We start from the raw sequence: 72,089 nt of genomic DNA, 5'->3' as shown, positions 1-72,089 counted from the left end.
ATTAGACTTGCATAAAAATGTAAAATTCTCCATAACGGTTTCATCATTAAATATTATTAGATAAATTTTTAAATTACACTCTTTGATGTGATGTAACATAATGAATTATACTACATTATATATATATATATTTCTTTACTTTTTTTAAAAAAATATTATGAGAATTGATATTTTAATTTTAAAATTAATTGTTTTAATTAATTATTTAATTTTTATTTTTAAAAAATTCTTCAAATTTTTATAAAAGTTTAAGAAGAGGTCTAAGATTCAGATTTTTGAAAACCAAAATTTGATCTTAAACAACAAATAAATCATGTTAGGCTGGTAAATAGTTTTTATTGACATGTCTTCCAACGGTAAAAAAAAAGTATCTAAAATAAATGTTTGAGAAATTATAAATGTTTGCGTCCACCTTTTCATTGCTTATCTAGAAGATTTCATCTTTGTCTGGACCTTTAATCGGTATACTGTACATTTTTAATTTTATTTTAAATCTATACTATTATTTTCTCCATTTTAATGTATATTTCTTTTCATTTTTATCTTTTAAATAATTATTTTTTAAAACTAAAATATATATTTTATTTTTTAAATGACTTTTTAAAATTTATATTTTTTGATTTAGTTTTTTAAATTTAATTATTTTTAAAATTAAAAATAATTATGTATAATAAAATTATAAAAATTATTTAAATTTACTTTTATAATTATAATAATAAATAATTTTATTATTTTTTGTTATCACAACAAAAATTCACTGGTAATATTAAAAGCTTTATTTTGTCCTAATGTGCTGGGAAAATTTATTAGTCTGTGCCTAAGGCATAAATAAGTTTAATAAATGTAAATCAAAATACAGCAAAGATTGGAAAGTGATTATTATAATGTTTGTCTCCTATCTAGATAAGTACAAGTTCTAAGTTCTTGAATGTTTAGTTTCCTTTTGCAATAATCTGACAACTTTCTCATAGCCAAGCTAACCAAGTCATTGATCCAACTTCCTTCCTCTAAGCACCTGCAAGTCTTTCTTTTTCCATGGCTATGCATAAGATCCTGCAAAGGGGTCGTCCATTCTTCAATTCTCCTCTTAAACTTGCCTCTTCACCTTCTTCAGCTTCTCACACATTCCCCTCTTCTTTTGATGAATCTCTTCATGTTCGGTAATTTTCCTGGTAACCCATTTGCTTATATTCTCTATTATGTATGCGGAAATTGTTTCACGAATGATCCTCTCATATTAAGGTTCAAATTTTGGGTCTTGATATAATTGCTCGGATTTCGGGTTTTCTTGAATAGGAGTGAGTTTGCTCTTTCTGGGTTTATTGTGTTAGTGTTGAAAAGGAAACCATTGTTTGATTATTGCTTTCTGTTTAATTGAATTCTTATTGAGTTCGACTTGAATATTGTTTGGATGGTGAATGCAAGCAAGTTCAGAAGCCCCTCAGGAAATTTTAGTCCATCTCAGTCTATAGAAACTCATATGTTGTAATTTGAAGACATTTTGGCTAGAATTAGGATAGGTTGGTTGTTTTGTGCCTTTTCGCTTGGATTGGAGCATTATGAACTTGATAAAAACTGGACCATAAACTCTATATTTCTTTCAATTGAACCAAATGTTCACAATACATTCACTGACACTTCGAGGGTCCAGCAACCTCCCACAACAAAACTATTTCTATCCCCTTTCCCCATTCCGAAAACACCTATTTATACATAGCCTCCCATCAACCCACAACTATAACTACTAAAAGATTTTTACAGCTGTTTTAATTTATACAAACAGCTGTATTTTCCTTTTTTCTTGTTTCTTCTTTAATAGACCTTTGTAATAAGAGGTGATCTCCTAACAGTACCCGGTCCATCAAGATTCACCTTGTCCTCAAGGTGGAATTGGGAAAAGTTCATCAATTACAGAAACTTCATCCATTTCTGTGCTCTTCTTCTTCCTCATGCCCTTCTATTAACATCATGGCGTGGAGTTGTTTGTTCTTGCAAACATGATTCACACTATATTTTTCTTCACAGAGAAAACATTCTCCTTTTCTGATCCTTTCTTGAAGTTGTGATTGTGTCAACCTTTTAAAGGTGTCTCTGCTGTGGCCATTGTTATTAGCCTTTTCCTCGTTACTGTCCTTGCTGGTAACAAATTGAGAAAAAGTATTTGCTTCCACCGATGATCCGGGTAGTGCTGCATCAGCTGCTGCCATTGATCTTGGAGGTGCCGTTGTCAATTCCTTTGTTCCTCTTTGAACAGCGTGAGCTTTTTTCATTATTTCCGAAAGATTTATTGTTTTATACAATTTCAATTGTGCTCTAATCTCCTCCCGCAACCCCTTCTAAAAAATCTTCATCAAATACTGTTCATCCAATCCCTTAATAACTCCAGCAAATCTTTCAAATTGAGTGATGAATTCACTCACTGATTTCTCCTGCTTAAGAGCCAGTAACGACTCAAAAAAGGATCTCCCATCAAGACTCGTTGAAACCTCTGGATAAGTGTGTTCTTGAAACGAACCCAAGACTGGTTTGGGTTGCACGTTTCCCACCACTGAAACTAAGATAGCGCATTACTTTCCTTTGCCACCTTAACAACTTCCATCTTTTCCTATTCTTGTACCCCTCTCGGCCGAAAATAGCGCTAAACTTTTCCTATCCAACCCATAGCATCCTCTCCCTCAAAAAAAGGAATACCCAGCTGCATCCATTTATCAGAATTCTTGTTTCCCAAGAATGCTGTCTCCTCGTAGTCTTCTTGGGTACCTTATCAATTGCTCTCTAATTCCCAGAATTTGCTGCACTTGCATTCTTCCCACCTCCCTCTTGAACAAATCTTTCCACAAGCCTCTCCAACCGAGCTATGCAAGAATCTTGTTGTAAGAATCTGGCTTCTAAATCAGCATACCTTTAGGATAATCTTGCATGCAATCTTTCTTCAAAACCTTCCAATAGCTGAAATGCCGTGACTAAGGTTTTCTCCAAAGCCTCCATTCTTGATTCCATCATTCTTGTAGTCACCATATGTAATAACCCACAGAGCCCGAATCAAGCTCTGATACTAGTTGATAGAAACTGGATCAGAAACTCTTACAAAAGGAATTCTCAAATGGAAAAAAATGAAAGTTCTGTTTATTTCTTTCAATTGCACCAAATGGTCACAGTACATCCACTGGCACTTCAGGGTCCAGCAACCTCCCACAACAAAACTATTTCTATCCCCCTTTTCCCAGACCAAAAACACCTATTTATACATAACCTTCCTTCAACCCACGACTATAACTACTAACAGATTTTACAGCTGTTTTAATTAAAACAAACAGCTGTATTTTCCTTTTTCCTTGTTTCTTATTTAATAGACTTCTGTAATAAGAGATCGTGTCCTAACAGAACTGTATGTGTGAGTTGTGATCATCATGTTCTTCTGCATGTTTGTGGATTGTGAGTATTATGAATATTGATATATGTGTCTTGTTTGGTCACTGGGTAACGGAAATTGATGGTTAGATGATGACAAGTTGTAGCTTTATTCATGAATCATGTTTGGGGATGATAAAGGTCTAATAAAATATATACTGCAGAAGGAAGTGTTAATGTTGATAAATTATTAATGTTCGGGACAAATGTAAAATATGTGTGGACACACTGCAGAAAGTCTATAGTATTATTATGTATTGTTTGGTTTTACTCATTGCTAATTTAATCATGTTAATTTATTAATTTTTTAAGGAAATAATGGTCATTACATTAGACAGTGTTCTTTACTTTCCCAATTTTGAATGCACTAGGGAAATCACAAACACAAGAGAAGTTAGGAATGAATTTGGCAAATACCATATAAAAGATTCATCTCAATGCCTCAACTGGACTTCAAGGCCATATTACTGTAGTCATGGCTATGTGGTAAATCGTCATTTTGCATCTGATCACAATGATACAAAGGGGTTCTCAAGTAAGGTGCAGTTGATCTTGTATACTATTTTTCCTGTTTGTTATGTATTTTAACTTAAATATGTTGTTAAACAAGGAAGATAGCACATACTTACCTTAATGCATAATTATAGCTGTCATGTTGAACCTATATTTTCTTTTTCATGAAAAGTGCAAGTCCGTTATTTGAAATTTTGATTTCATACATTCAACTTTGAGTAACATGATGTTTTGGTAGTTATATCTAACTAAGCATTTGCTTTGTTCTTAAACGTTTTTTTTTGTTATGATTGTCTTGTTGTTGGAGAGTATATGACTGACACTACAATGCTTCAGCTTCTTAAAACTATTCCATACCATGTAAAGATAGTGGAGGTTGGTGCAAGGGATGGATTGCAAAACGAGAAGGCTATTATTCCTACTAATATAAAAGTTGAGTTAATACAACTACTGGTTTCTTCTGGGTTGTCTGTTGTTGAAGCAACAAGTTTTGTCTCACCAAAATGGGTACCCCAGGTGAGAGAATCTATTATAGAAACAATCATTTGTAACCCCTTAATATTGTCATAATCTTTAATATTACTCATCTTTACTTTTTTTTTGTTTTGGGGACTTTTTTTAACCATATTTACATTATATTTATTACATCGATCTGTTATTTGTCAATTTAATATATCCAGAGGTCTCTGATTAATCTTTCTGCATTTCTCTGATAATTTTTGTTTCTGGGGTATAATGAATAATGGTTCAGCCTTTTCTTTGCTTGATATATGACCTGGTGTTATTATTCTTTGTATAGATGTACCTCATCTTTAAAATTGTTCTGAAACCATACAACCATTTGTTTGAAATGGGTGATCACGATGGTCCTGAGTTTGTAGCTTATATCAAATTAGGGAGGGCAGTTTTATGTTTTTTAATATATGAATATAAAGTAGGGGAAAATGTGTCTCTCCTTTGTCAATCAGTGATGTCCATCTACTGGATATTTGTTAATGAATGATATTGCAATTAAAATGTGTTTTTTTTTTTAGTTTCTGTCAGCTAAAAGTTCATTTTTGAGCACTATTTTTTCAACGTCTCTAAGCATGTGAGTAATAATGACCTTTTAGATACAATAAGCTATTGATTTGCTGGTTCATTAATAAGGAAAATTGACACTTGTAGATAGTGAGACATGATTTGGACAATATGGCTTGCTTGCCTTATTTTTAAAAAAAAAAAAAACCATAATTGGTGCTTGATGTTGGCATGAACTCTCTCTCTCTCTCTCTCTCTCTCTCTCTCTCTCTCTCTCTCTCCATGTGTTTATCTGGAAGAGTAGACCATCTAGCTGGGTAGATGGTTTGGTGGCAAATAATAATCTATTATTGTTGTTTTTTAGTTAGGTTTTTATTTTCAGTTCTAACTAACTATATACCCTTAAGCCTTACTTGTATAAGGGTGACCTGTATACAGTAGAGGGTGATGGTGACATAATGATCATATTGATTGTATCACTAGAATGTGTGTCTGTTTTTTTGTTTTTCTTTCTTTCTCTTTGCTTCATTGTTGGTTTCAATCAATTGCATAACAATTGGGTATCGGTGTCAATTTTATAAATATATGCATCTGTAGGACATGTGTGTGTAACATGTATGTTCATGTTTGAACTGCTAGCAAATATTATTGTTTGTTGAAAGCTCGGAGAAATCATCATTTTTTCTTCAAAAAATATTTACTAACTGCATATTCATTCAAATAATGATTAACTTGACTAAGTTTATGACAAGGAAAAACGTTTTGTCTTCAAGCCTTTTTTTCATTCATATAGCTGACCATTCAATTTGCACAAAAATTGACAAGCTAGCATTTCTTATCAGTATCATGTTTGATTTAGGGGGTACATGCATGAATTGGTACAATTTAATATCACCATTATGAATTGCATGATTTAGTAATCTGTCTTTTTCTTTCTTGCTTTTCTTTCACCAGTTCTCATAAGAAATGGACACCTTTAGATAAGTTTACATGGTTAAAATGGAAAGGAACTAAAGGAGCACTAAACCACACTATTTATTCATTACATAGCTCTGTTTTTTCATTCTTCTGAAATAGGGATTCACTTAGTCACTCTCATGACTCTGCAACCTTTTTGGTTGTTCCATTGCTTTATTTTCATTCTTTTTGAAAAAGAGGCTTCTCATGATCACACACTTACTCTATCTGCACCTCACTTGGAAGACACATTGCTTTGTGACTAATGATTTCATTTGGCTATGTGATATGGTATTTTTATCTCTTAGCTTCCGGACAAATTGTGACTTAGTTGTGAATTATTATTTGTTTTGAGATGTATTGTTCTATTGAGATTTTCCAGACAAATTGTGTATTGGCTCATTGTGTTTTTTAGTGTCTTGGTCCTAATATCTGTGGTTCACAATTCATTGTGTTTATGCAATTTTTCATTGTGTTTTTTATTGCCTTGGTTCTATAAAATTTATGATTTTCAATTAAAAAATTAGTGTGGCAAATGATGATTTGAATTGCATTTTGATAACTTATTCCTCATTTCAATTCTTCACATGGTCTGTGGCTGAAGGTTGGAGTGTAAGTTATGATATTTGTCGTGCTTTCAATTTTTTTTTATTAATAAACATCTTTTTTTTTAAATATTTAATGAATAATGGGATCTCCTGAACAACTAATTTCTCAAATTTTTAATTGAATTCAGTTGGCAGATGCAAAGGATGTGTTGGCAGCAATTCAAAATGTTGAAGGTGCCAGGTTTCCTGTCTTGACTCCAAACATTAAAGTAAGAGTTATATTGAATGGTAAAATATAAAACTTAAAGAAGTCGTGGATGGACATGGTTATCTGAACCCCTCTCATCCAGGGTTTTGAGGCAGCTGTTGCTGCTGGAGCTAAAGAAGTGGCTGTTTTTCCTGCAGCTTCTGAGTCATTCTCAAAAGCAAATCTAAATTGTGGCATTGAAGATAATCTTGCCCGTTGCCGTGATATTGCTTCAGCTGCTGGAAGTCTCTCGATCCCAGTCCGCGGGTATACTTTTCAATTGATACTTGTCAATCTCTACGGTAAACAATGGACAAGTTTTTGCATTTTCTGAAACTTCACGTGTATACATTTTCTTATAGTTTAAGCAGAAAGGATCTTTTGAAATATACGGTCAATTTCTTTTATTTCAAATGTTTCCACTTTGACCTGGATTGATATGGCTCCCTAATGGTTTGGTAATTTACATCTGTTAGTGGGAAAAATAATTCTTGGGCTGAAAAACTACTGCCATGTTGACAGATTCATTTAGCTGTAGGATTTAATTGATTTAGTGGCATCAGATAAAATAATAGGTTTTGATTTCTATTATATTTGAAATTGAAATACATGCTGATTTGTTTTGTTGATGACACTATTTGGTGGTATTCTCTATCAGATTGTTGTCCCATAATATCTCCATATTGAACTTGACATAGGATTTAGATTATACAGAAATGGTTTTTGCTGTTAGTAGAATGTGTCCTGGACTCCTACTTGGCCTTATAATCTACTATTTTTTCCTTTATATGATTTGAATAATCTTGAAGCAGTCTAATCTTAATCTTCAAGTTAAAATTAACATTCGTCATATTAAATTTTATCACCAGTCATGCGACCCAATGTGTATTTCAGATATATATCATGTGTTGTGGGATGTCCCCTGGAAGGAAGTATTGCTCCAGAGAAAGTAGCATATGTGGCAAAATCACTGTATGAGATGGGCTGCGCAGAGATTTCACTGGGTGATACAATTGGTGTTGGCACACCTGGTAATGTCTCTTTCATTGCTGTCTCTTATGTTGTGTAGCAAGTTTAGCTTCGGTTTCAGTGCTGGCTGGTGTATGTATCTGACTTGTTAAAAAACCATGGATCTTTTTTATCTGACTTGACTCTTATATTGTTATGTTGTCTCAACTGTTTAGATGATGGATTGCACATAGATGATCCTCATAATTAAAATTTTTTATAGTTCCATGAAGTCGCTGTAGATATTTTCTGGAAATAGTTTCCTTTTTTCTTATTAGTCTCGAGGAGGAATTTATTGAAATGTGGTATTTTTGAATTGATATAATTAGATATCTAGGGAGATTGAGATCTTTGATGTGAGAAAAAGGACATCTCTCTCTTCAAAGGCCAATTATCCTAGTTAAATCTCTAGAAAAGCCATTATCTCTAGAAGTTAATGGTACAGGGAAGTTTCCTATTTGCTATAGTTATAAATAAACAACACATCAAGAAGATTAACTGATTGTCTTTTGTCAAAACATTGTTGGGAATCCAAGTGCATCCAAGTCCCACATTGGATAGAAATGAGAAAGTAAAACAGTATATAAAGGTGAAAGATCCATTAACCCATTACCTTAAGGTTTTGGGTAAAGAGTGGTGTCGATCCCTTATATAGTTGGCTCAGATGTTATTGGTGTTTGTATAACCCACAGGGAACCTCCTCCTCGATAGACCCAACAACCATAGATGTTTTAGTTATAGAAATATGGAGTTGATCCTGTATAACCAGAAATATCTAGATTATATGTGATTATTAGGAACATTTTTATTTATTGCCGTATCATTTTTGTTATTATAGGATATTAAATCTCTTATATCTATTCTATTGATTCCTTTCTCTCAATATACATAAAGCACCTATGTTGTCTAGAAAACACACGGTTTTAGCTTAATGTTTTTCTCTTTCTAGAGTTTAACAACACACACCAAAGCAGTCTTGAATTAGTTCTTGCGTATTATAATATTTTTTTAATTTGACTTAGTTTTACTCTTCCTTACAGGTACTGTAATTCCGATGCTTGAAGCTGTACTTGACGTTGTTCCAACTGACATGCTTGCTGTCCATTTTCACGATACTTACGGTCAGGCACTTTCAAATATTTTAATTTCACTTCAGGTAAGCTACATGTTGGGATGCTGGCATGTTAGTGGAACAGTCTGTAGGATTTTGTATGTCTTTACATTTGACCCTCCCACAATCACCACAGCAAAATCAACAACTTGGACAATTTTGGTTTAGCTCCTCTAAAAAGATGGTTAACCTGAACTGCACGCATGTCCCTTGTTATAAAAATTTGTCAAGTTCACTCAGTTTAATAAATTGGATTAACAACCATGATTAAACCCTGGTCCTTTCTTCAGCCAAGCAAGATACTATTTGTTTCTGCAGCCTAAGAAATAACTGTTCATGCTTAAACATGGAGATGCATGCACGTACAAGTATCTTATTACAGCCTGGCAGAAAGAAGCATAACGTTAGATTCACAACTTCTCTTTATCTTCCAAACCAACACCTAATTGGTTAAATCTGGTCTGGTCATTTATTTTACAGATGGGTATCAGCACAGTGGATTCATCTGTTGCTGGTCTTGGAGGTTGTCCATATGCCAAGGGTGCAACTGGGAATGTAGCCACTGAGGATGTCGTTTACATGCTGAATGGACTTGGAGTGAAAACAAATGTGGACCTTGGAAGGCTTATGCTAGCTGGGGATTTCATTTGCAAGCATTTAGGACGTGCATCTGGTTCCAAAGCAGCTACTGCTTTGAGTAAAGTTACTAGTCATGCCTCCAAACTATGAGTAACTAAAGCTAGTCATGCACCTGCATGATAGGTACATTGTTTGCCCACTGTTGCGTATGCATTATGTTGGAGTTTCCTGTCCAGTGGGCCCTGCCATTAGAAAGAGAGAGCCAGCAAAACACAAATGTAAATGAAATGCTGTTCACTTCTGCTTGTGTTCTGAGCCCGTTGAGTCGCTTTGATTGTTGAGAGAGACATCACATGTTGAGCATAGCAAATAATAAAAAGCACAGAATATCCAAGTTCAGCTATTGTCATCTTTCACACATTTTTCCCAATAAAGTAGTTGAAATCAGTATTTCTTCTTCTGGTTGGACATTTTTTTTCTTGCAATTCTTTTTGGAATTCATTCCAAGGTCTGTCATCCTAATTTTGTTTTCATGCATCCTTGATTTGGAAGCTTCTAATGAAGCTTAGGTGGCACTTATCACTGTCTGTGATGCCCAGATACAATGCACAGTGATAAGATTGTGATCAAAATATATTGAACATGATACATGCAGATACATGTTTGTATTAAAAATACAATGCATAGTGACAAGGTTGTGATCAAAATATATTGAACATGATACATGCAGATACATGTCTGTATAAAGTGTAATTTTGTAAATCCAAATTAAGAAAGAACGTTCTTTTTGGACATTACTAAAACAAAAATCATAAAATGATGTAATAAAAAATTACTTTTTTATCACTTATAAATAGGGATTATACTGTCTATCTCATGTCTCTTTTGAAATTATCTTTAGTTCATGCATGAATAGACAGTGCTTCCATGCTTCTGCACTATACACGTTGATGTGTTTCGCTACATTGATTTTTCACGATCTTTTTCATAAGTTTTGGATATTAATCTTATACTTATCCAAAAATATTGGTATGGATTTCATATTTGGTGCAGATATGCAAAGCATATTGAAATGTTTGATATGTTATAATGAGTTTGAAGTGAACTTCATACTATCACCACATGAGATCACATCAAGTGCATGTTCCAAATTTTGGCAGTTGGTGATGGCATGTGGAAGCAAAGAATTATCAGTATCCTGTGTTATTGTGAGACTAAGTAAAATTTTTCTTCTTTTCTGTGCATCTGCTTTTACTATTGTGTATATTGTGTTTTTGCAAAAGATATATTGATGTCATCTGTACAGCTTACTTCTGGTGCACATAAAGAATCTCATTAACAGGAGTAGCTACTCTCACAAGTAAAGTACTAAATTAGTAAGTAACAAACTAGAAAGCTGAATATCCCATATCCCATGTCTGTCCCAAAAAATCTTAGCCCTCACCCTGCTTTTAAGCAATCCTTTTACAACTGACACAGTAATATCCATTTAAGAGAGATGTTCTGTGTTGTCTGCTTCCTCCCTTGATTTTCTCCCAAACAAAGGATCTCTGTACTGTGACAGCTGAAAAATTATTAGTAGTTGAGAGTTGTTGATGACATAAGTCAGGCACTTATTATTGCACTTTTTCATTAACTTCAATTCAATCTATGCTCTTTCATTAAAACCACCTTTAATGCACTGAGGACTTTGTCTCCTTAGTATGTTTGACTAGCTTACACCTCACCCTCACTAACACAGATATAGTACATGGTGAAAATTTATCTGCTGAACCAAATACCCAATCCAACTACAAAAAGAGAATTGCTATGGTACTACATCTTTTTTTGGTACAATAGTTCAATGACTTTGAACAAGGAAAGAAAGAGAGAATGAAGGAAACAAATTTCTCAACAACTGTACCAAATTTCTTTAATTTTTTTAGGGTTTCATAGAATTAAAACAAAAAGCTCACAGGAAAAGTAAAAGAACTTTGCCTAAAATACATATTTCTTCCCTTTTCAATTTCTGATATTTGATTTCATTCCCCTATTCTTTTATGATTTTACTTGTTACCTGTTAAAAAAATTGTAATTCTAGAAAAAAATTCAATTTTACATATATCTATATTTTGTTTTAATTAATGGAATATTTTTTACGGTACCTTAAATAAATATATTAAATATAGGTTTAACTGAACCAAATATATATATATATATATATATATATATATATATATATATATATATATATATATAAAATATTGATGCTCAGATTAAAATTATGTTTTTTTTAAGTATGAAAACTAAAACATGAAGTAAAAAAAAATCATCAAAATAATAAAAAAAATTAAGAAAAACCAAAAGTACAATTAATCAACATCATTAATGTTACTTTTTCTGTTATGCCTTAGTATTTGGTTTATATTACATGTCAAAAGCTGTTCTAAGAGAATGGAAGGATTGAATTCCAGATAATTTGATAGAGTGAACTCTAATAGCATTTCATGAATCAATAATCTGAAATATATATATATATATATATATATATATATATATATATATATATATATATATATATATATATATATTTATACATGTGTGTGCATTGATAGACAGATATGTTATATCATTCAATACACATTTAAAAATCAAACTAAATCGGATAAAATTGTTTTATTTAAAATTAATTAATAGCTAACAAATGTACATAACTACATTTTTTCATGTTATTTTATGGTTTATTGCATTTTATTATTATATATTTATATTTATTAGAATAAGATAACCATTTATATGGTAATTTTTTACTATAAAATCATACAGTTTGTTTATTAATGAAAAAAAAACAGGTTGAATTTATGTCGTAATAATCTTGCAAAAATACTTTACACCATGTCTTCAAAATTTTATATTGAATTTAAATTGAATTAAACGAAACCATGTTTAACTTTAATCACAGAATGAGAAAACTAGAAAAAAGTTTTAAAAGGTTGAACGCAGTGTATAAACACTGTTAATATTTTTACCAAAACACAAGAGGCTAACTCTTATATTGCAATTCCAATTCACAAGTAGGCAATCCTTTCGCTTGAAAAATCTATCCGAAACTCACATAGACAGCACTCACATGATTAAAATTATTCTCTGTTTTGGACAAAATACCATTATTCTAATGTAATAGCGAATGAACAGCATGTCAGCATCAAACTGTTTGTACTATTTCTTTTTAAATGGTCAGAACTGAGGGATCCAATCTTAGGAAAAATAGACCCTTATCTGAATGAAATTCTTTTTTTGTTAACTTTAATTTCACCAACAGGTGAATACCATTCAATTCATTAAACCATGATATCAGAAATTAAGTAGCTGCAGATTTTGTTGAATGCAGCTTGTAAGGAATAAATTTCTTCTGCATAATGTGCATCAAAGTACTTTCCTGTCCCCAGTTACAAATCCATCATGCAAATGCTATAAGGAGAAATTTAAGATCTCATTACCATTTTTGTGATATAGAGCTGGACCCTTCTCTCTTTTCCTCTGGGGCACTGCATTGGGTAAAAGGGTAGTCCAATTTCCCCATCCAAGTTCCACTGCTACAACCATTGCAAAAATCTTTGTTCTTGTATGTCCTACTTGTCCTAAAACATGAGCTACTTTACCCAACTAGCCCTTGAAAATGAGAGTGAAATTCAACTCTAGATTCAAATGAAATGGAAAATCTCTTTTCTGCTTCATTTCATTAAAGATACTCAAATGAGTTCCTCTTAACGTGAAACCTTACTTTAAATGCCAGCCTTGTCGTGTGCATTTATGCTTACTGTGACATTCTGTTGCCCGGAAAATGACTTGACATGCTCGTGAGCTGCTCTTATGATATTGCTTTCCTCACATTTCTTTTTCTTTTCTCTTTCTTTTTCAACCACACCACTCATTAGCAACGGTTAACCAAATTCTTATCTTTTCTCAACATTTCAAATCTTTCTCTTGTCCCATGCATCTTCATATGCAGGTCCTATGTAACTTTTATATATATATATAATTCTAGATTTTTAGTCTAAGTTTAAATGTCACAATTGTTCATTGATGTATCAGTTTTAACCAGAGATATTATCATCTAAAATACGTTTAAAATTTTGAAAAAATGTTCACTGTTTTTTTAGAAAGAATGATTAGGAAAGGAACAGTAAATGAGGGGGTGATGGAGTAGATTAAAATAATTACTGTCTCAACAGCTGGTGCTAGAAATTGACCATGATTTCATTAAATGTCGAATTTGGCTGTTTGTGGATTCTCCATAATTCTGATGCAATTGCAGCCAAACAGAAATTGTTCACACTGCACAAAACCAGTTTGAATGATGAAGGACAAAATATCTGCTCTCAAAATAATTGCATGCTCTGTACCCAATAAAATTATTGTATCTTCTGCAATATGGCTGGAAGGGTGTCCTTAAAATGTAAACCTATCACTATTACACTATATTTCCTTCCAATTCCAAAGGGTATAAACTGCAATTAATTCTTGCCCCTCCTTTGACTACTGGTTTATGTTAGATTCTAAAAATGTTTTAAACATTACTGAAATTTGTTAGATTAGTGATGAAATTTGGTTCAACTGAAGATCATATGAACATGTAACCAACTAAAAATTAAGGACTGGCAGAGCAGTAAACATTGACATAGCTGAGTTCTTTATTTATGTTTTTTTCTTTCTTTCAGTAAGTGGATATAAGGCTGGCATAGGCAGAATAAAAAAACGAAACTAAGGTGGGACCTGAATCATAATCACCAAAGAGAAATTAAGATGACTGGACGGCTATGGACATTTGATTCTTGCTCAGCTTCATGATTAAAAGTGTTATTGTAGGTTGAAAAATTTTATGCAGATCCATGGCTCAAAATTCATCTCATCACACGGTCGATCTCACAAGAATCACTGTTACAGACACACCTTTAATTTTTTAACTTTATCGATGAAATTATATGTTGACTAATTTTTGGGCCCCAATAATACATATCTACATTGCAATAAACCTGAGAGCATTTGTGAAATTAAGGTTTAATTTCTATCTGCAGATGAACTTTATGGTGGTGTGCTACGTACCAAACCAGCTCTAGAACTATACACATTCTGGTAATGCAGAATTAAGAGAAATGCCCTTTAAATTAATTTTAAGGAAATGGGCATTTTAGCAAAGAGGGTCAAGTTTAAAATAGTTGAACACATGAACAATGGTTAAAAGAAGGTTGCATTTTTCACATAAGATGAACATATAAACTGATGAATGGTTGTAAAACAGAAATGTTTTTTAGCAAAAAACAAAAAAGGGGTTTCATTACAATGTAAAAAATGTACGTACATAAAGCTATATCACAATATTCATTACTGAATAATGTATTATAGTGGTGATTTTACATGCGGGCTAGCCATACATACTTTCTTCTGTGAGCCAGCAAGAACTTAGCTAAATAGAGAAAACCTGATGATGTCTGTGAGAATCCTGGAAGCATGCAAACAAACACATCCATCATCATGGCATTACCTTACCTTACCTAACCAATATTCGCTCCATCGCACCAACAAGCACAACAAAAATAATAATAATAGTTTTCATATATCTGAAAACATTCATCATCATCACCATCAACATCATCACCATCATCTTCATCATCATATATACCATTTCTCTTCAAAAATAGTTTTAACTATATGTTCTCTTATCATGAACAATATAATCTCAAACCTAAGAATTTTCATATACATCTGTGAACTTACCGAGGGGAAAAGGAAAACACTTATAAAGCACAAAAAATGCTTTGAAAATGTAGTAATAATATTAAGAAAGAAAAAAGGAGGAAGACAAAATTAAGAAATAGGATTTGACGACTCGAAACATTGAGGATGTCTCTTCAGGTAACTTATCTGTTGTGTAGAGGATTAGGACCTGTGTACACTTTCCTTTTGTCTGCACCAAAAACTTGGTCTCCCTCTTTGTGTGCACCGTTTCCTTGAAGGTCTGCTGCACCACGGAAGTTAAAGGGTTTGAACTCAGAAGCAGAAGAAGCAGCTTTGAATCTCTCAAATCTGGCTTTCCCTGCTGCTGCGTGACATGGGGTGGTGCTGAAGAGTAAGAGCAGAAGAAGAAGAAGCAGAAAGAGGATAACAAAGCTCATCTTTTGGTTCTTGCTCTTGACACAAATCATTGCATAGGGAAATATGGCACTACCCTGGTTGTTTTTGGTCTCCTATTTTATGTGGGTGTGTGGTTGAGAGATGAAAAACCCTTTTGGTTTTGGTTATGTTATCAAGAAAAGAAGGCTTTTGGTGGGGATTTATCTTTTGTATAGGAGCCTAGAAGTTTGAAGAGTAGGAAAGTCAATGCAAGGAGAGAGCCAACATGCATAGAACTTGCTGCCAAGTCTCTTAGTATATAGAAAATGTCTGGTACAAATTTCAGAGCCAAGTTTTTTCTGTTTTTGTTTTTGTTTTTGCTGAGAAAGAAAGAAACACTAAACTCTACTCTCTAGGCAAAGACAAACACCACACAGCTCAGTGAGAGAAATTGCTTCAAAAGCAAAGAGAGAAAGAGAGAGAAATTGAGTTGGTGTTTGAGTGGGAGAAAGTGGGAATGAATAAGCAACAGAACAAGGACGGAGAGAGAGAGATGAGGTTTTCAGTTTCTTAAACTCAATCTCATGTGAGATGAATCATTTTCTTAATATACTTTTTCAACAAAATTAAACATCTTTTTAACATATTCTTTCATGCACATTTTCTACTGTTATTATCAAACTATGCCGCTCATTTTGTTTTTATAATTAACACTCAATATAATTTTCATTAGTCTGATTAGAACTCTCTTGCATTAATTATTATTTTTTACAAAAATATCTTTAATCCTGTCTTTTTTTAAATGTAACCAATAATAAGTAAAATACATTAACATCTTAGACTTTTTTTGGAATCTAATTTTAATTTTATATGGAGAATATTTTGAAATATCACTCTAGATATTCACATGTATAGCCAATATAATTAAAATGATAAACTTGTAATTTTTTTTAATGAATTTTAATCAACAGGTTGAAAAAGAGGGTGTTATAGAGTAGAGTGTAATCCTAACATTTTCCCTACTTACACTCCTGAAAGAAGATATTCCCAGAAAGGAAAAAGATAAGAGGTCTTCATTCTGTAGCATGCGAAATCCTGATTCAAAATTGAAGTGTGTCATTTTCTCTTTTTGTTTTTTCAGAAGATAATAATAAGCCCTTACTTTACTTAATTGAAGTGTTTAATTAATCATGTTATGTCTTTAATAATATTTTTTCTAAAAACTTTAAATTAATATTCAAACATTTTATACCAAATGAATCATTAACTAATCTAGCTGTCACTGATGATGAAAAGCTTTCAGATTCAATGATTTAATTCGTTTAACCAAATGCAGCTATATGATAATACAAACATGCTTATATATAGCCACCATATTTAACTAATTTTTCAACACCACTTTCCTCTACTTTTTTTTCTTAATTATATATAAAGCATGATGCTAAACTTAGAAATCTTATGTTTATATACAATATTCTTTGCGGCATTAATTGTAGGTATTTGACTATTTTTCAGTCAATATTTCCTGCTTTTGACATAGATATCATGAAGGATTATTAATTATGCGCAAATCTGTATAACTAAGTTAACGTACGACACTGTTTGACTAGAATTCTTTGAGGTTAGTCAACAGAATACTAAGAAACAATTCAACATATTAAATTATAATGTATATAAATTAACTTACTAAATTTTTCTACTCTTTTGTTATAGCGAAACGAGTTTTATTTCTAAAGAAAATATTTGTTATAAGATCAAGTTCTAGATAGAGGCTAGCTATTATATATATTTATATATAATCTATAATCACGGAGTAACTTATGAATTAAATCTGGTACTTGTGTATTAGTAAATCGTAACCTTTTTGTAAGAATAACTTGTGCAGAAAAACTTTCAATTTGGTTTCTTAGAACATGATTTAGGGGTCATACTAATCCCAAAAGCTAGCTTATATCATGAGAAACCCCCATTAATATACATAATTATTGAAGCATTATTTTTAATTAGCGTGATTCTCTGTTTTTTATACTTATTGAATGCATAATATATAGTAAATGACATAATAAAACTTTAGGTTAAACTTAAATACTATGTGGCTTATAAGGTGGTATTCATCTCCGAAAGCTTACTCATAACTAAAGGAAGGTTTCCTTCATTAATTATATACTTTTTCTGTTTCCACTTTATTTATTGATAATTGGGATTAAGTCAAAATTACATTTTTCTCTCAGTTAACCAAAATTCTTTCATTTATTACTCTAATATGTTCCCGGGTGGTTCTTTCTCGATAGGAAGAAGTAATAATAAATGTGAAACTAAAATTTTGAATGGTGATATAAATAAAAGCAAAAGGTTTCCGAAGACAAAAAAGAAAAAGAAACAAAGAGTAAGTGTTTGCAATGATAGAAAAGTAACTTTTGTGATGAATGTTATTTATGAGTCACATTAAAGAATGACACGTAAATCTTACGATGGCATGATTTAAGCCCCTTAATTCCAATCTTAGGAAAGATTTTAATTTCACTTTGTTCTGGGGTTCCAATTTGGGGGCGTTGTTTTGTTGCTGACAGAAAAGGCATTGATATATATATATATATATATATATATATATATATATATATATATATATATATATATATATATATATATATATATATATAAACATAAACAGATAAAAAGGATGTTGGAAACATAGAATTAGAGTTTCGTATGTTTGATTATGTAGGGGAGAAAAGCTGTGATGTTGTATTCAATCTAATCCTGGAAGAAAATTGAGCAGACAAAGGTGTGTCAGCAATGGTGGAAAAGATAATTTGTTTGACTTCTTTGACACTTGATTCACCTTGCATCATTATACATTTAGTGACTGAGTTATATGCCTCTCTATGTTCATGAAAGAAACTTGTATATCTTTTTCTACATTGGTTAAAAAAGTTTTTTATATTGGTTATTAAATCTTATATAAAAAGTATTCAATTGATTATGAAATCGATATAAATTTGTTAGGAAAATAACTTTTAATATATGATCCAGATTTTTTATATTGGTTGAAGCATTAATCGAAATTTCACTTTTTATATTAGTTAAAACATTATTTAGTATAAAAATATTTACTTTTTATTTTGATTGGAGCACTAATAGGTATAAAAAAGTCGCTTTCTATACTAATTCAAATTTTAACCATATAAAAAATTTTATTTTTTTTCAATGACATATTTATATGTGCTACCTATCACATACAAACTTACATAAAATACCGTCTAAAACAATGCAGTATACATATAATAATCTAATGCAATACTTATCATGTTCAAATAATGACTAAGCATCTATAATTTACACAAAAAGTTATAAAATATTTAACATCATCTTCTATACAAACTTAAAAGGAATAAGGCCTACTACACATGAACTTTCTTTAGGATTTCTTACTCCATTGGAGATGCATCACCAAAAATGTACACAATGAAGAGTTTGAGCCAACTTATAGAAATAAATACTTAAAATTGTTAGTTATAAAGTGTTAACAAATATGATTTTCTACATGTGTCTCGTAGCATAATATCTGCACATTTTCTACATGTGTCTCGTAACATAATATCTGCACTTAAAGCTCTTTGGTTGAATCGAGTATTAAAAGTTAAATTCATAAAATATCATAAACTTTATAATTGTATTTCAATAGTCTAAAAGATTAACTACTTATAGTTGATGCAATGAACTGCAAGTTCTTTCTAGAGGTGATAAGTGTTCCTTCAACCTTGAATAAGCCTCAACCACTTTGTAAATATTAAATGTACATTGAAATTTGTGCCTAGTATGAAACTTAATAAAATTAAATTATTTGTACACAACAAATAAATTATTAAAAAACTTATGTTTTTGGTGTACTTTTAATTGGCAAAGTGTTAGGTTTCTTGTATAAGGTACATAAGAGAATCACAAGAGACTTTGATGAAGAACTAGTAGCAACTCCCTGACCCCTACAAATTCTAACAATATTAGTGTCAAATAAGTTTTACATAAATATAATATAATTTATAAAAAACATACTATTGTAAATAAGGTGTTAAGTAGACTTATTTTTTTATAATTTTATCATCGTGTCACTTTCTATACCAGTTTAAGCTAGAATCAGTAAAAGAAGTCTTACAATATTTATAATTATGCCATCGTATCATTTGTTATACTGAATGAATTATAACTCGTATAAAAAGTCGCTATAAAAAGTGTTTTTTTATAGTAATGATACATCTCTAATTTATTTATAAGTTTGAACGAAGAAAATATATATAGATAAATTATACTAGTAGAAGTTATAACAAATGTTAAATCATCTAATATCTTTTAAATAATTTTCACAAAAACTATTTAGGTCGAGAGTTCAAATTACATTGATTATATATTTAAAATTATAAAATAAAAATCAAAGTAAGGTTTACTTTTTAAAATCGACTAGAACATGAACTATTTATAATATTATTATGGTTTAATTTTAGTAAAATTTGACACAAATAATTATGAGGATATAAAATTAGAATTTAATAATTGTATTGAAAAAGATACCTTTTTGTACATCATTATTAACAATGTGATTTTTACTAAATATTATATTCATCTTACATGTACCATATATACAAAAAAGTATGTTAATTCAAACATATTTAATATTTCATTTTATAAATAAAATATGCCTAAATAAAAAATAAATTAACTATTATTGTTATTAAATTTTAATAAAATTTAGCACACATAATCACAATTTATAATTTAACGATTGGACAACAAAATTTATCTTTATATAAAATTATTAATAATATGGTACTTAGTAAAAATTATACCAATGTAATTTTATCATCCATGAAAATAGAATCTATTTATAGCATGTCAAGCAAAATCAATGGTTGATTTTATAGTTTTACTCTTTTAATTATAAGGACAATTTTTTTTTTCATTCATTGGGTTTTATATACAAAACTTCATACGACTTATAATTTTGTTTTAAATTTTGTATATTGATTAATTCGAATGAATATATAATATTTAAAAAGGAAAACATTAAATTATTGGATGATATTCTATCAAAATAATGTGTAGAATTCCATATACATAATCATTATATAATAAATTTCAACGATTAACATTTAATTTATATATATATATATAATTTACAAGCTTAAAAGATTAGTCGAATACATAAAAGAAGGAGATAAGGCACCTGATGTATATATCCTTGAGTTATCACTTTTTCTAAAGTTTCTGAATAGTAATATTTTAGCATGCTAATTTTCTGAAAGAGCTCAATTATTATTCCTAATAGTTGTAATCATCACATTTAGCTTTTGGATGATATTCCAACATATTTTTATAAATTTTAATCTATTAAACTAAATTAAAAAATTAGTATTTAGAATAAACACGCCCTTTTAAAATGTACCATGCAGTAACTAAACATAGAATTTTATTTTACATGTGGTTTCAGTTGAGTCTTATTAATTTTAGAATTTAATAGCAATATATTATTAATATAAAAAATTATAACGACTCAATTAGAAATCATATTATATAAATTTTAAAATATTTTTATAAAATGAATATACGATTAAATAGTATGAAAAATTGTTTTATATTTTATATATAATATTTTGTCTTAATTTTATTAAGTTCTTGTTCTTGAAAATGAATGTTTTTGGAGGAAAAGGTTGTGAATGGGTCCACAATAGCCTCGGGGAGAGAGAAAGTAGAAAGATGGCATATTTAAACTTTAACTTCGTGCTCTGAATAAATCAACGAATTACTGCAACAATCAAACGAAGTCAAAGACTTGATTAAAGTTTAAACATTGATTATTGTGTATACTTCATTATCAGAATGTGTACTTATGTAACTCAAACAATTGAGTAAGTGGAATATGGGGAATGCTATTTTCCTTTATTTAAGCAAGAAGAAAATACAAAATTAAAATAAATAAACAAAGAAAATCATGGAAAACATATATGATTTAGTCAAAAAGGATGAATACAAACTTTTGTATAATGTATAGATTAGTCAATAACATAATAAGTACTCTTAAGATTAATTAATTGCTGTCTATTACTTAAGTGCAGACGTGGTATAAAGACATAATCCAGTTTGTTAAAGTAATTATTGTATATATTAATTTTTTTCTATGATATTTAATAGTTTTAGTTTTAGGTATAATGTGAAAGACATACATATTTTGTGAAATAAAAAGATGAAAAAAGTGAAATTGAATATAAGAAGAAGAAAAAGAGGAGGAGGTTGGAGTGTGGGGGCAGGAAATAAAGAGGTGTGGGGTGAATTTCAGAATAGATGTAATGGTTACTTTCTTTGTGAACATGATTATGTTTTTGGATGAAAGATCAGAACATGAAAGTCATGCAACACTTTCTTCCTCCTCAACCAAAATATAACACACAACACTCACCAATTCAAACTCCACCAAATTACACATATCCACCTATATAAAACAAAATATAAACACTCAACTCTCTCCTTGACCACTTTTCAACAATTATTCCTCGTTACATTTTTATTTAATACTTATTTTACGAAATATTTACACAATTCCTTCAGAGATATACCATCATTCTTTTATAAATAACCATATGAAACTTCAATTTTTTTATATTTTAATTAAATTTCAACTTTACCATTTTATAATTAGTAGTTTTTTAAAGACAATTTGTTTATGATTAAAAGTTTATCAAAAAATAAACCACGGATAACATTAATTAAATAATAAGGAAGGCTTGCAAGAATTGTATCTTTCAAAAATATTTAATTACTAGTAAAGAATGTGTTTAAAAACGTGGTACAGAACATGTTATAATTGAGTTTCTCCTGTAATAATAACTTGTTTTTTAACTATTATATATTTTTAATTAAAAATTAGTTAAATATAGCTTTTAAAATAACAACGGTAAAAACTAATGATATTATTATATGAAGTATTTTATGATTTGGCGATAATGTGAAAAACATTTAAGATATTTTAATTCTAAATTCATACAAAATAAACCTAAAAGATGAAGAAATTCGAAAGAACTTTTCCCTTTCGTTTGATTTATGCCTTTTACTCTTATACAGACTTGACAGTTGAAATACCTCAATTTTAAACAAACTAATAAATAATTAATATTAAAACTAAATAAACAGTTGAAATACCTCAATTTTAAAAAAGGAGTCATACGAAAAGTCATCATTAAATATAAAACTAGCTAAGATGAAATTAAAATTTAAATATGTCATGATTTCGCAAATATAGATATTATAATTACAAATGAAACGTTTTTTCTTGACAAACTTATTTTGAAGATTTTTTAAAAAAAAAATATTAAAAAGATGGAATTAATTCCATTTGAAAATTACAAAAAAGTGAAATTATGTTAAAGATTTTTTATAATTAATTTATACGTAAAGTATTTTTAACTTATAAAAAGTAAAATTATTTTTTTATATTTATTTTATTAAAACACTTTATGGAAAAAATTCATCGTGTGTTTATCGTCCCAAATTACAGGAAATCTTAGCAGCTATAGAGATTTATTTATCCTAACATGATAGTTATACAATTTTTACAAGGGATTATTTCTTTTGGGTTAAACGTGTTCGTAATATGATAAAATTAATTTATGATTTTTCTTTTGAAGTGTGTTTAAGCCTATTCAAAAGAATTGGAAAAATGTATGATTTCTTTAAATATGTAAAGTTAAAATATTTATTACATTGCTTTCGTACTTAATATAATTAATTATTTTTATTTAAATATATAAATATTAATTATGAAATGAGACATTTCATACTGTCTTTAATAATAAATCATCATAAATTTATAAATTTGTTGATGGTAACAATACAGTTTTTATAAGTATATAAAGAAAGTCTTTCCATTTATATATCAAATCATTCTATTAAGACAAAAAATGAAGATTTTTATTTAGGATAGTCACCCATTAACAATTTGTTTCTCAAACCAATGAATTTTAAGACTCATACAAAATATCTCTTTAATATTCATGTTTATATTGTATTGGTTCTTTTGTTTTTTTTTTCAACATGTGTTACTCTCTCTCAACTCTTGCATTCTTCTCTATATAAAAGGTAAAACCACAAAAACACAAAATAATGATAAACTAGAGTTATTAAAAATTTACTAACAGTTCTATATTATGTTCACAATAAAAGATTTTACATATATTTTTATAAATTTACATTAATGATTCTACGTTATAGTCATAATGAAAGAATTATGCATAAATGTCTTCATACTTTATTTCATAAAAACAAGTAACATTACAAATAATGTCTCACATGACACTTTAAGAGTCTTTAATAGTCATCACACATTAACACAACCTCCAAAGCATCGATGTATTAACTAAGATATAAGATCATATACATGTTATACTCACTCTTATCTTTCTAGGGTTTTCGTCTCACCATCCCATGACCATATCCTATACCAATCTATGTAGATTTAACCATAAAGGTCAAATATACATATGAGGACCTCTTTCAACTCTCCCTTTAAGTATCTTCTTTGTGTGAGTCCAATACTTAGTCGAGTCAGGATAGTCTTACTTCAAACTCTTGCATCAATAGACTTCACACATTATTGAAGTATTAACATCTCCACCATTGAAAATCATTAACTCTTAATCAACCAACCAAAAGAGAGATTTCACCACATAGTTATTTCATCATGCATAATATTCATACCTTTTTATTTTTCATCTATGATTTGGTTATTATTAAGATACAATTAATATTAAAGCAATAAAACTAAAGTATACAAGCAAAACATGGTAGCGCCCAACAGTAGCTTTGCAACACTAGTAGATCTTGGAGCCATTAGTTTTATAATCATAAGCAACGCTTGATGATGACCTAAGCACTCATTGATGTTCTTTGTCAAAATGGCACCCAATGCCAAAGACAACTGAAGCTCATTGTCTAGAAAGCGTCTAACGAAATTAGGGTGGCTCCCGGTGCTACCCCCACTATAGCTCGTTGACTCAAGTTTTAAATCCAACACCGAGCAGTACTGGTATGATGCCTGTTGCTGCATCAACAAATTCACAAACCTTGATTTTTCTATACTAAGCTACCCAAATTGAATTGTCTAAAGGATCTCCACTCTTTTTATAATAGTTTCCTAGGTTATAATAATTTCTTAGTATAAAGAAATCAAAGTACACAAAAGTTCATCCAAGCAATTCAATAATTTCATCTTCAACATTCATTCACAATTAATCTCATTCAATGCTAACATATATCAATCAACCTCAGTTAATCAAATTATAAGACCAATAATGTAAAAAATTCAACTATATAGAGCAATTACTTCAATTCACACTAAAAGGGCTATTTTACTAAAATGCTAGCTTCCTTTACGTTGTTTTGGACTCTTGAAGCTCTTAAAGTTTTCCTTTTGTAGCATACTCGTATAGGTAACTCTATCTACACAAAAGAGTATCAAATCAATGATCTGAACATACCATTAAGATCACAGACACATAGAGAACCAATTTGAGTAAAATTTAACCGTATGCAATTCATCATCATGCAAGAGATAAAAACAATTTTGACTCTAGAAAAAGGTAGAAGAAGAACTTATTATTTGTAATTCTGATAAGATAGATTTATAGGGTTTTATGTATATAGAGATGTTCTTTGATCGAAGAACAACTAAAGAACAAGTTAGATTTCTTATAGAAAAGGAAAAGAAAGATTTTGAGAAAAGGGTTTTTAGAGAGATAGTAAGGTTTTATAAGTGAACTCAACAATTGAAAAAATCTATTTACAACTTTTATTAATAAGATATTTAAATATCATTTTATTAAAACCTTCTACCTCTTAGTTGCACATTTCCTAGATCTTCACATCTTCCCAACAAAAAAAAAATTGTCCCTAAAATTTTACTCACCAAGAAATAGGTAAGGATAAGATCCTCTCATATCCTCTTTTATCTCCCATGTAGAATCACCTGATATCCTCTTCTACCTCCCATGTAGAATCACCTAATCCAACATCTCATAAAAGTGGACACTAATTGTCAAACGGTCCACTATTACTTAGATGACATCATGTCCCCTCACTATTCATGGCAAATGAGTAGTAAAGTCCATTGTTATGTTATCCCACTTCCACTCAGGTATCTCCAGCTATTGCAACATGCCCACTAATCTTTGGTGCTTTACTTTATCCTTTTGACAAGTTAAACTACATGCTACATATATATTGGGCCATCTCCCTTTGTATACCCGACCACCATAATGATTCCTTCAAATCTTTATACATCTTAGACATGTCATGGTGTATGCTAAGATGACTTTAATGGTCTTCATCCAAGATCATCTTCTTTATCCCTTGATAATTTGGCACACCAACCTTCCCTTTGAATATTAAATTTCCATTACACCCTACCACAAACTCCTAGCCTGATCTGTCCCAATAAACTCTGTTGTGCTTTTTAAACTAGGATTAGTTAATTATTGCTCCTTGATCATCCCAAGAAAATCATTGGTAATAGTTAGTTGACTATAACTAATACTATTGGAATTCACCATAACACACAAAAATCATGTATCTAAACTCTCTACTTACTCTAATTCTTTTATAATCACAATTCACATGTGGATAGTTTTTCTACTTAGTGCATCTACCACTACATTGCCTTTCCTTGGGTGATATTGCAATTGGAAGTCATAATCTTTTAAAAACGAATCCATCTCCTTTTCCTCATATTCAAATCCTTTTGATAAAAAAAATGCATCATACTTTTATCATACTTTTATGATCACTAAACACCCAAAATTGCACACCATACAAGTAATGCCTCCACATCTTCAAAACAAATACCATCGTTGCCAACTCAAGACCATGAGGAGGACAACTTTTCTAATGAACCTTTAATTGTCGTGAAACATATGTTATCACTCTCTTATCCTTCATCAACACTCCACCTAGGCATGATAATAAACCTCAAAAGGTTTACTTTGTGTAAAAAATCACTAACACTTGAGTACTGTCAATCTCTTATTGAGCTCTAAAAAATCTATTCATAGTTATCTGTTCAAACAAAAGATTGGTCTTTACAAGTCAAAAAATTCAAAAGAGATACTATCTTTGAAAACCCATTTATGAACCTCCTATAGTAACCTTTGTATTTCTTTAACCGTTGTAGAGTGTTCCCATTTAAGCATTGTAACCTCCATCGTCTTTTTTTTACTAGAGTTGAAATTTTTTAATGAAAATTAATAATGATTTTTTATCATCGATAATTATTAATAATTTTTTTTATATCCGTAATTATAAAAAAATTATTTATCAGTAATAAACATTTTATTGATGGATTTTCTGTTGTTGAAATCAATAAGTTTTTGTGATGACTAAAATTTTTTGTTAATTAATAAATTTATTTTTTCTAGTAGTGTTTATATATAAATATAAAGGAAGAAGACTTGATTTAATAAGAATATAATTGTTAAATTTAGAAAATTTTGTATATATTGAAATATCTCTAATACCTATTTATATATATATATATATATATATATATATATATATATATATATATATATATATATATATAATTTGTTGTTAATAAATAAATAAAAAAGAAAATAATATTATATCATATTAATCATTTTTACATTAGTTGGCATGTAGAAATTTTAGGGTTTGGAATTTTACCACACTTTTTACATCAATCATATTTACATTATTTATATAATATAAAATATCATTTATCTAATAGTAACAACGCTTTCAAATTTTTCTTTCAAGCTCGAGAATAAAAGAAATCATTGATTTAATTTTTCATTGAAAAATTAACCTATATATCTTTCATGTTATTAGCTTTTCGGTGGGTGAGTTAAGAAACACTAAGTAACAACGTCAACGTTTAATGTATCGAGTTAACCTTCTACTTGTTTTTCATCACGTGTAACAATAGAAGCATAGATAAACTTGATTAAGAATTTTCTTAATTTTTAAATATATTTTAATTTCACACAATGACTTTCTATTATTCTTCCTTTTATTCTTTATTACTCATTTTTTATTTATTTTTATTTTCTTTTCCCTTGATTTTTCATCTTCTTTTTCTACTACATTCTTCGTCTTCCTCCTCATTTAGCTCCTTCATCTTCATTTTTCTTTCTATTTTATAGTTAAACATTAAAAGGTCTTCTTGTTCTTTATCTTTTTGAAGAGATATTAAATCGCCTATACTTTTAACTCATGAGAATAAATGTTTAGCAAATTTTAGTTTTACTTCTAATAATGTGTTTCACGAAGATATTAATTAGGAAGATAAAAAAATATGGAAAGTTGGATGTGACACATAAGAATTCTCTTTTGTGACAAAAAATAGTAATTTTGTTCTTCATACATTTCTTTCCTTGTATTTGTAAAAAACAAACCTGACTCGTCTTATTTTGACTGTGGCTTTCCATGTAACCAAAAAAAGAACTAATGTCAGAGATGAATAAATGCAAACTTGCCTTTTAAATTTAATAATTATAATTGCATAAAATATCGAAAACCAGCTCACATGTAAAAGTTATACAATATAAAAGTATACAAATCTAGAACCAACTAAAAATGTTTCTACTATTTTACTTTTCAAAACATAATCACTTAAACAACATTTTCTAAATATTATTTTCAGAAACTATACTTTTCCCTAAAAAGTAACCAATACATAATTTTTGTGGTGGAAAAGTTACACCGTTCACCCGTGCACAAGGTGTTTAATTCTTGCGCAGAGGTCCATCATACATGCTGGAAAAACTGTGAGGAATTATATGAAAGATAATGTAAAATAATGGAAAAGAATGAATGATAAACTTCTGAGAAAATTAACACATAAAGATCCACACTTTAGTTCAAAAACCTTCAATTTCCTATGCTGCGAGGCCTGGTTTTTTATTTAAGAATTTGTAACATAAGCCAATTGAATTTCAACATAATTTAAAAAAAAAATACTTTGATAAACTTTTAGTTTTTTTACAAAATCAGTGGCATTTAAACATCCTTAAAAATTAGGAGATTTTTTCCTTAATACATAAAATACTGCATATTTCTTTCTTCCCTTTCATGATCACCTTATACAAGCTTCCATTAGAAGCTGATATGAGGTCCATGATGTTAATTATGTGTGTGCGTGTACGTGGAAGATATCAGATAAAGAGAGACAGAAAAATATATGAGTGATTTGGTGTGTAGGAAGTGGAGAAAAGGTATATATAGAATGAGGTTTTGCAACTTCGTGTGTGAAAATGAAAGGTAAAATGTGATGATATGCTCCCTACATTGTGTGGAAGAGTGGAATCATAATGCATGGATTAAAGAAAGAAAAAAAAGCGAAGTTTTTGCATGCTGGTAGTTGTTATTTTTTCAAGGGCTAGTTAATTATGTTCCTGACTTGAGTTTTCATGCTCTCTGAAATATTGAAAACACGCATTGAGTTTTTGGGTTTGTTTTTATTAGGGTTATAGCTAAGAGGGAGGGATTGATGAGCTAAAAAGATGGGGATTGAGAAATGTTATTGAGTGGGATCTGCTTTGGGTTGAAAGAAGCAAAGATGAAATGCAAAGATGGGGAATGTCGTTATGAGTACAAACGATATGATTATAGAAAAGAATTCTTTGCTCCGCAAGCAACTAGAATTTCCTACTTTTTGGTCTTACATTTTACTTTTTAGCTCTGTTGCACCTTGCTCTTCAGTCAAACCCTTGGCCCTTTGCCTCTCATACCATCATTGGCACATAACTGCTACATCAAAACCCTTCTTTCTTCATTAATTATTAATCAAGATTGTATTTTATGATAAGAAAAATTTTACAAGATTGTGGTTTACTACTGTTTAGTGTTCTTGCATAACGCAGCAAGCACTAAGATATGGAACAACATGATTGAGGGCAAGATAGTATGATCGATGAGAATCGTCATAAAACTTATATTAATGAAAACCAGTTAGGTTTAAGGTGGTCAAATCAAATATCATTATGGCCAACCTGTCTTTCATTTATTCCACTTCTACTTTTCTCCGGGTTTCTTTTTCGTCCTTTCGTTTCTCTTTCTGAATCATTATTCACATTTTTAAACACGGTTTCCTCTCATCAATTATGTTCAACCTATATATATATATATATATATATATATATATATATATATATATATATATATATATATATATATATATATATATATATATATATATATAGCAGACAATTTTATTCACAGAAAATGAAATTGGTTCATATATATATATACAGGAAAATCTAGCTTTGGAAACCTCATGTTCCTTCATTAGTTTTTTTTGTTTGTTTGGAGTATATTTGGAGATTTTTTTTCATAAATACTTTTAATGAAAATCATATAACTTCTTTTATAAATTAAAATGCGTTCATGCATAGGTTGTTAAAAAAAATAAAAGTACACACACACATATATAATTATGAAAAATTCTGTAAATTAAATTTCATTTATGATAAAACTTATTTTATTTTTTTCTTCTCAAAGAAAACTAAGTTAAATACATTTTTGTGTCAAAGTGTAGAAAATTTAGTAACTTCATTTTTATAAGAAAAAAAAAAGCAATAAGAAAGGTAACTTTTCGAAGAAGTTGGATATATAGTTTGTTTTTTTGAAAGGTATTTTTTCTTTTTTTTTTCTTTCCCCTCTCCATTTGTCTTGCTTCCTTAGAGTTGGATGTATAGATTGGAGTTTGCTGAGGCTATTGATTCAGGAATTCCAACATTTTTCAACATTCAGAGATAAAGGTATAATAAATATTGTGTCAATATTTTAGACATGTATATATTTCATTTTTCAACATTATTATTTTCTTTTAGTAATAATGTTTTTTTTTTCTGGTTAGAAAATGGTAAACAGACATTGACTTCTCAATGGTGATGTTATCATATTCAAGGGAGAGGAGCCCAAAAGAAGAATGGGTTGGTTTAGAATGTTAGACTGAGCCTGCTATTCTCACCTCCTTTTTCATTTGTGTAGGAGGACTAACGACAAGAAAATAATTGATGTGGTGTTGTTAATGAAAAATAAGAATATCAAATCTTCCTCTGTTCTCCTATCATCATATCAATATACTAGTCCTAAAGTAGCATGTTATAATGCACTTGGGTTATACAATTTTATCTATTTATCAAAATTTCACATCGAATAACGTGAAAAACTATAGCAACAAAAATTGTTATAAATAGAAGAGTTATTTTTAGATCCTTCAACAACTCATTAAGTTTCGTAATGTAATATGTTGCTCGAATAGTTGTGTAGTTAGAAAGGAGATAAAAGTTTCAATTTCGTTTAAAACAATTATACAAGAGTTTACAATTTTGTTAAAAAAAAATTTATGAAAAGATTTTTCAATTTTATCCACAAATTTATAAAAAAAATTGTTTACAATTTTAATTAGAAAAATTATACGGGTTTATAATTTTATCCATAAATTTTAAAAGAAGATTTGTAATTTTTTTTCCAAAAATGATTATTAGTATAAGTATATATTTTTGTAAGATATACTTTGGCTTGAGTTAACTAAAATATATATATATATATATATATATATATATATATATATATATATATATATATATATATATATATATATATGGGTTTGCTAATGCGCGTACGCCTGTTTTTCAGTTGGTACATTTTAGTAATGTGTACCGCGTTTTAGTAGATAAAAATATCCTTATATATCATGGATTCTAATATTTCATCTTTCTCTTTCATCTTTCTCTTTCATCTTTATCAATAGGGGGTTTCTTTTTTTTTTAAGTTTTGAGAATGAAAATTATTAAAATACCCTTAACCTTAAAACTTAGAATCCATATATATAAGGGTATTTTTGTCTACTAAAATCCGATACACATTGCTAAAATGTACCAACTGAAAAAACAGGCATACGCGTGTTAACAAACCCCACACACACATATATATATATATATATATATATATATATATATATATATATATATATATATATATATATATATATATATATATATATATAGTCAAAATTGTTTAAATAGAATTGATATATTGTTTTTAATTGAGTAATCAAGATAATTACATATAATCATTATTAAAATGTATTTAAATTTAAATTGAATTTTTAAAGTAATCATAACTGATAAAAGATAAATGATATGACTTTTATTTACTATTTACCGTAATACTTAAAAATTAAGTTGTTCACATTTAAGTATGATATTTTACCCATTAAAAAATTTTGTTAGTTGTCATGTTTTTTTCCCTTTTTATTTGTAATGTGTAAGTTTTATATTGATAGATTTTTTAGTTCAATTTGAAAAAAAAAACAAATAACTGAAAATTTTCCTTGTTTTCCAAACGTTTCAAAATGCTTCGTTTATTTAAATCCACTTCTTTTGTTTTTCTTTACATAGCTTCAAATCTTAAACCCTCTCAATAATTAAACATGTTATCCATTGTTCCTTTCTTTCATTGAAAGGGTTTTCATCTCTATAACTGGGATAGAACCTCTCCTTAAATATGCATCTCTATAATATGCTGAAATGTGTCAGATAATATTAGGTTTAAATGCTTACTTCGTTCCCATGTTAAGGGGTGAATTTCTGTTTAGTATCCGGTTTTAAAAATGCTTATATTTTATCTCAAAGTAGTATAAATTGTATCAATTAGATCCCTCCCGTTAAATTCACATAAACGGAGTTAACTTCAGCTGACGAATCTGCACTTTTTCTTCTCTCTCCTCTGCATTTCCTACAATGTTCCAGCTTTTTCTGTTCTTCTTCCTCACTTTTTATTCTCTCTCCTCTGCATTTCCTACACTAATATATTGGATTGTAGTATCAGACTTATTTTTCCATGGATGCGGCGGGTAAAACTCATTTAACACAGATAATGCAAACCAAATTTTAAAAACCCGCATTCATTTTTTAGCTTAAAAACTTGCATGCTTGCTCTATTTCAGGCCTCTAAGAAAATTATAATGAATATGTTATGTATGAACCATATGTTGAGAATATTCTTGCCATCTCATTCCATAATTTTTTCTTGCCACTTGTGGAAATTAAAAGCCACACGACACATTGTTCTATTCTCACAATTTCTTTTGGTTCCAAGAAGGCAATGACTAGTAAATTAATTTAAATTTTATCATTGCTCCCAGGTGGTTGTCCAATAATTAAAGGAAATAAATGGTCTTCGACAAAGTGGATGCATCTCCATGAGTACAAGGTTTAAGCCATCGTCTTTGCAGGTACTTCTAGACACCAATTATGAACGTATTCTTCTCTTGTAAATAGTCACATATGATCTAAGATAACTTTCAGATGAAAATTCGCCTCCCCGTTTTTCTAGACCGGACTTCCCAATTATATATAAATAATATATTTGCTATGTTCCAAAAAAAATATAGTCCAGGGAAGGTCAGCCATTGTTTCTCCAAAAACAATTTTTTGCCTTGGTTTGCAAGCATATCTCATCGTATATATGAATGTTCACATACTAAACACTGTAGCACCTACCTTACTGTGGTTGTTGGATCATTGAACCTCCTCAGTTGACACATTTGCTGAGCACCTGATGGTTTTGTATTTGCAGGATTAATGTGGTATATTGAGTATTTCATCGCTTTTTTGGACTGGAGAAACACAGGGTCAATGCATTCATATTAACCTCTTATACCTGGTGGCGTTTTCCTTTGCTCAGGTGCACCAGTTTTCTTCACATGTATAACACAATCATTTGTTTTTTCTTTCCCCATGGGTAGATAATTTGGTGCTGCCGAGGGAAAAAAAGTGCTTATGGTTAATGATTCGAGTTACAATTTTTATAGTTTTGATAGAGTTTTCTCAGAGGCCTGAAATAGAGCAAGCATGCAGGTTTTTAAGCTAAAAAATGAATGCCGGTTTTTAAAATTTGGTTTGCATTATCTGTGTTAAATGAGTTTTACCCGCCACATCCATGGAAAAAAGAAGTCTGATACTACAATCCAATATATTAGTGCAGGAAATGCAGAGGAGAGAGAAGAAAAAGTGAGGAAGAAGAACATAAAAAGCTGGAACATTGCAAGAAATGCAAAGGAGAGAGAAGAAAAAGTGTAGATTCGTCAGCTGGAGTTAACTCCGTTTATGTGAATTTAACGGAAGGGATCTAATTGATACAATTTATACTTCTTTGGGATAAAATAGAAGCATTTTTAAAATCGGGTACTAAACAGAAATTCACCCCTTAACATGAGGACGAAGTAAGCATTTAAGCCATAATATTATAATCACCTAAGTCAATAACAATGTGATACTGTCACCTTGAACCTCTTTTTATTTGTATGAGTTTGTTTTTGTTTTGGTTTGTTAAGTATCGTACCTTTTTTCCTATTTGGTACACGTGAACCAGATTTCGCTTGAATTGTTATTTTGATGAACTTTTGTGGAAACTACGTGAGTCCTTAGATTGAAACTAAGTATGGTTTGAATTACCTGCAAAACAATATTTTTATTTTAGAAGAAAAGTTTGTAGTTCACTTTGTTGAATAATAAAATGTCTTTATAGGTTTTTAATGCAATAATTTGGTTTATGCTTTGGTACATTTTTGTTTTCATTTATAGGAATTTGTTGTGAGAAGTGATATATGATGCTTAATTAGATGTAGACTTTAGTGATAAAATAGGATATTACAAATGTAATGATAACTATGAGTGATTACTGTTAATGACATTTTTTGTCTCATGAAAATACTCTAGTCATAAAATAGGATGTTACAACGTAATGGTAATGTTCCATGATATTTTATCGTATTCATACCTCTATTTGTTCTTTTATTAATGATTCTTTTCTTCCTCTCAAATATTTCACTACTGAAGACTGCGATAATGAAGTTATCAACCCAGAGTTTCTGAATTACTACCAACAAGATCAATTGATCGTTGCGTGGTTACTTGCTTCAATGACTACACCCATACTAACAAAGATGGTAGGGTTGTCTTCTTCCTCTCAAATCTGGTAGAAATTATCAATGTATTCCGCTTCTCATAGTAGGACCAAGATAAAGAAATTGAAGGTTCACCTTCACAAACCCAAGAAAGACAGGAATATCACGACATAATTCATGGAAATTAAAAAGACCATGGATTCTCTTGTTGTTGATGGTTGGCCAATCTCCATTGATGACCATATAGAAGCGATTCTTGATGGTATATCTAAAGACTACGATGAATTTGTTACCTCAGTTACATCAAGACCGCACCCTTACACTGTTAAGATTGAGGAACTTATTCTTGCATAAGAAGAACGACTGAAGCAAAATCGCAATCTTAAATTTATTATGCCCCAAACGAATTTCACTACTACTTCTTGGAACTGATCTCAAGGTCGAACTTATGGTCAACGTGGAGGTCGTTCTTTGTTTTTGTGGTGCTTCAAACAATTTCTTCACCCTCTTCAAATAATACATCTTGGCAGTCCAACAGAAATCAATTTGAAATTTGTTTGAAGTTTGGTCATGCTGCTACAGATTGTTGGCATTATTATGATTCCTCTTCTACATCTATCTGTACACATTCCGTCAATACACCTTCCACCTTTTTTGAAAGTGGAGAACCTTCCATTCCAAGGCTTCGTTGACTCTTAAACGATCCTTTCTAGTACCCAGATAGTGGCACATCTCATCACGTTACCAATGATTCAACTTCTTTCACAAACAAACAACCATATCAAGGCAATGAAATTGTTCAATCATTAATGACACAAGTTTGAAAATCCACCATATTGGTAATGCTACTTTCACTCTTCCACACCCTCACACCACTCTTTCTATAAATCAGTTATTGCATGCAGACAAAAATGTTAAAACCAAAAGGGAGTTACCCTAAGGTGAGACATGGATAAGAAAAAACCTTCAGAATCACGCACAAAGAAAACCTCTATAACATTGTGAGAGAGAAAACCCACTGGGAGAGAAAATCCAGTGGGCACCACCGGGGGAGAATATGTCCAACACTATCGATGAAGACCTCGAAATCGATTGTAGAAAAGATGTAAACAGTAACCACCGGGAGAGAAGACGAAAACAAGCACCAACGTCACTAAACATCGAAAACAATCAAGGAACCACTAGTAGAGAATGTGCACAGGAACTTTACCTAGACCCTCTACATTAGTGGGACATAACATCCATTATCAAATTTCATCTGAAACCAAATGTAGCTTTCCAATTCTACCCTAAGCTCTGACCTACCATTTTTTTTCAAATGATGACGTGGCACCGTGTCAAATGAATGTCATTGACATGTTTGCGTGTCAACCTACCGACACTCCAAAAAAAATTATGTTGCACATATTACAACTAATGTGAAAAGACTTTGCATGAGATGTACAATGATTCCCACACTTAACTTCTTCTCCCAACAAACACATTCATTCCTTTACCATGTTTTAAACAATAAAAAACAACTGTGCACCACAAAAACATGAGATGTAAAGACCCAACAAAATGTGTAGCAACCAAATGAACACTAACGTGAAACATGCAACAACCACACCAGCTCTTGCATTAAAACTCCAAAGTAGCTACCTCCTCACGTTCAGAACTAGTCCAACAAACAAAACACTCAGTTGTTTGCTCCATATACTACCTAAAGGTCACGTTCGAGCCTCCAAAACATCAAGAAATGAAAATACTGCAACACTTAAATGTTGGACAACACCTAGTCTAAATTGAGTTTCTCCTATAGACATTTATGCTATCTAACTTAAGGTCTAGTTCAAGAAACTTAAACTTCATCATGCTTTAACTTTTCTAAAGAACTAAAGTGCTTAACATCTAGTTTTAGGCCTTAAGGGAAATTTTGGACAAGAAGTACCTCACCAACTCTACAAGAGTTTAGTAGATAAATTAGTTTTTCTTAAAGAATAGAGAGAGTTGTTTAAGGCTATCTAAAAATTTCCCGCAGTTGCTCTGAACTCTAAAATGTAACCATAGAAGCTGTAGTGGCTCCTATTTGGTCCAGCTTAAGTGAGAAAAATGTTCAATAACAGCAGCTCACAGTTCTTCCAGCAGCAAACGAAAAACCTAATTAGATTACTAATTTAGGGTAATTTACATAATAAAGGTTATCAAAACACTTTAATACTTAACTTAATTTCATAGTAAAATAACATAACGATGCAGAAAAAAAATGTTAAAACTAAAATGGGGTTACGCTAAGGTGAGACATGAATAAGTGAAAACAATCAATACTACGCACAAAGAAAACCTCCACAACACTGAGAAAGAAAACCCACCGAGAACCACAGGGAGAGAAAACTTAGCGAGCACCATTAGGGAAGAACATGTCCACAAGCACCGACGAAAACCTCGAAAATGATTATGGAGAAGATATAAGCGGGAGAGAGGACGAAAACAAGCATTGATCATGGACTTCTAAAACGATTAGAGAACCACCGATAGAGAACGTGCACAACAACTTTACCTAGACCCTCCAAATTAGCGGGAGACAAAATATCCCAAATCAAATTTCATTTGAAACCAAATGCAGCTTTCCAATTTTAACCTAAGCTATAACCTACCACTTTTTAGAAAGGTGATGTGGCACTATGTCAAATGAATGACATGTGTCAACCAACCGGGACTTCAAAAAAAAATTATGTTGCACCCATTACAAATAATGTTAAATGAGTTTGCATGAGATGTACAATGATTCCCATACTCAACTTCTTCTCCTAACAAACACATCATTTCCTTTACATGTTTTAAACAATCAAAAACAGCTGCTACACCACAAACATCAGAGATGTAAAGACCAAACAAAATTTGCAGCAACCAAATCAACACCAACATGAAACATGCAACAACCACACCAACTCTTGCGTTAAAACTCCAAAGTAGCTACCTCTTCACGTTCAGAACTGGTCCAACAAAAAAACACTTAGTTGTTTGCTCCAAAGACTACCTAAAGGTCACGTTGCAGCCTCCAAAACATCAAGAAACGAAAATACGACAACACTTAAATGTTAGACCACACCTAGTGTAAATTGAGTTTCTCCTAGAGACATTTATGCTCTCTAACTCATGATCTAGTTCAAGAAACTTGAACTTTATCATGTTTTAACTCTTCTAAAGAACTAGAGTGCTTAACATCTAGTTTTAAGCCTTAAGGAAAATTATGGGCAGAAAGTACCTCACCAACTCTACAAGAGCTTAGTAGTTAGAGATAATTGTTTTGTGCTATCTAAAAATTTCCAATAGTTGTTTTGAACTCTGAAATGTAACCTTAGCAACTTTAGTGGCTCTTATTTAGTCTAGCTTAAGTGAGAAAAATATTCAACAACAACAACTCATAGTTCTTTCAGCAGCAAACAAAAAATGTAATTAGATTCCTAATTTTGGTTAACATACATAATAATGGTTATCAAAACATTTTAATACTTCACTTAATTTCATACTAAAGTAAAATAAAGATGAAGACAAAAATGAGAATATGTCCATAATTATGCTAAGATGAGACATGAATAAGTGAAAACTTTCAAAACCATGCACATAGAAAACTTGCACAACACCGAGAGAGAAAACCCACCAAGAACCACCAAGAGAGAAAAACTTGTTGGCACCACCGGGGGAGAACATGTCCACAACCATCGATGAAGACCTCGAAAACGATTATCGGGAGTGCTCATTTCTTGGCAGTGAATCTGAAGATGTCTATGGTGAAGCTTGCTCAGTTGTATATCAGAGAGATAGTGAGGCTGCATGGGGTACCGTTGAGCATAGTGTCAGACAGGGATTCGCGATTTACATCGAAGTTTTGACAGTCTCTACAAAGTGAACTGAGTAGCAAGTTACATATGAACTCTGTGTATCAGACAAATGGTTGGTCAGAGAAAACGATCCAATCGTTAGAAGATTTGTTGAGGACATGTGTATTAGATCACTTGGGAGTTTGGAATGTCACACATGTCATTATACAAAACAAAAAATTTATAGTCCATGAAAACCAATGCATCGAGTAAGTGATTTAAAAGAAAAAGTAAATTATCTTAATATTTAATTTAAAATTTTAACATACATCAAAAATATATTTAGCAAGATTTACAAATTAATTCGAACTATTTTATCAAATTTTTACCATAAAATATAATATATTCTTTTTTTTATATATTTTTTATTTTCTTATAATTTGATTATATTAATTTGTCCATTTTTTATGTAACACTGCTATTATTAATGGATATTACGGAAATTTACTAGTTAGTACAACTATTTTGATATATTTTATTTTACATTTGTATTTATTTTGAATATTATAAATCAAATGCAAAAAGATATTTTTAGTATATAAATTATGGTGTTATATTGATTTAATAATATTATTTACTAAAACCTGTTTCGTCGAAGATAAATTATTTAACTATAATTTTAACCGGTTTAATAACTAATCCAATTTCAAAAATCTCGAAAAAATTGTTCTTTTTGGTTTGTGTATCAGAGAACTATCAACTTTCTGATTTTCCGTTTATTTTGAGAATTCATTCAGCACAATATGAACTTTAGTGAAAAAAATATAAATTTAAGAGAAGATTCTAGAACCCCTTGTATTAAAAAAATAATGTAAAATGAAAATTTAAAAAGGAATTTAAACCCTTTGTAAAACCCTAACAAGTGACCTCAAATTTTTCCTCAAGGTACTCTCCGTGTTCCGTTCTTTCACTTCTCTTTGGTATTGTGTGGTGTATTCCAAATGGCAAAGCGTTTGATTCCACTGTTCAATCGTGTTTTGGTGGAGAAAATCGTGCCTCCATCAAAGACCAATGCTGGCATTTTGTTACCAGAGAAATCCTCCAAGGTTAGCTTTGCCAATCTACTTCATTCATACCCTTTTCCATTTCTCTTTTTGGGTCTTCGCTTTTCATGTCAAAATTTCATCTTGCCTCGATTTTTCCCTATTTTACTTATTCAATTTTAACTCTTTTATTTTTTATACTTTAGAGGTATCGAAGTTGTCAGAGTTTTCTGTATTTGCTACTGTGATATGATATCGTAACCTGATGGGTACTAATTAAGCTGATGCATGCTGTACATTTTTTTTTCGGGATTAGTCCTTGGGTTATTTGCATGTTTGTTTGTTTTGTAGATAATGCCTTAGTGTATTCCCAATAACCAATTAAAATTTGAAGATTTGGGGTTTTTTAAAATTGAAAGTCTTTTTCAAGTGAGTGTTTCAACTTATCTAGAGTGATATAAGTGACGATTTATCTCTGAAAATCACTCTTTTTCTGTTATATTCTTGATTTTGCTAAGTTGATGTATTTCTACATGTTTGCTTTAGCTGAATTCCGGGAAAGTTATTGCTGTTGGCCCTGGCATTCATAGTAAGGATGGGAAGCTAATTCCAGTGGCTGTAAATGAAGGTGACACTGTTCTTTTGCCTGAGTATGGGGGAACTGAGGTGAAGCTTGACAACAAAGAGTATGTATATTTTTCTTATGACCTGTTTTATTAGATTATTTTCTAGGCTCACGGCTCATACAATTCTTCCACTTGATCCTATAGTTTAATATGGTAGATACAAATGTTTGGACTAGGATTATTCTTGAGATCCTTTTATTTTTGTAAAGAAACTGATTATTTTGATGGTTACACATGAACTTTGGTAGTTTTGTGTACTAATACCTCAAAGACTTATTTTCTCATTACAAAGATACGATACCTCCAGTTCTAAATACTATCGGGGACTGCCTGCGATGGTATAAATAACTTTGAACTCCGTGTGTTATTGAAAATGTATGATTTGAACCAGGCAGATGTTGAAAATAGAAATTTTACTCGAAGTTATGAGAGTGGTAAAATGATCTACAAATGATATTGCCATGGTTTATAACAAAGTATCTGTTACCCTCCTCCCCTAAATTGAAAAAGAAAAAATAAAAGCAGGAAGGTTATATTAGTTGGGAGTTAGTGATTTTCTATTTGTCATCTTATTATTTACTTAACTGTAAGTGAAGATGATATGTGTCTTAATTTTTTTAATAACTTGTCATTCTCATACTTAATAAAACTGTGGGATTTGAGTGTGACTAGTTAACAAACAAAACATCAAGTTTTGGGGAATTTGCTAGTTCTTGGAATATTTCTCATTGCCACCAATTAATTCCTCCTTTCTTGTCCTAACTCTTATTTTGACAGAGTATAATATATGCTATACACACGAAGAACTATATTGGCTGGCTATGTGAATGAATTATTTGGGATGGATTAAGAATATTTTTGTTTATCCAAGTTCCAACTATTTCTCAAGTCTTAGCTAATTAGATGCTTTTTGTGTAGGTATCATCTTTATAGAGACGACGATATTCTCGGGACACTGCACGATTGATGTTAAACTCATTAGCAGACTGATGTTAAACTTGTTGGCTGATGTTGCTGTAGTAAAATTTATATACCTGGTGTTTTATTACGTTTGGATTAAACAATTTCTTTCTGTCTAAGTTTTATTAGAAATTGTGGAGCCAAGCACATTTAATTTTCTTGGCCGACATCGAATCAATAGCGTTATTTTCTGCTATAACAGGAAAACTACTTTGTTGCTCATAAAATGTATTGTCTTACATTTTTCAGCGTTCTGTTTTGTGGCTTGGTTAAAAGAATTTATTGTTGTCACGTTTTCTGCTGCATACTCGTGGATAAACGGGTAACATGTATTTTGTGAAAGTAACAATTTTTTTTAAAATTCCTTTCACATTTGTTTCTGGGAACGTATCATGTAAGTTTAGCACAAATCGAGAAGAAAGTAGCTACTATATTTTTTGACAAGGTTGAGAATTTAATAAACATTCATATGCACGGTAAATTGAAAGTTATTTCTGTGCTGGATGGCGTCGAGAAATGACAATAGAATCCATTTACTCGTTGAATGAAAATAAAACATAGAAGAAACTGAGATAGCAATGAAAAAGTGATCCAACAAAAGTAGGAAGTTTTCGTGAGGATTTTATTATTGTGGTAAAAAGAATTAGAAAAACCTTTGTAATTAAATCTGTTCATAGTTTATTCAACAGCAGGAAGTGGCTTTCCTTCAAGAAATGCTTTAAGTAGCCGCAGTGATCTTTTTGGTTGAGAAAAGGGAGCTTCATGAGATGCTCCTCTTATGGTGGCATAAGATAAGATGTCTCCGTACACTTGTGTCCATCCTCCTACCTGAAATTTACAAACCAAATCAAAGTTGAGTAAAATGTATTGCTTTCGAATCATCAGTATTCAACTTTATGATAAAATAACACCTTTAATTTTTTTTTACCATTCATTAAATCATCTATATATCAAAATTTAAATATTATACTATAATGTAAGGAAATCTCAACTCAAATTATAGAAATTTTTGATTAGTTTTCAACAGTTGAGATAAAATGTTATGTATTATATATAGAATGGTATGTACTAACCTGTCTTCCTTCAAACCAGGCTCTGTACGCTACTGTTGTATTGAGTCCAAGTTCCTTGGCCAATCCATTCACCAAAGATCGAGATCCAATTAATGGAATAACTGAGTCTTGATCTCCACTGCACAGAGATTAATGATTTTGGTTGTTTAAAAAATGAGGGTGGGTAGGTGGGTAATGTATGGTGTTAGGTGAGTAAATGCAGACGATCCAATAAATTGGCTTACCTATATACCAGAACTCTGATTTTGGAATTAACTAATGATCCTAAAATAGAAATTGTTGGTATCTCTAGATTTGTACGGTCATAGTGGAGAACCCTGTAACAAAAGGTAGATGGTTAGTTAATAGCAGGGATAGGTCTAAAAGTCTCAAAGTCAAACTATGAAGACATATCTACAAGTTTAACATGTCTGCATCTTTAAGTCTAAATGCACTCATAAATGTCTCATCTTTGGAGCAATAAGTAAACCTTACTTGCTGCAAGTTGACCATTTGGATACTCCAACAAGCTTAGCATGGAGAGCCTCCTGCACATCTTTCCTGTTTAAGTAGTTGACTGCTTTATCATCCACACAAACATCTATCTTCTGTATCTTTTGCTACATTACCAAGCCATGGAAATCAAATTAATAGAACCACAAAGACAGTTATGATGGTTCTTCATGTAACAAATGAAGCTTACCATTTGATTCAGCACATAGGCCTGTTCATTTACTGATGACAAACACACATCAAGAGTGACATCATATTGATCTATGTAGTTGCTAATCTCAGTAAACACCAATGTATTTATGTTTTCACAAATGTCACTAAGATTCCTACTTATCATTTGTCTCCTAATGGTTGAGTAGTTGCAGACTCTGGTGAAGAGATCATAAGTTGGATCTGAAATCAATCCGTGGGACCAAAGGAATTCAGCTTTGGAGTTCAAATCAGTGTCAAATTCCATCAGAGGATTCCCAATCTGCAGATATTAACATATATATTTTGATCTCATTATATTATACTTACTAAATATACCATATTACTCATTATGTTATAATTATCCAAAATTTCCCTTTTGCACTCACTGCTATTCCCTTGAGATTGATGTTGCTCTTGGTTTGAACAATAAGTTGGGCAAGTTGTGGAGCATAGTGACCTGCAAAACAAGCTCGTATTACCATATTGCAGTTTCAAAAGTGATACATTGTAAATTCATTTTAATTATTTCTTTATACCAGCATAGCTCTCCCCTGTAATGAAAAAGTTGTTGTTTGAGTACTCAGGGAATTCAATGAACCAGCGTTGTAGGAAAACAAGATTATCCCTAGCTGTAATTTCATCTGTCACCAAGGTATAGAAAGATTTATTGCTAGAGTAGGAAAATCCAACACCAGCCGGTGATTCCAAGTATAGCACATTTGCCACTGAAAACAACAAAAAATCAATCAGCAGTTTTGATTTTGAATAAAAAACATATTTGATATCATGACCCCTTTAAAACAAAGCATAGAATTTACAAAGTTGTTGGTTCACCTTTGTTCCAACTATAATGATTCTTTTCAAGAACATTATTGTCTCTCGGTTTGAAAGGGCCATGCTCAATTAGAGCTCCAACTCCAACAGATGAACAACCAGGACCTTCATACATCAAAAGCAAACACCTTAGTTGATTTCATTAGTTTAAGTAAATAAACAAACGAAATCATATATGTGGCACAAAAAATGTATATACATATACACCTCCATTCAACCAGAGAACTAATGGTTTGGAAGTAGGATCGTTTTGAGCTTCAACAAAGTAATAAAACAAAGCTCTCTGATGTTGGTCATCCACTGTAATGTAACCAGAATATTGCTGAAACTTAACATGTGGCTGTCCTGGCAAACTGCTAATTTTATCAGATGCAGGAAGTGAAGTCACCCCCACAAGTGTTTGTGCAAGAACAATGATTATTGTTGCAATCATAGTAAATGAATGAGATAACATGGTCACATTGATGTGTTGAATTGGAGGATGAAGATGAAATGCTAAGGATTATGAGAAACAAGGAACAAGGTAGTGTCCTATTAATATAACGTTTGTGTTTGTAGTCCACGACTGAAACAAATGGTGTTGGTTACACCAATGTACGATTAGTTGTTAACCTGCCTGCCTTCAGGATTTGGGTTATATGTATGCTTTGCTTCCCTTTTGTTGTTTTTTCATGTGTGGATGCACTCTATGTTTGACTTTAAAAATTAATAAATATGGGTTAGGCAAATCAGTGCAATTTAAATTACAAAAAAACAATAATTTAAGTACACCAACCAAAGGAGTAATATAAGTGCCAGCCAATAATAGTATATATGAATACATAATTAACTTTTGTAGTAATTATTTTAAAAATATTTAGTGTTTTTTTATCAAATTGGCTGTCAAATTGTTTATTTTAGGATAAAATGTCATTTGGGAAATCATAAAACATTGCCAAATTTCTGAAATTAAAAAAACAGAAATAAAATTCCAAGAAGCTTTTAAGTCTCATTTATTTTCTTCTTGAGTTAAAAAGTATTGAAAAAATTTTTAGGGCTAAGGGGAGAGAACCTTGTGCCATGACCCAAAACATAAACCCGTCACTAATGCAGATAATGAGCTAACTAATTTTCTTTTAGCCCAACAAACCTAACTAACACAAACATATTTTGTAAAGTCATTTTCAAAACATATTATTAAATTTATAAATATTTGATAGGTTCTCATATGTGATTCAACGTTTCCAAAATAACAAACAGCGGCTAGCTATGAAACTTTGATAGGGGGACCCTTTTAGTAAGACACCAAAGAGACAGTTATATGGTATTTTGTATTTTTTTAATTTAAGACAATATACATTTTGAATTCGTCAACAAAAGTTTATAGAATATCTAATGTAACAAAAATAGTGACTAATAATTGATAGTTACGATAATCACTTATGGAGGTGCAGAAAGGAGATATGGAGGTGATAAAAGAAATAACCCTCCACTTATTGTGTAAAAAAGAAGGCCCGGTATTGATTAAATATGTTAATATTTTATCTAAAAATAAGGAATGCCTATTTTTTTTTGGTTATATTATTATAAATGTCACATACTCAAGAATAACACTGAATGTCATAGGAATTCATAAAGCAAATCATAATTTTATTTTGATAAAAAATAATTCATGGTAAAAATACATTAGTAGCATTTATTGTTACTTTATGTTTTATACATTAATAAATCAGGATATTCTATATAATTTTATTTCGATTCCAAATCCGTTAGAATAAATTACTGCATATATCTAAGATGGTATTAGATTTGAAGCATGAAATTTGTCATAATTTTGTTTTTTAAAAATATAGAAAAAAATATTTAAATTATATTAAATCTCGATCTTAAAGGATATTAGACTATTGCATATAGTAAAAACAAATTTAATTAAAATTTTTCATAATAATGTCATAATATTTATTAATATTTTTATTTATTTATTTTAATGGAGTGTTACACCTTCGGCAAGCTTGTAACTCGTGAAATCATCCTCCAAAGTCTGCAAAGTAAGCAAACTCAACTTAGTAAGCTAACATCAACCGTCACGAGTTCTTACATTTATAACTAATTTTATTTCTAATAAATTTTAGTCTTCAACACATCCTCTTACTTTAAAAGTAATGGATGACATAAATTTGATATGATCTTAATGACTCTATATCATATTAATATAATAAAATTCATATCTAATTCAACCTCACTAAATTAATTCAGCAAAATTATATTTATCTTTACTTATTATATTAAATTATTTAAAAGTAATTGTCTAGGTCATGTTTACTTAATCCATAATTGCGTATTAAGTAAGAGTATTATATCACCATTTAGCAATCATTAAACCTTAAAAGAGTATAAAATTTCAAATATGTTTTTTAAAATTATATATTTACTTAACTATGGTATTTTATTATTATCATTAAATTGGGTATATTAAATTGTAAAACACCGTTGAATATAGATTTTGTATGTTCTATAAATCTAACCCAAATACCCAATTAGTTAAAACAACTCATTCTAGTACTATTTCACCACTTCTATACCTTCTTTTAACACTAAAAACATAATTATAAAAGAAACGATCCTACAATTATGCAACCAATAATTGTTGTTTGAATTTTATTTAATAATCGACACCAAGTTTTTACCGAACAATGCAATAGCAATAATGAGATCCTGATTGGATAATGGGACTTTCAAGTGAGAACGAAAGAGAAACACACAAATAAGATATGAGCAATTATAAAGGGATTGACATGAACTTAAACTTAAAATGATAAGATAATAAACTTACGTGTTATCTTTTGTTACTCAACTTTTTTATGTTTACCGTAGAACATTTCGCAATAATAGAAGGTAGTGTTAATTAAAGTTGTTCATATTTCATTTAACACTAGGCAGTTGCTTTCCTTCTAGAAATGTTTTAAGTAGCAGTAGTGATCTTTGAGGTTGAGTAAAGGGAGCTTCATGAGATGCTCCTCTTATGGTGGCATATGATAAGATGTTCCCATATGTTTGTGTCCATCCTGCTACCTGAAATATGTGTTCCAAATCAAGGTTAAGTGAATGCCAAATCCATACAGGAATTCAATTTTGTAAATATTGCCTTCCAAGTATTTGTTTTTTTTAACCTGTTCTTCCTCAAACCAGGCTCTATAGGCCACTGTGGTCTCAAGTCCAATTTCCTTGGCTAATCCATTCACTAGATATCTCGAACTTGTTAATGGAATCACTGAGTCTTGATCACCACTGCGGACAGAAATGACTTTGATTGCTTCATAAATGCTATGTGGAGTTAGCTAAATGTCAGGGATTAAACAAATTCAATTACCTGTATACCAGAACCCTGATGCCAGACTTAACAAGTGACCCTAGGATAGGAATTGTTGGTATTTCTAGATTCCTGTAGTCATAATGCAGAACTCTGTGACACAAGGAAGATATTGTTAGCAGAGAGAAAAAAGGGTGACTAATTGTGCTTGAGAATGAAGAACAAGGAAATTCGATAAGAATTGGTGGCCAAAGGACCCTACTAAAATCAGATGGAAATTTTTTGTGGTCTATCACTTTTCCATTTTTTCTGATCATAAATATTTGCATCTCTAAAGCACTAATGGGATCTGTCATCTTTGAATCAACAGAACTTACGAACTGCAAGTTGACCATTTGGTGACTCCTACAAGTTTAGCATGTAGAGCTTCTTGGACTTCTTTCCTGTTCAAGTACGTGGTCGTTTTATCACCGACACAAACATCTATCTTTTGTGTCTCTTGCTGAACCAAAAACGAAAGTAATTGAATTAAGCAAACAAATCAGGAGAATAACAACTCTGGGGGGAAAAAATCAAAAGGATTAATAAGATGTGGGTATGCAGAAAGTAGAAGAAGCTCACCAGTTGATTCAGCACATAAGCCTGTTGATTTACTGATGACAAACAAACATCAAGAGTGACATCATACTCATCTACATAGTCGCTAACCTCATCATACAATTGCTTGCTTGCTTTTGCACAAACCTCTTCAAGATTCCCATTTTGACTCTGTCTCCTAATTGAGGAATAGTTGCAGACTTTGGTTAGGATTTCCAATGTTGAATCTGATATCAGCCCGTGAGACCAAAAATACTCAGATCTGGCGTTGAAATCAGTATTGAACTCCAGAAGAGGATTCCCTATCTGCAAATATCAACATATATATGAACTACATGTATCTTTCAAATAAACCAAATGATTTTTTATTATAAAATTATTCAAATGTTCCCTTCTGTACTCACTGCTATCCCCTTGAGATTGAAGTTGGTCTTGGTTTGAACAATAAGCTGTGCAAGTTGTGGAACATAGTGACCTGAAAACAAGTGTGAACTGTGAAGGGTGCATGATTTCAGTACAGTTTTCAAAGTGGATGTGTTATTCATTTATATCTGTTTCTAACCTCCATAGCTCTCCCCAGTAATGAAGAAGTCGTTATTTGAGTACTCAGGAAATTTAGTGAACCAACGCTGTAGGAACACAAGATTATCCCTAGCTGCACAACAACAAGACTAATACTGTCACACCTTCCTGAGAAATATCATGAAGGTAAGAAGTGAAAAAGACTAGAAGCCTTAATCAAACTATTGTTCTTATTGTGCACGAAATGAAGTGAAAAAAAACCTGTAATTTCATCTGTCACTAAAACATAGAACGATTTATTGCTACAGTAAGAGAATCCAACACCAGCTGGCGACTCCAAGTATAGCACATTTGCCACTGTGATAAGGATGAAATGAGTAATCAATTTTGGTTTCTTCATTAAGAGCGTATTGATATTTGGTTCAACGATGTTGGGTTGAAGGTTCACCTTTGTTCCAACTATAATAATTTTTCTCAAGAACATTGTTTTCACTCGGTCTGAAAGGGCCATGCTCAGCAAAAGCTCCAACTCCAATCGATGAACAACCAGGCCCTTCAAGAATAAAAACCAAGAAAACATCTTAATTACATTGATCAGTTGATCAGTTTCAAAGGCTTAAGCCAGATTCTGAACAAATAAAATAAACAAAATCATGATTGTTAGGCATAACAATGTGTACCTCCATTCAACCACAGGACTAATGGCTTGGAAGCAGGGTCTTCTTCTGCTTCAACAAAGTAGTAAAACAAAGCTCTCTGGTGCTGATCATCCACAGTAATGTGGCCAGAAAATTGCTGAAAATTGGCCTGAGGTTGCCCCGGCAAATTGCTTATTTTATCAGATTCAGGAAATGAAGTCACACCCACAAATGTTTGTATTAGAACAAAAACTATAGTTGCAATCATAGTAAATGACTGAGGTAGCATGGTCACATGTGGGAAAAGTCTGGTTTAGTTTGAATGTTGAATCCTTTGCACTGGTGTTTGTGCGACAAGGATTATGATATAAGCATAATTCACTAGTGCGTGTAGCATAGTGGATCTTATCTCACTGTCACCTCAGCTTTTACATTTAAACAACTTCCACAAAATCTAATATTTTCATTCAGTTCCTTCTTTTGTCTCCTTTTCTAATCCCTTTTACCAGTTACTTTAACACTCGTAAATTTCATCTTGCAAATGCTTCTTTCATCTTTTTACTTTTCTCAATGACTTTTATAGTTTGCTACAAGATTATGACATTTATAGCACTAAACAATCCAAGGAAAGCTAAAAACAATCACAATAAAAAATTTCCACTTCCCCACTGGAAAATCTTGTTATTTTCTTACATTAGTATTATAGTTAATTAACAAAAAAGTAATAAAGTTCTTGATTAAGTAAAACAATGACGTTATTATGTGTGAATGTGATAATAATACAATAGCAATCCCAGTTATGATGTTATATTTACACTTCATTCAATTGCTACTTTGTTTTAAAAAGACTCATTAATAATTGATTTTTTTTTTTATATTTATGGTAGCATATAATGCACGAGTTTAATCATTATTTGTATAATTATAATGTGTGTATGTGAAAGTGGAAATTTGGTGTTGATGTGTGTGGAAACTAATGTAGCTTTTCACACCTCTTTTTGAATTTTGAGGATTTCTGTTTTCAAATCGTGCTGGATTTTGGTGTTTTCTTTGTTCTTAATCGTTTTAAATTGAGGTGGTCCTTCAATATGTCTTACTATGATACATTTAGTCATCAAACTTTTAGTTGATAAATTCAATGAACATAAAAAAAATATTAAAATAAATTCTGCAGAATAATAGTGATCTTAGACCCCATTTCACGGTGTTGAATTGGAATGTTTAAATAAAAGCAGGAGACAAAATCAACCTTAGAATATTCATTTCATCTAGAGAGAGAATCATACAGAAATAATTATCTCAAATCAAATCAGTGTATTAAAAATACTTATTAACAACATTGACTTCTTATATAAATCTGGTAACTAAAAAATTTGTCCATTCTCGAAAGAATATTGCATCTTTTTTAGTTAATTTAGTTTATTAAATAATAAAACTCGGATTTAATTCATAAATGGATAAAGGAAGATGCCTTGGTATTAAGTTTCATAAAATTATTTTATTATTAAATTAGTATTTGAAAACTAATCTAACACTGAATTATATTTTTCGAGAAAAAATTTCAAATTAAAATGCAAAATTTAGGAATTAACCTGTCATCAAATTACACAAGAAAAATGTAATTATAGCAAATGTTTTATATTTTGAAAGATAAAATTGAAATTCATCCATTTACAGTTAAGAACTAAAATGAGACTTAAGAAAATGCGACGTTGGTTGACTGAATATTCGGTTGTGATAAGGTTCCGATCCGATTTTTGTTTTGAAGTGAATAGTGTTTGTGTCAGCTTGTGGGAATGGATGATCACGATGTGATTCGAAGTTGAAAATGATGTAAAAAAATTCCACAAAAAGGAAACCACAAATTCAAAATAGAGTTGTCTGACTTGACTTCAGAATAACGTCATCGAGACGTTGCATCCAAAATTAATGATTAATTAAGTCGTTTAATATTAGACATTGGGTTAATATAATTATTTTCTTAACTAATTAAATTATGTATACTAGGTCCAATAATTTTAAATATTTAAGTGATGAAGTTAATAAGAATTTAAATAGACTTTTTTTTTCATTGATTCTTTAAGAAAATTATGCTGGAGTTTCGAATTTTAATAAAACCTTAATAATATTATTAGAAGAATTTAAATGTGATTTATTATAAGAATTTACAAAGAAGAGTTTTGCTGGTAGATTTGTAAATGCGTAGAAGAAACATATTAATAAAATATAGTTTTATATTTTTTAATTGAATAATTAAGATATAATTCTATAATTTGTAAAAAGTATAGTTTTAACTAAATAGATAAAGTATTTATCAACATATTATTAGTCTAAATGAAGCTGAATTTATTTTTTTAATGTTATTAAGTTGAAAAATATAATTAATTAAAGTTAATCAATTTCTTAAAATGAATTATTAATAAAATAAATAAATAAATAAATAACATTCAAAATCAATCTAAAACTATTAAAAACGAAAATTTCAAATATAGGGATTGCTTAAAATTAGGTTTTGAATGAGCCATGAATGGCGTGTAACATGATAAAGATGGCCCAATCAAACCAAATTAATTATGAAGTGGTCTATTTCAAAGCCGGCATGTGGAGAACCACTAATTATGATTATCCAACTAAAATAATGGAGACAAAGGCTAGTTATCACTTTGATAAGTGCATTAAATCAGTACAAAAACTTAATACTCATTCTACTCACCAAGTGATTTTGCTGTTGTAGTCCACCTGTCTGTTTAATATATCACCAGTTTTCTTTACAATATTCTACATTTATAGATTACCAAGTTTAATTTACATGTACTATTAATGAAGATATTTAACAGAAAATGCTGAACAAAAACAAATGGAAAATTGTTTTATCATCTCATCATATCAATAAATATAAAGTGACAAAATGGTCACATATTATTAAATACCTCTAAATATTTGATAATATATAAATTAATATTAGTAAAAATGAATATATAGAATTCTAATTTCATCTTCAAGTTTCAACATTTCCTTTCACTAGTCATGCAATTGACCTAATTAATGTCTCAGTTAAGTAAAATGGAACATAGTTTTCCTATGGCTTTCGAACGTTAATTTATTTCTAAAAAATGGCCAAACTTTTAAGACATTAATTCATACATGAGACAGTCAACTAGAATGATATAATCTAATTCAGTGATACAGAAAAGTGCCCCGATGTAAAAAAGAAAAAGAAAAAAGGAGCTGACTTACCACGTTATGCTTGTTTTTTTTGTGAATCGTTCAAGGTTGCTCCAGAAAATGGAATGTCAAGTGCATGAATGGTGGTCACTCTTTTAGCCAAGTGAAAATTTAATCTCAAAGATAAACCTTCAAATGACGTTCTATTTGCAACGCATCACCCTTGTACTAAAACAATGACACTACCCCAATTCGATGAACAAGAAATTCAAGGAACGGATGAGGAACACACAAAAATGGATGGATCAAAGAACTTAAGCACACATATAACAAAAATATCCATTTATTTATGGAAAAGAAGAAGGAGCCTCGGGAAGTGATGATGATAACGAGGGCTTCTCTTTTCTTAGTTCCTTGACAACAGCAGCAAGTGCTTCAGGATTGACTCCAAGATCACAAAGTGCAATTAGAACCGAAAGTGTGTGTCGGTCTAGACCTGTGTCAAGTATATTGGACATATGGAACGCCAGGTCTAGAGATTCTCGTGCAGCTCGAGCAGCCTCCGGATCCATACTTTTAAGCTGAGAAATGGGCAGAGGATGTCCAATTCATTAGTATCACAAAAATTAAATCACCTGAACTTAGGTCGCAGATCTAGATATAACAAAAGTCAATAGATTGTTAGGATCAAGCATTTGAAAAAGTTGTGATTAGAAAAAACAAGGTTCTTCATTTTACAAATTTCTAGTATGAGAATAAGGAGAGAAATTAGAGCTCAACTGATTTGAACTTCAACAATGCAAATACGTGTGCACGCGAACACACATACTTACTAAAATCCTATGAAATGCACGGAGAAGTATTAGTAGAAGCCAATCATGAAATAATATTAATAATGATCTTCGAGATAGACATAATGTTAAATAGATTTTATGAGATTTTATTGGATAATAGATTTCAATCACGCACTTAGATATATTTTAATGAATTTTATGCCATTAAATAAAATCATTAAGATAATAAAAGTTTTAGTAATATTTTATTCTTGATTTATTTTTTAAAGGATTGATTGTACAAAAAAAAAAGGATATGAATTACAACTTTCTCAAAATATTGCATTATAAAAAGACTGTAAATGCATAATAAAATAACTATCCCTTAAATGTTAGTCCATTTTGGGACTGGTTTATTTTCTCCATCTGATTTATGACTTTGGACTTGTAGATTTTGGTTTATGAATACATGCCAAATGGAATACTAAAAGGATCATCTTTCTGATAAATCTTGTACCTTTATATCTAATCTGTTGCATTGTCTAATATGCCACCGAGACGTCAAGGTTTTGAACCATCCCTAGTGATTTTCATTATCATTGATTTATCACCAATCTGCTAATATCTAGATTTAGTCACGTACATTATAGTAGTTCATAATATGCTCTATACTTGATCCTCTCAGCAATACTGTTCTCTAAAATGAGTTTGTTAGATAACACAGAAAATTACCATTCCATAGAATGTTACTCTAGTTTTCATATTTTTTCTTAACTGTGTAATGTATATTTGTTTCTAATTGAGAAGATGGAAAACAGATTTTACCTGTTTGATTTTTGCAGGCCACTATCGTCAACTTGTGATAGGTCTTTAAGGAGAGGACCCCATGAGAACTGCAATTGCAATATTGAATTCAAAACTTTGAAAATCAACAAAAACTGGTGGACATGTAAATTCTATTCATTCTGATTACCACAAAATCTTCAAGGAGAAATCCAACTGTCTCCTAATGCCATGCCCAAACAAAAGGAAAATAGTTACTCTAAATCATGAATTTCTTGTACTTCTTCTGTTCTAAAATTATTTATAAACGATTCATCATTTGATTCATTTCCTAACAAACAAAAGAGAAATTCACTCTTAATCCAAGTAACAAGTAAAAACTGTTTTCAATCATCACAAATTGAAGACAGAGCCACCAACATAATGAGCTGTGAAGTTTGTATTTGCTCAAATCATGGGTTATTCATGTTTTTGCTCATGTCACACAACCCAATTCAGTAACACCTATAGGTCCTCCTTGCAACCAGAGAACAATTAGTCATGGCTTAGAGGGATCTTCCACTTATAAGGACTTCTGTAAAGCCACGCTTCTCTGATGACAATAACAACACAAGGCAAAACAATTTGCAACTATTAATTCAATATCACTCTAAACTCCTTTTCCACACACTCTAAATAACAACAGCAACAACCCAAAAGTAGGTCCACTACATGTTACGTATATGTACTCCTTTTACTCATCAAAGAAAGTCCTCAATTTTCCTTCCTTCCGTTCAACCTCTATCAGAAAACTAGAGGGTTAAAACTATGTACTTCACAGCAGCAAAATCCTCAAGATGTTCTTTCCAAAGCTAAACCTAGACTACAATGCAGTTCATTAAAATAGGCAAAAGGAGAACAGCTTTAATTTGAAGAAGTCACGGGCAATAATAGAATCTACAAAAATAAATGAACACTTAAAGCCCAAAGTCCAGTTCAGTAGCCGCATTAGTTGACTGTGCAAACAGGAGTATAATGGTAATGCCTCATAATACAGTATAATACCTTATGTTGGAAGTGCTCCACACATGTTCATACTTCTCATTCCCTCTTCTAATCAACACAAAAACACCACCCTTTTAATCATAAAAGCCACCAATTAAAGAAGGTAATAATAATCAACATTTTACACCAAGTTATCCTCCACAAAATCACATTTGTTTGTACATAGAAAGGAAAAACAGCATATCCACATCAAAACTAAGACAGATACTGATCAATTTCTGAAGCAAGAGTGGAATCTTCTATGCTGAATCAATATATGCTTTGCATGGTCCTACAAAACTACACATTTTCTTTCTTTTGTTATATAAGAAAAAGTAAGTATCTAATGTCAATTCATGGGATGAAGGGAAAAATGAAAACTAAGAGGTGAATTGAATAATACAAACATTAGATTTAAAATCAGTGAAATTCCACATCATTATTGACAGCCTGGCCAGCTATACTCCTTCCCCAACCCTTATAAGAGCATCCAAAAGAAACCATTCTCCAAAACACACACTCTCTCTCTCTCAAACATCCTTTGTTCCTTCTTCTCCTCTGAGGCTTGGAATTTAACTTTCATTAGTGTCTCTCTCTAAACCATCAAACACTCATCAATGCTCATGTCTCATTTCTTTCTTCCTCTAATGTCCTCCCACAGTGATTTGCAAACACACCACTCTCACGCTCATTTTTATTTTTTTTTGGAAATACGGCCATGGCCTTGTCCTTTCTGACAATCATTTCTTTCTCCTCATAATTTCTCTCAACTAGAGCTTTTCACAGTGTCACTATTTCAAGCAGACAACAAAGCGCAAGTAATTGATACCCAACAAAATACCCTTCTTTCTCTTCCACTCTACTTGACGTTTCCGTTCAATCGACGAACGGAGGAAATGGAAGAGAAGCAGCTCACCTTTTACAGAGAAACCATGAGGGAGCAGAAACAAAGCAATTGTTTCAGAGAAGACAAAACTGAAGCTGAGAAACTCAACTCTCGCACGGCCAGGAAGGTGGAGAATTGGATGGAAAAGAGAACCTACCTTCCAAATTTTGTGGACACCGCAACCGGAAGGATAACAAAACACCCAAAAACGCTACAAACTTCACCACACGAAACACATTCGCAGCAAAAATACCAAAATCCAACCTATTTAACACAATTTTCACCAAAAACCATACCCCAAAAACAGAAATTTCAACGCACCAAACACATTCAAAGCAAAAATACCCAAATTCAACTAAATTAACATTAATATAAACACACAAAACCAACCTACACAATACACTTACGACAACGGAGGGAAAATCATACATGAAGAGATTACCAATGAAGATGCTAGCCAACCGGAAGAAATGAAATCCTAATCCAAATCTTCAATAGCCACTAAATAAAACGCAGTCAGCACACAATGACCACAGTATCAAGATGGGAGCACGAGCGCCAGCGCCAGAGCCGTCCAGAGCGCGATAGTCCCGAAAAAGAAACTCAAAGCTATCAACGGATGAACTTTCTACAAATAAATCCTAAATTTCAAAACGCTACCAATTTTACAAATTTACCCTCACTTCTCCATCAGCCATGACCCACCACTGATTAAAAGTTTTAAAAAATTTAGAAAACGCTGACGTGGAAACAAATATAAACGTGTGAACGTGATAAAAAAATATTTTGAAATTGACAATATTTTGATTAATTTTTCTAATTTATTATTTATATATTATTGTGCTAACGTATTTAATAAAAATAATAATATAATATGGATATTATGTTAAAATATTATAAAAAAATCTTTATTAATACATCATTATTTATCTTTATAAACATTTTAAACTGTGTATAAACTTGTTTTTTCTAATATTTTTGTACTTATGATCAAATTCATTGTTGTTTAAAATAATTTTTATAGTAGTGTAATATGTTGGTTTAATGTCAATCAATGCTGCATCATGATATTCATTGTTGGTCAAATCTCATGATAAAAAATTATCACATAATGATATTCATTTATACGACTATAATACGTTTATGACATTTGAGAGAATATAATGTATTTCTAATATCTTTCTCGTGCCACAACAAATTAGTTTTTCCAAAATTTTTAATTATATTTTGAATATCATATATAATAGTAACAATGACTTCTTGTGTTATCAAATAAGGTGGAATAAGTGATTAATAACGAGAACTTTATGTTTTGTTGCACTATAAACTAATATATTTTAATTGTTATCAGTTTCTATATAAAATAATATAAACAAAATATAAATAAATATTATTTATAAAAATATTAGAATATAATAATCTCATAAGTAAAACACATATTACCTAAAGCAATTTACATACTCATATTAAAATATAAATATTTTGGTAATTGGAAGAAGATCATACGGTGATATCTTATTTCTTAATAATTCTATATCACCATTCCCATTATTATCGTGGAGAATAACTTTTTTTCCTTAATAATCTATATTTTCACTTTTTCATTTTGTTTGTTACTTTCTCCACTTTTTATTTTTTATATTATTTTCACTTCTAGGAAAAAAAATATTTTTATAAGTTCCTTAGAAATGGTATCCAAAACTATAAGCTTAATCATATATACTCTCACGAAAATCATATATCATCATATTCGGTAATTATATTATTCTAAGAATGATAAATAATAATAATAATAATAATATTAGCTATTATAAAACAATAATATAATATAGAATCTAAATGAGAAATGAATACAAAAGTTTAGATGAAATAATGATAAAATGTAAGAAAATTGAAATTAAAATTACAGTAACAACAAAAACTTGAATTAAAAAAATACGAACAACTGTTTATACCAATAACATATTATCAAATATGAACTAAAAGTATAAAATAAATTAAAACAATTTCTTACATATTTTTTTTTCCAAATAAAACTTCCTATTTATAACTATAAATGTAATTATAACTAAAATAATAATACTAAAAAATTGCAACCGCTTACTTAAAATTAGAGCTGTCAAAATGGGTCACAATATGTGGATCAACCTGACTCATCACGAGTTTGAGCCGGATTGAATTTAAAAAAATTGTATTTTTTTTATGCAGGTCAGATTTCAACCGGCTCATTTAAACCCAGTTCATGTGGGTTGAACCTGTGGTGAGCCGGGTTGACCCACCTACTTAATTTTATTTTATTAAATTGTAACTTTATAAAAAAATATTTATTATTACTTTTTTGTTTGAAAATATTATTTAAGTTCCTTATTTTCAAAATTAATTAAACAACCATTGAGAATAAAATTTGGAAATGAAATTTGTTTAAATTTGAATTATAGAAAGTTTGTATTTTTTTATTTTAAAAAATTATAATTAAGTGAGTCAATGAACCAACCGGTGGTGATCGGACTGAGTTTAAATTTTTCTGACTCACTAATAAATGAGTTGGGTTGGATTAATTGACTAAATACTAATCCCGAGTAAACCGGATCGTGCAGGGTGGTCGTTTTCACAGCTTTACTTAAAACTAGTAAATAAATATACATAGAATATAAGAAAGTAACAAACAACAAAAACTACTGTAATAATTACTCCCAACAAATAAAACTTACAAGGAAACAACAAAGTATAGTTTTTATAAATTGAAAATAAAAAAAGTATTTATACTTTTTCTTAGAATACTAGATGAATACGACAGTTCTTCTCATAAGGCATTTATTCAGCAAGCATTGAAATTTTCATGCTTTAGGCAGCGGTTTGCCATGGAGAAAAGCATCAAACAAAACAAAAGATCTCTTTGGCTGGGTAGTTGGAGTGCCATGTGAAGCTCCTCTCACCATGGCATAGGTGAGGTGATTCCCAAAAACTTGTGCCCATCCTCCAACCTTAAAAACAATGTAAAATGTAAGCAAAAAGATTCATCATCATCACCACCATATCAAACAAATCCAACAAAACAATGCTAAGTATAACCTGTTTGTCCACAAACCAGGCACTGTGGTTTTAAGGCCAACTTTCTTTGCAAGTTTATCAACTAATCTTCTGGTGCCCATGAATGGAATCACAGAGTCTTGGTCCCCACTATCATATACGTTAAATATGGATTAACAACGAATGAGATCAAAACTTGCTTAATCAAATGTTCTTATTTATATATTAACCTGTAAACGATGACTCGAAGACCTGATTTTACAAGGAAGCCGACAACATTAATTGTCGGTATCTCTCTGTTGGATGGGTCATAATTTGTGAGTACAATCCTGACATTGGAAGAAAGTGTCAGCAGGAGAACCAGACACCGTTCCAACATTACCCTTAACGATTACAATGAGTGTTTATTTGAAACATAATAGAATTAGAAGTAGTTTTACCTGCTGCACAAACGATAATTGCTAGTTCCCACCACCCGGGCATGAAGAGCCTTCTGCACATCTTTCCTGTTCAAGTACTTCTCTGAATATTTCATACTACACTCGTCAACTTGCTGCACCATTCAAATTCAAGGACCAAAATTCTAATTAACAAATTCCAAGTTTGAGGTGTTTTTGTTTGTCCATATTTATTCTTTTTTCATATTTTTAGAGCCATTTAGAATTATGAAAATAAAAATGCTGTACTTTTAAATGTAGGAACAGAGAATGAAAACATATAAACAAAGAATGAATCAAAATAGTAGTATATATATTTTAATAGAAACCTCACCTGGTCTGGTTTTTGGGTTTGAAGCACATCATGGGAGTTCCTAAACTGAAACAACCCTGAACTTAGCATCTCCTTAAGAAAAGCTGCCTGAGAAACATTGTAAGAAAGACATCTATCGCCGATGACGTAATATGGATCTATGAAGGATGTAAAAGAATATTCTTCTGAGACTTTTTGAGCTGCAAGAAGACAATCGTTGGAAAGTTGACGGCCACTGAAGTATTCTCTTAATAGTCTGGATGAGTTACACAGAGAGATCTTGATTTTGTATGCATGATCAGTTATGATTCCATGAGACCAGTAATATTCATCAACTGCATTCATATCAGTGTCAAAATCCAGAAGGGGATTTCCTATCTGCAATGCAAAGATAACTCAGAAAATGCCAAGCCACGAAAGTAACAAATAAAGAGACAAAAATAACAGTCAGCCTTTACTCACTGCTATGCCCTTTAGGTTGAAATTTAATTTACTCTTAATAATGAGTTCAGCCAGTTGAGGTACATAGTGACCTGCCACCAAAACCAACACTGTCAGTGTTTGCTACTCATGGATTAAGATTCCCTCTCCTTCAACTGTTCAAATTCTTTTATCATATTAATTACTTAGTCTATGCATGTATTATTTACTGATATATATATATATATATATTTGTGTGTCCTTACCTCCATAACTCTCTCCCATTATATAAAAGTCCCTGTTTGTGTATTCTGGGAACTTGGCAAACCAGCGCTGCAGGAAAACTAGACTGTCTCGGGCTAAAGAAACAAATAATGTTAGCAGAGAAAATGTTAACTTTATGTTCAACATGTGAATGGAATCTAACATAAATAGAGGGAGCACCGACTCTGACAGGAGAGATAGACACTCGTGAACAGAATAAAGAAAAGAAGAAATTGATTAGGTTTGTTGCATTTGCATAGGGATAAGAGAGCGAACCAACCTGTTACTTCATCGTTCAGAGCTTTATAAAATGACAAATTGAGAGAGTAAGAGAATCCAACACCTGCTGGTGAGTCCAGGTACAAAATGTTTGCCTCTGAAAAAGAAAGGACTCAAAGGAGCTGAAAAGATGAGCTTAGTTAAGTTTGAGGCAAAGAGAGATAAGGTTGTAAAAATTTGCAGTACCTTTGTTCCAACTATACTGATTTTTTTGAATAGCCTTTCCTTGATTTGTAACAAAAGGACCATGTTCGGTGAAGGCTCCAATTCCAACAGATGTGCAGCCAGGCCCTACAAAGGCAACATGGCAATTGAAGATCAAAACAAAAGAAACATAAACTCTGCAAACTGTCAAATTCTAAGAAACCTTCTCTACGAAACACATTTAGAGTCTAATGAGTGCATTAGCTTAACCCAAGTACAAAGAAAGGTGTTTGATAGACGAAGTTGAATGTGGATTAACCTCCATTGAGCCAGAGAACTAGAGGCTTCGAAGAAGGGTTCCTTTGTGCTTCAACAAAGTAGTAAAAAAGAGCTCTCTGATCATTGTCATCAACGGGTACATAGCCAGCAAATTGTTGGAAGGAAACAGGTGACTGTTCAGGCAAGTGTTTCACCTTATCAGCTTCTGGAAATGACTTTACCAGTGAGGACATGAGCAGTGAAGTTGCAATGATTGTGGCTATGAAGAACCATGGCTGGGGAAACATGGCGTAGTGGGTGAAAAAATGTAGTGCAATGTGGAGTGAAAAATGTGTAGAGCAGGGAAAGCTTTTTCTTATCCTAGATCAGTAGCTCTAGCAGGTTATTCTTGATCATGGAGGTCCTACATAACCTCACTTTCTGTTTTCTGTGTTGGAATTCAAATATAAATTTGAAATTTGAGACAACTTTATGAACAAATTGAGTAACTTATAGTTTGAAGTTGTAAATGATATTCCATTATCCAGTCTTGTCAATTGATAAAATTTTCTGTGTTATTTTTGTCGAGAATGCTACTTGTGTCGGCATCAAAAGCATAGTAGAATGAAAATGATGTTTGATTAATTTATGTTTGGTCAATTTTCGTCATATCATAAAAAGAGGTGTAAGACGACACTTTTAAATTGAATTGATATATAGATTATTCTGAATTGTGAAGAAAGGTTATAAAGGGTCGACCAACGGATTATATATTGGGCTGGTCAAATGGCCCGTCAACAAGATATAAAAATGGGATAGTTGCTGTTGGCACTCCTATAGTTTCTTTATGCATTAATATGCAATCCTTTTTACGATTGATTCCAAAGTTGTTAATTCGAGTTGTAAGAGTTCATAACAAAATTCGAAATTTGGATGTGTCAAGATTTTAGTAATGATTTCAATATTTTTGCTGGTTAAAATCAAATTTCTCATTGTTCATAAGAAAAGGTCAAAAAATATTCTGAGATTTTAAATCTTTATAAATAAAAGAGAGAATATGATAGAATTGTATGTTGTTTTTATAAATATTAGGTTTAAACCCTCCCTTGGTCCTCATTTTTGTATGAAAATCTCAGTTTGGTCATCATTTTTTTATCTGTCTCAATTGGGTCATATTTTTTGTAAAAATGAACACATTTTACCCTAACCGTTAAATTGTAACAAATGGCGTTAGTTGGTGCTGACGTGTTGCATAGTTAATACGCTAATGTTAAAATATTTTATTACGTGGAATTTTTATTTAATTTGAGAAATTATGACATGGAAACCTTTATGACGTGGTGATGTTTTGACTAGAACCAAATCTTCTCCTCCCTCCCCCCTCCCCCTCTGCTTCCTCCCCCATTGTTGCTCCACCGGCGCCACCCACCATCTACAACACAATCACAGACCAAAAAAATTCTGTGGATAATGGTAAAAATTTTCCTTTCGACGAAGTAAATAATCTTGAGAATTTCTTATTAATGTTTATGAATTCAAGAAAAGAAATATTATTTTGGTTGTAGTTAACGTTCGATGTCCATTACTTTCTTTTCTGTTCAGCCTTAAACCTTGCATCTGGGTACGACAATCGTAAGTGATGTTGATCTCGGTATCTTAATTCTCTGTGTCATGAATGACACCATCCCTGGTGTTATCAGACAACAAAGAATTATGGATTTTCGCTGTAATCCCTGATGGGATCATCGTGGTCTTAGTAAATAACTCATGCATTGAAGTGGATTTTGTTGGGGGTGGGGGGTTACAAGAAATGAATTATCACGCTTTAAGTCAGACATTCTGTGTTACGAATTTCAAAATTATGGCTTCAATTATCAACGGCACCGAGAGACTTAGGTCTGAAGGATGATTACTTTATTTTTGTATGTGATCTATTACACTTCATTTATACTACCATTTCTTTCCAGCAATACTGTTTTACTGCGCCCACTTGCCTGATTTCCATTCCAAAGTGTATTCACACTCTTTGGTTTGCATGTGTGGATTTGTGTGTATGTAGTTATTAATTCAGGTTTTGCTATCTCCAAATTTAGCTTTGCTTGGTCAATAATTTGTACTGCTACTACTTGTGTTTTTAAGTTCATACTGTCACTGAGCATATAGATCATGCATGCAGAAGAGATACCAGCCGAATCAGATAACATGAAGGAGCAGGTAGTAGTTCTCTAAACTCATACAAAAATAAGTCATTTCACTAGATATGCCCCTGATAGATAAAAATATACAGGGAAGGGATCAAGTCACTCCTCATTCTAACCTTTTATTTTAGTCTAAATGGTTAATACGTAACTCACTTTTATCCATTAGATTAAGAAATAAATTACTGAAATGGTACTATCATTTCGAAACACATGATAGTATTGCAAGACTCGCCCGAGTTTTTTATCCTTTTTGCAACCTATTCAACATTTTTCTTGCATTACTGATCTACTATTAAGGTTTCTCAATTTCACTTTCACTTTCCTGTCATTATTATCCATCTTATGAACATTTCATGGCACACAAATTTAAAAGTCCATAGATGTGTTAATTTTAAATTATGTTAATAATCAGTTTGAGTTTGCAAAAGTGTAAGATTTTAGATAAATTTTATTGAATGGAGTGACTTTGTTCTTTTATGTACTTAATGATAGGAGTTGTACTTCTCTTCAAAATAGCAGGAGGCAAGGGCGGCCATCTGCATCTCTTTGCAATTGTAACGGTACTCTTGATATCCTTAGTGAGCAGAACCGAGGTCCAAGGGCCTCAAAGCTGAAAAATCAAATTTTGGCTGAAAAAAATTCTGTGGATAATGGTAAAAATAGTGCATCTACTGCCAAGTTTCAAAATGAGTCACTCAATCGGTCAGATTTTGCCATAGATTACAAGAATGCCAAACTTTTTGTCATCAAATCTTACAGTGAAGATAATGTGCACAAGAGCATTCAATGGGTTTAGTTCTTGACCTTGTATTCATGGCATTATATTGTTTTAGTTTTATGGGGTAGGGCATTTGACATGTATTGCCTGATATGGGGTTTGAAATTACTACTCTGAAGTACTAAAATTAAATTTCTGTGTTTTTGCTAGTGTTTTTCTAACATAAGTTGACTGCCGTAAAAAAAAAATGCGCAACTATTCATGGCATTATCCACAGAATTTTTTTGGTCTGTGATTGTGTTGTAGATGGTGGGTGGCGCCGGTGGAGCAACAATGGGGGAGGAAGCAGAGGGGGAGGGAGGAGAAGATCTGGTTCTAGTCAAAACATCACCACGTCATAAAGGTTGCCATGTCATAATTTCTCAAATTAAATAAAAATTCCACGTAATAAAATATTTTGACATCAGCGTATTAACTATGCAACACGTCAGCACCAACTAACGCCGTTTATTACAATTTAACGGTTAGGGTAAAATGTTTTCATTTTTACAAAAAATGTGACCCAATTGAGACAGATGAAAAAATGATGACCAAACTGAGATTTTCATACAAAAATGAGGACCAAGGGAGGGTTTCAACCTAAATATTATTTATATTTGTAGAGTTTATGAGTTCTATGAGGTATGGTATAAATGTTGATAATATCAAGATAATATTAAATAATATCAACAAATATAAAATTTTACTATTTGTATGTTAAATTAGTAAAATAATAACAATAATGAAATATATATTTTACCTGATTAACTATATATTTTATTAATATATGACATTAAAGAATATTATAATATAATCAAGCTACTGATATTTAATTATATATTCCATTAATATATGATAATTGTACTAACAAATATCTCTTAGAATATTATTTAACTATTTTAAGTTAATAATGTTAAATGAGCCTTGTTAGATCATGCTACTTAGTATATTTGTTGGATCAAGTATATACATAACTTCCAAGCTTGGAAGTTAAATCGATAATATTAAATGAGCTTGTAAATCACATTGTTACTTTTATTGTCACTTTTCTATTTTTTTTTTCTTTTTCTTTCTCGTAATAACGTAAAGGATATTGTTACATTATTTATTTATATGAATATCTTTTTTATCTTGAATATATTTTTGATTAAAAAATTAAAACATAATTTTCAAAATAACCGATAAAATATATTTTATCTACACTAATGTCAGTTTTCATGAGAGAAATGACTTCCGAAAGAAAAAAGAGAAATACTTTATAGTAAAAGATAACATGGCTTACTAAAATAAGAAAATCAACTCTGTAAAAATCGCTACAATAATAAAACGTCCAAATGAACTTTTTAAGTGTGAAATACCACTTATTATATTATATATCTTAGAATTCCCGTCGCTTTTAAATTGACTAGAAATATTTTTTAATTATTTAATATAACGACATCTTAGTAAAACAGTCTAAGTAACATTAAAAATGATTTCTCCTTTAGTAATTTATGGGTAAAATTATGATAAATATTAAATAAATATCTTTAATGAATATTTACCGATAATAAATACTAGTATTTAATTATTTGTTTGATAATTAACAAGTAGATATTCGTTATTCACTAATAATTATTAATAAATTTTATTTTAGCATTTTTTTTTCTAAATTCAAGTAATTAAAATAAAATTATTAATGAAAAAAATATTAATAATATAAAAATGATTATAAATTTGACTTTATATATATATATATATATATATATATTATTTAAACCTATAATACTGAAGTTATTTTATAAAAGATTAAACTTTTTAAAATGTATATTTTGAATCTAATAATTTAAATTTGATTTTTAAAAAGACCAAATTTATTTATATTAGTATTTTATGGAATAATTTAATTTAAATTTTACTAAACAATTATTTTTTTATCTAAACCTAATATTTGTTTTTAAATAATTTTATTTAAAATTTTAAAAATAAAATATAAAAATACTTGCGAATATCTAGGGTACTACATATAAAAAAGAATTCACAAATATTTTTTCATGAATATCCTACAAATAATTAGATAAATTAAAGGATAATTTTTTTCAAACAGAACGAGTTACATATAGACATACCCGACTTAATCTACTATCATCACTAATGACAATAAAAAAACAATAATATCATATTGTGATTATTTGCCTTAATTACCCAATAAAAATGATGACAACACAAAAAAAAACAATAATATATCATATCACTAGTACAAAAAAAAGCTTATAAAGTCACGTGTTCAACGTTCAACTACGGCTGGATAATCAACGTTAAAAATAAATGAGCGATGACATTTTTGTAAATAAATGCAATTATTAAACGTCGAATGACTTTTAAATTTGACTTCAAAAGGTTAGTTAATTCAATCAAAATTTGAGCGGGAGATTGAAAATTCATTCCCTTTATCTTAGCGCGCGATACCCTCTTCTCTTATCAAACTTTTGTCGAACGAAGTTTGACGAGCATCACGTAATATTTATTTCTTTCATTTGATACAAATGATTGTTAATTAATTACTTTATGTTTTGTTTGTTTTAACCGATTAATTGTAATTCGATGTAAAAGTATATAAAACGTCGAATGACTTTTAAATTCGACATCAAAAGGTTAGTGAATTTGAGCGAGAGATTGAAAATTCATTCACTTTATCTTAGCGCACGATACCCTCTTCTCTTCTCAAACTTTTCTCGAACGAAATTTGACGACCATCACATGTAATCTTTATTTCATTTGATACAAATGCATGTTAATTAATTACTTTATGTATGATTTTTGTTTGTTTTAACCAATTATTTTCGTGCTCTTGTCCTTCACAGGCGCATTCTGCTTTCTCTCTCACTATGACGAAACTTTATTCCGACGAACCCACACTTTGAAGGTTCGTTTTCGTTTTCGTTTTGAAGAACTTATTTGTTGAACTTGTTTGTTGTTGTTGTTTGATTGAACTTGTTTATTGTTGGTTATTATTGTTTGTTGTTGATACTTTTTAGGTCTCGTACAATTGTAAAAAAAGATCACAATTAATTAAAAAAACAAAAAAAAAAATTGATTAACATCGAATATTGACAAAATTCTGACCATTAAATTTAACGTCGAATAATGACAAAATTTGACGTTAAGTTTAACGTAAATTTAACGTCTACTCATATAATGATGTCGTTCACGAATTCGCGCTTAAAAGTGCAAAATATTTGAGGTTATACACAATTTTTGTACCAGTGTATTGTAATTATTTGCCTCAATTACCCAATAAAAATAATGACAACACAAAAAAACAATAATATATCATATTGTGATTATTTGCCTTAATTACCCAATAAATAGTGTGCTTATTTAACACTGATTTCTAGATACATATTAAGCCACGTAACAGTTTCCAAGTAAATCTAAAACTAATTAGAAAAAGACTTCTTGGTGATCCATATATATCACTTTAATTATAAACGAACAAAAGTTAAAAACAATAGTTGGACTTGAATTTTGAATAGAGGAAGATCTAGTGGCAGTTTTGGGTTATTATCTTAGAAATTATTAGGTACATGAGTAGAGTACTGTTCAAAAACTTAATTCATTCATCTTAGACAAATTTCATACTGTAGGAAGTGAAGAAATTATTTTATTATGGGACAAAATGATTGTAACTGGGGCCATTCTCTTTATGGTGTGGAGAAGGAGAAAACTGTAGCTAAAACTTTAAGATGTCCAAAGATGAGGCCTACAACGTAGGGTCAAGTCTTTGTTATGATATCTCACCAACTCAAAAACTTGCCATTTTAAATCACCCTGCCCTAAATAAGTGGACAAGTCCCAATGATATGATTGTACAAAAATGTAACTTTGATATGCAGTCTAAACATTTAGAGCGATTACTTAATTAAGTACTTAGAATTTTTTAAGAATATGCAGCAAGAAATACTGTGACTGACACAGTTAACTTATAAACTTTCATTAGTTTAAAACAGATGATAAAAAGTGTTAAAAATAGTATGAGAAAGTATGTTAATGGCAGTTCTTAATTGTATAATTCATGCTCATTGAAAGCAGAAACTGAGTGTCACATACAACTTTGCATCTACTTCGGAATAGTGAAAGGCTCTTTAATTTTTTATTAGTTTAATTTTCTGTGGCTGTTAAGGATGTTGAAAGGCATTGAGTCCAATGAGAAGGTGTCTTACTTTGGAGAAGCACAAACCAACTTTAATGTCAGCTTAAAGATTCTTTTTATCCAACCTGATCATAAAGGTACCATTTTATTTCTAATAACCAATCCAAATGCCATGAATTTTTAAAGGGCACATATGCCTGAAGTGAAGGAAGTCATTATAGAAATACTGTCCCGAAGAACGTCGATCATAGAAAACTTATCTGATTCAGAACACACAATCATTGGCTATCGCTATAGAAATTTGGATAAGAATATATTGACTGATAAAGGGATTAGGGTCTCTCTCTGATTAGCTAAATCCAAAAGACCAGTGTAATCATATGATCATTATTTTGGTGGGAAATTATTGTTTACGTCAGTCATGTGATGCATTTGGTCTCTGATGTAGACTCACAGAATTAGTCAGACCCACAGAATTAATTGACTGAAATAATGTTCTTACTTGTGGACAATGTAGACACACCTCGCGAAATTCTAGTGAGTTTCTTAGTGAGAATATTTTGTTTTTACATTATTTTAAGACCCACTTCATTAATTAGTTCATGATTCTGCAATGCAATGTTGTTGTTGTCTAGGGTAAGACCACAATTTTTCTGGTGATTCAGCAAACAGTTCACGAGCTATTGAAGTTGATCCATTGCATCATAACTGATAGATCAATATCTGTCTTGATCCAGTTTAAATAATTTCTAACAAGTGGTGGACGAATAACTGATGAAATTCTGACATAGGCTAAAGAATGTGGTATCACACAAACAACATATATTTTCCACTGTGTATTTGATAGATATCTCAAGTGTGTATGCTCAAATAATTCAGAAGAACGTGACTTAATGACATGAACATGGATCATAATAAGTGGCAGGATCTTTGCATCATTAGGTGGCCACACATATCTATTGAGACAACACATAAACATTTGAGCCTTGAAGGATATTATTGTGTTGAGAGAGGGCAGAAGGGGTGGAAAATAATTCAACTAAAGTTGTTCTTCATTGTGGCATAGCTTAAGATCCATGGAGAGTAATAATCCTAGAAAACTAATAACGTAAAAAGAAAAAAAAATCCCAAATGCAACATAATTAACTTGATATTTTCAAGTTAGTTTTTTCATTAACGTGTTAGTTATTGTACTCATCTTAGAATTATTACTATTATCATACCCAATATATTCCATTGATGGTTAATAATATACATATCATATATATATATATATATATATATATATATATATATATATATATATATATATATATATATATATATATATATATTTATCGAATTACTAATCCATTCTTTAGAATACTTTTGGAACTGAGAGACATCTTCTTTTACTTGTTTAAGGTGTATGCTTACATGTAATAATGGATTATAATATGTCAAACACTTTAGGATAAATAATTATTCAAAACTGAGTGTTTATAATAAATTCACATGTATTTTATTATATTCATCATATCAATCACATTATACCTAAACTTAGTGACTAACACATGGGTTACATTATGATTGACTATTGTACCATTACTTCTAATCATATTAGACACCTCATCACCCAACCCACGAGGTAAGACTACCATCAACCCTGTCCCAATTTGTTCTACCTCATTTTACTTTTAGGGTATGTTCACTTGAGGGAGTTTGGAGGAGATGATTTGGGAGAGAGTGATTGAATGGATTTGAGGGTAATTTTTTTTGTGTTTATTTGAATGGATTTAGAGCTAATTGAGAGTGGATTTAGAGGTAAAGTTTGTGAGAATTAGTGTATGATTTGATTGATGTGACAATTTTAAAAAAATTATTTAATTGGTAGAAAATAAAGATTACCAAAATGCCCGTAGTTATTAAAGTAATATAAAATGATAGTTATTAAAGTAATATAAAATGATAGTTATTAATGTTATATTTAATTGTAAAAATGTTTATAAAGAGTAAAAAATTAAAAATAATATTATTAAATTCTTTTAGTTAATAATATTTAATTTAATCCTAAAACTTGATAAGAATTATTTACGAAAATTATTTATTTGAATACATGTTATTTTTATATTTAACTCAAAATTAAAAATTGGTGGAGGAAGGGGGATTCTTGGGCAAGAAATGGTAATTGATGAAGGAAGGTGGCCACACAATGTGGAAAAATGATCCACCCACCCTTTCTTACCATTGGTCTCCTTTTGAAGCTTTGTGCCATAACCTTCCAAAGAATCAGACCCAGCGGACTTAGCAATTAACTCTTTTTCTTCTTGAGGCAATTCAAAGAACTCTTTCCCCACGCTCTGCAACTTCCTTATAACATACCTAGTAAATGATATAACACTTTCTCTTCGTTTGGGTTGCTAAAATCAATTATTGACACCTCAAGGTTCACCCTTTTCACCGTTGTCATGTCCGGTTGCTCTGTTTCTGTCCTAACAAACATCGTTGGTATTATTACACCATCGTTCTCTTGTGAAGCAATGGTTTAAACCCTCAGCACCTCCATCTTTCTCACTACTCTTTTCTCTCCATGATGTTATCTAGGCATCCTCTAGATTCGTGCACTGCTTCGTGCTCTCTTCTCTGCCATAACCACCGAGCGAGCGAGCAGCAAAGGGTAAATCTTTCAAGGGTATACACTTGGAAATTGAATACACCAACTTTGCAAAATGGAGGAACCGAATACGCAAGATGGGAACCCAATACACTTTCCCTTCTTCTTCACACGCATGTAACCGAATACGGCTTGTGGGAACCGAATACGGTTTCACTTCTTCCTCTTCTCCAGCTTCGCAGCTTCGAGTTCTTCATCAACCATTTCCTTCTTCATCATCCGCTGCCCATCAACCTTATGTTCTTCATCTGCCACCAACCTGCAACGTAAAAAAACCAAACACTTGCAACGTTCACTTTCACTTTCAGTAACTCCTGTCGTGAGTGCACAGTGTAGCGAACTTCTTTTCTTATTTTATAATGGTTGGAATAGTTAGATTGGCAGTGGAATTATATGTTTATACAGGGACACATGAGACTTTTTCACTTGGATCCCTTCAAATCTTGCCTTCACAGCGGGTGATTAAAATGTAGCAAATCCCGCAATTCATCTGCAATCGTTCAGCGCAAATCGCTGCAAGTGAACACGACTTTACCTTCCATTCCTTGCTCTCCAATCTCCGTAAACAATATGTCACCCTCAAGTGAACACAGCATTAGGGAATTTCTCCAACATCCCACATCAATTGCTAACCACTTTCCTTAGTTAACGTCATCGACACTACTAGTGGAACCTAGAATTTCATTAAATCTATTACAGTATATAGTTCACCACACTAAATGTTGGTGTAACTCCTCGAGTACCATAAATCTCATCAAGTCTCAATAGATCATGGGCATCGATACTTAGTTCTATTCAGCCTCACATACAAGTAGTACATTATGGACACCACCTTATAACTCTACTTAGCCTCATATTACTTACTTCAAAGTACAAATGCATTACTATCAAATTATCTTTTAATTTCACCTAACAAAAGTAAAAAATCACTCAACAAACATAATTTATTTTCACTTAAGCATAGAAATTATTGTTAGAGTGAAAATAGACCAAAAAATAAGGTGGTTTCCTACTTTATTTTTTCTTTAGCAAAAAATACATCGTTGGAGCAAAATTTTGTTGCTATTTTTACTTGAGCAAAAATTTGCACCGCTTGAGCAAAAAGCTTGCCAGTTAGGTCACGTTGTCAATAATTTTGTTCGAGTGAGAAGCTCTCTACTTGTATCTCATCAACATCTCTAACATTCTCTTTTGAGCAAATATAGCCACATAGCAAACCTTTATGTGGAGGAAACCTCATTTTAATTTTCCATTCCTAAAACATTTTTGAGTAATCAATCACTTAGGCATCTAAAGCAATACAAAAAGCAAAATATTTTTTTCAGCTTATAATATCATGCAAAATAATTGCAACAGGGAATAAATTAATTTGGCTTAATATCACTTTTGGTCCCTATATTCGTCAACTTTGTTCAATGTGGGACTTATTTTTTTCGAGTGTTCAATGTGGTTCCTATTTTCGTAATTTATGTTCAATTTGGTTCTTTTTGCTGATAGCGTCTAAATCATTAACGACACAGTGTCCACGTCAACCATTAGGTGTAAGTGTTTTGACATATATGGTAATTTTCCAATAAGAGACTGCCACGTGGCAGTTTTTTTATCTTTCACCCAAAATTAAGGAATCGATTTTTGCAGCTTGGGTTTCCATGGCATGATGTAGCTCGTGTTTTAGGGCTTTGTCGATTTTTGCTTCTCACAGGTTGGGTTTTCATGGCGTTATGAAGCTCGTGGTTTGGGGCTTTCTCGATTTTGGTTTCTCACAGGTTGGGTTTCTACGATTTGTTCTAGCTTTCTGATTTATAGGTTTCTTGGACAAACAAGGTGATGGGTGACTCACAGTTGATTTGAAGATGGTCTAACATGGTGGCTTCTGCGATGGTTGTTTTATTTGGATGGTGAATTTAATGAACAAACCATAATACAATTGTCGATATGGAGGTGCCTTGAGGTTGATGGAGATAGAGGTTCACGAAGTGTTTTGTCGATATGGTCGTTTCGACTTGGGAATCTAAATTGGTGTACTTTTGCTCCCACCAATTAGA

At 30.9% G+C, this 72,089-nt stretch overlaps 5 protein-coding genes and 1 pseudogene across 25 annotated transcripts; 2 read left to right on the top strand and 4 right to left on the bottom strand.

Moving 5' to 3' along the window:
• Window positions 1-906: 906 nt before the first annotated feature.
• Window positions 907-9,841, top strand: LOC108329406 (hydroxymethylglutaryl-CoA lyase, mitochondrial). Its single transcript, XM_017563590.2, has 8 exons — window positions 907-1,160; window positions 3,783-3,951; window positions 4,261-4,440; window positions 6,638-6,718; window positions 6,800-6,963; window positions 7,591-7,727; window positions 8,745-8,860; window positions 9,296-9,841. The coding sequence occupies exons 1-8, from the start codon at window positions 1,036-1,038 to the stop codon at window positions 9,542-9,544; spliced, it is 1,221 nt and encodes a 406-aa protein (XP_017419079.1). The 5' UTR covers window positions 907-1,035; the 3' UTR covers window positions 9,545-9,841.
• A 29,328-nt stretch (window positions 9,842-39,169) lies between these two features.
• On the top strand, window positions 39,170-41,137 carry LOC108328066 (10 kDa chaperonin, mitochondrial). The gene is made up of 3 exons (XM_017561851.2): window positions 39,170-39,366; window positions 39,850-39,989; window positions 40,848-41,137. Exons 1-3 carry the CDS (start codon window positions 39,262-39,264, stop codon window positions 40,894-40,896), a joined length of 294 nt encoding a protein of 97 aa, XP_017417340.1. The 5' UTR covers window positions 39,170-39,261; the 3' UTR covers window positions 40,897-41,137.
• Window positions 41,138-41,379: 242 nt separating this feature from the next.
• Window positions 41,380-44,327, bottom strand: LOC108329778 (serine carboxypeptidase-like 45). The gene is made up of 9 exons (XM_017564152.2): window positions 43,688-44,327; window positions 43,481-43,585; window positions 43,183-43,371; window positions 43,033-43,103; window positions 42,645-42,926; window positions 42,437-42,561; window positions 42,187-42,279; window positions 41,963-42,080; window positions 41,380-41,717 (listed from the first exon to the last, which is right to left on the bottom strand). The coding sequence occupies exons 1-9, from the start codon at window positions 43,932-43,934 to the stop codon at window positions 41,568-41,570; spliced, it is 1,380 nt and encodes a 459-aa protein (XP_017419641.1). The 5' UTR covers window positions 43,935-44,327; the 3' UTR covers window positions 41,380-41,567.
• A 1,928-nt stretch (window positions 44,328-46,255) lies between these two features.
• LOC108329777 (serine carboxypeptidase-like 45) lies at window positions 46,256-48,953 on the bottom strand. The gene is made up of 10 exons (XM_017564151.2): window positions 48,569-48,953; window positions 48,337-48,441; window positions 48,150-48,245; window positions 47,929-48,021; window positions 47,771-47,841; window positions 47,391-47,672; window positions 47,147-47,271; window positions 46,830-46,922; window positions 46,630-46,747; window positions 46,256-46,531 (listed from the first exon to the last, which is right to left on the bottom strand). Exons 1-10 carry the CDS (start codon window positions 48,813-48,815, stop codon window positions 46,382-46,384), a joined length of 1,380 nt encoding a protein of 459 aa, XP_017419640.1. The 5' UTR covers window positions 48,816-48,953; the 3' UTR covers window positions 46,256-46,381.
• Window positions 48,954-51,730: 2,777 nt separating this feature from the next.
• On the bottom strand, window positions 51,731-55,779 carry LOC108326933 (mitotic-spindle organizing protein 1B). 21 transcript variants are annotated; one of them, XM_052873580.1, is made up of 6 exons: window positions 55,586-55,779; window positions 54,292-54,362; window positions 53,438-53,470; window positions 53,290-53,357; window positions 52,982-53,079; window positions 51,731-52,272 (listed from the first exon to the last, which is right to left on the bottom strand). In XM_052873580.1, exon 6 carries the CDS (start codon window positions 52,261-52,263, stop codon window positions 52,039-52,041), a length of 225 nt encoding a protein of 74 aa, XP_052729540.1. In that variant the 5' UTR covers window positions 52,264-52,272; window positions 52,982-53,079; window positions 53,290-53,357; window positions 53,438-53,470; window positions 54,292-54,362; window positions 55,586-55,779; the 3' UTR covers window positions 51,731-52,038. The 21 variants fall into 21 exon arrangements, with proteins under 21 accessions (XP_052729540.1, XP_052729541.1, XP_017416048.1 ...); XM_052873581.1 differs by lacking the exon at window positions 52,982-53,079 and adding an exon at window positions 52,472-52,531; XM_017560559.2 differs by lacking the exon at window positions 53,438-53,470.
• Window positions 55,780-57,815: 2,036 nt separating this feature from the next.
• On the bottom strand, window positions 57,816-60,812 carry LOC108328007 (serine carboxypeptidase-like 45; annotated as a pseudogene).
• Between the last annotated feature and the right edge of the window lie 11,277 nt (window positions 60,813-72,089).

The sequence above is a fragment of the Vigna angularis genome, chromosome 2 (genome assembly GCF_016808095.1).
Source record: "Vigna angularis cultivar LongXiaoDou No.4 chromosome 2, ASM1680809v1, whole genome shotgun sequence".
Lineage (NCBI taxonomy): Eukaryota > Viridiplantae > Streptophyta > Magnoliopsida > Fabales > Fabaceae > Vigna > Vigna angularis.
Note: the sequence above shows the minus strand (reverse complement) of the source record. Positions and strands in the feature narration are given on the sequence as shown.

Excerpts from the sequence above, each read along its gene's own strand:
- LOC108329777 (XM_017564151.2), bottom strand. The coding sequence starts at position 48,815 with ATGCTACCTCAGTCATTTACTATGATTGCAACTATAGTTTTTGTTCTA. Across the intron at positions 47,673-47,770 it reads TCAATCTCAAGGGGATAGCA|ATAGGGAATCCTCTTCTGGA; the intron begins GTGAGTACAGAA and ends TGATATTTGCAG. Across the intron at positions 46,748-46,829 it reads ATCAGGGTTCTGGTATACAG|TGGTGATCAAGACTCAGTGA; the intron begins GTAATTGAATTT and ends TTCTGTCCGCAG.
- LOC108329406 (XM_017563590.2), top strand. The coding sequence starts at position 1,036 with ATGGCTATGCATAAGATCCTGCAAAGGGGTCGTCCATTCTTCAATTCT. Across the intron at positions 1,161-3,782 it reads GATGAATCTCTTCATGTTCG|GGAAATCACAAACACAAGAG; the intron begins GTAATTTTCCTG and ends TGAATGCACTAG. Across the intron at positions 7,728-8,744 it reads AATTGGTGTTGGCACACCTG|GTACTGTAATTCCGATGCTT; the intron begins GTAATGTCTCTT and ends TCTTCCTTACAG.
- LOC108329778 (XM_017564152.2), bottom strand. The coding sequence starts at position 43,934 with ATGTTATCTCATTCATTTACTATGATTGCAACAATAATCATTGTTCTT. Across the intron at positions 42,927-43,032 it reads TCAATCTCAAGGGAATAGCA|ATTGGGAATCCTCTGATGGA; the intron begins GTGAGTGCAAAA and ends TAATATCTGCAG. Across the intron at positions 42,562-42,644 it reads CCTATGTGCTGAATCAAATG|CAAAAGATACAGAAGATAGA; the intron begins GTAAGCTTCATT and ends TTGGTAATGTAG.
- LOC108326933 (XM_052873580.1), bottom strand. The coding sequence starts at position 52,263 with ATGGATCCGGAGGCTGCTCGAGCTGCACGAGAATCTCTAGACCTGGCG.
- LOC108328066 (XM_017561851.2), top strand. The coding sequence starts at position 39,262 with ATGGCAAAGCGTTTGATTCCACTGTTCAATCGTGTTTTGGTGGAGAAA. Across the intron at positions 39,367-39,849 it reads TACCAGAGAAATCCTCCAAG|CTGAATTCCGGGAAAGTTAT; the intron begins GTTAGCTTTGCC and ends TGTTTGCTTTAG. Across the intron at positions 39,990-40,847 it reads GTGAAGCTTGACAACAAAGA|GTATCATCTTTATAGAGACG; the intron begins GTATGTATATTT and ends CTTTTTGTGTAG.